Raw genomic sequence first — 62,526 nt, 5'->3', positions numbered from 1 at the left:
GGATAGGAAAAGGGGAACGGTGAACCATGACCTTGGTGGCCCCTAATAAGCAACGCCTGCCAGCGTTCACACCCTTGTGCAGTCCCTTTCCCTTGAATCTGGGCTGGCCTTGTGACCTGTTTTAACCAATAAAATGTGGCAGAAGTGACCCTGGGCCAGTTCCAAAGCAAAGCCTTTACGATGCCTGGCAAATTTGACATTTGCACTCTAGGAGAAGCCACCCACCATATACAAAGTCTGACTACCCTAACACTACCATGAGGGGAAAGTCCATCCTAGCCACATGGAGAAGCCCCGTGGAACACTGAGCACCAACAGCCCCAGGAGCACACCTAGATGACAGCCAGCACCAACTTGGCAGCTATGCCCGAGAAGCTACCTTGGGAGTAGATATTCCAGCCCCAGTCCCACCCCAGTCCGGCCATACAGTGTTAGAGACATTGAGCAGAGACAAGTCGTCTCCAAGGAGCACTGCCAAAATTGCAGAACTGTGAGCAAATAAATCAAATGGTTGTTCTTTTAGGCCCCTGAATTTTGGATTAGTTTGTTTCATAGCAATCAATAGCTGAAATGAAGAGGTTTTGAAAAAGTATTGCTGCAGTGTAGATTATTCATGCTCTTTAGAGTCATTAATAAAGGCAAGTAAAGAATTTAATTTATTTACAATTTTGGTTGCTGGAAAGTATTTGAGTTCGATATCATTCTGAGAGTGAACTACATGAGTGATGACATTATAAGCATTATACAGAATACGATGTGGAGGCTGAATTTGTGCTCTTACACAAAGCCATAATAATGGTTTTATGGGCAGTTGGAAATATTAGTTAAAATCCTTAACAGAGTATAGATATGAAATTGAGTTTTATATCCCAGACAGATATGAGTAGTGTTGGAACCATGTTCCACCACTTCCATTAAATCCCATTTTAAAAAAATCTATGTGAAAGGCTTATGTTAGAAATTACATTAATTGAGAAAGAAAAATTTTGATGTTGGCTATTAATCTTTTTGCAATGCAGCAAAAATTAAGCTCTGGGTTTCCATTCCAAAGGGGCAGAATGAAACTTTCAAATCATCTGAAATGAGTTCCTTTTAAGATTTAGAATCTTGTTTTAAAGGAGGTAATGGAGAACAAGGTTTCTTTATCCTCGAGCATGAACTGAGATGGAGGGTAATTTGTAATGTCAATGCATGAATAAATGGGGTCTAAACTGGGTGGAAAAAATAAGAAGTGGGGACTGATGTTTGCAGTCAATGCACTGCAGGGCATTGGATGCACCTGGACCCGGCATCGTGGGATTGAGAAAATCTTCTCAACCAAAAGGGGAAAGCAAAATGAAACAAAATAAAGTTTCAGTGGCTGAGAGACTTCAAATGGAGTTGAGAGGTCACTCTGGAGGGTATTCTTATGCACTATATAGGTATCCCTTTTAAGTCTTTAGTGTATTGGCATAGCTAGAAGAAAATACCTGAAACTGTCGAACTGCAATCCAGTAACCTTGATTCTTGAAGACAATTGTATAACTATGTAGCTTACACGGTATGACTTGGTGATTGCAAAAACCTTATGGTTCACACTTCGTTTTATCCAACATGTAGACAGATGAGTAAAAAAATGGGGACAAAAATTAAATGAAAAATGGAGTGTGATGGGGGGGATGGAATGTTTTGGGCATTCTTTTATACTTTTATTTTTATTCTTATTTTTATCTTTTTTGGAGCAATGAAAATGTTTAGAAATTGGTTGTGGTGATAAATGCACAACTATATGATGGTACTTTGAATAATTGATTGTACACTGTGGATGGTTCTATGGCATGTGAATGTATCTCAGTAAAACTGAATTAAAATATTTTTTAAAAAGTGAAGGGACAGGGGAGAAAGAGATTCAAAAGGCATTGAAGTTTGACATGTACATGGCACATGGAAGAACTGTTTAATTACCAAGGCATAGTAGAATTTCCGGTGTATACAAAGGCCTCAGGTATTTGTGACTGTATTTAGACCAGAATCAATATCCTAGTCATGTCCTGTGTCAAATGAAGCTATAGGTGAGCAGGTATTTGGAATCACTGGGGATTGGTGATTTGATCACCAGATGTGGTGAAAGGGTCAAAAGACATAATTTGATCTTAGAAAATGTATGTTAAAATGAATAAATGGGGTCTAAACTGGGTGGAAAAAATAAGAAGTGGGGACTGATGTTTGCAGTCAATGCACAAGAGGTTCCTGTGTGGTAGGAGAAACTGGATATATGGAATAAATTTTCAATATGCTGCAAGGAGAAGAGGTTGTGATAGTGGGATAGGGAGCTCTGATGATTAGTCTGAAAGGCAACATATCCAGACACAGCCTAGATGTGGTGTGTACTCTTCATGATGAGCATGTTAAGGAATTTGAGTTTGGAAGACCCACAGAGAGCTATGTTTAAATTCTAGCTATGACATTGTCTAGCTATGAAGATTTGTCATATTACTGAAGCTTTCTGAATCTCTTTTCACTGAACAAATTAAAAGGGTAAATGAAGCATAAACAGCAAAATGATGGTGATGAATAAAGAAGCAAATATATGTAAAAAAATAGACAAGTTGGCTTGGAAACATAAATATAATCACACTGGGTTAGATATTGTTATCTCCAGCTCAGCAAGTTATGGCTCTAAGTAATTGGAAAATACAGCCCTCCTTCCTGATATTCACCGTGAAGATTAGGTAATGATGGGTGAACTGAACTGTTCAAGTATGTTATTTAGCTCTCCAATTTCTTCTCTAAGGTTCACTAGGTGTTTGATGAGATAAGAAAAGAGATTGCTTTTGTGATTTTAGGTTCAGTGTTTTTTCCTCTATTGGAGCCTTTGAAATCATTTTAGTTTAAAGCCTCTTTCATTTACTAGGTGGTGAGCCCAACTAGGGTAAAGACCATGTAAACATCATCTAGGGATCCCTTAGGCCTTATCTCACTCTCTCCCTCTCCTCCCATTCACCTTTAGCCTAATCATGACTACTTTTGGCTGTGGCTGAAATGTGACAGATGTGGTTACACTTAGGTAAATATGTGATCTGTGAAAACAGTCCACCTAAATGGGATCCCAGTAAATTAGTGGTATATGGAAACTGTCAAGTCCTAAGGATCCGCATGAAGATCTTTATACATATATAGGATAGCCACCAGGCTCACCCTTTTCCTGTGATTTGTAGCATTCACCGCAATTTTGGAGAGCCTCAAAGACCAAGTGAGCAAATAAATGTTAATCAGATTTTATTTTTATTTCCTTTGTTTTCATTACAATTGTTTATATCTCTGTAAAAGCACCAGAGAGCACCAAGTTTATCTTCAAAAATGCTGGGCAGATTTTTTTCCCCTCATCAGACTAACAATAATTAGAAGAGAGAAAGAAAGAGAGAGCACACCTCTTAAGGTGGAGTTCAGCACCATACATAAGAACAAATGCTTTTGGCCTGTTGTGGGGGAGCACAACCGACCCTCTGGTTTGGTTCACAGCAGTTCTTTCAATAGCTCACTTCTGAGACATGAACATGAAATGAGTATCAGCTATTTTTGCAAGGACTCAAACTTCCAAAGTTTGCTTGACCTCCAAGGATTAGATTTTTTGAAATTAGAAGGAGACCCCTAGGAGTGAGACTTTAAAAATCAATAGTTCAGAAGCTATTAATGTGATTTACAGCCCCTAGTGGCCAGGAAAACACGAGCTTCTCAGAACACCAAAGATTGCATTTGTTATTCAACTCTGAAAGGTCCAAGTGAGTGAGGCTCTGAGTGAGGTTTTGCCCAATCACAGAAGGCTAAATCTGCCTTCTTTGTGCTGAGGGTTACTGATCTCTATTGGGGGTAATTTGGCAGATACGTTCTCTCCCCTCATAGTGTTTAATCTACTGATTAGATTAAATATCACCACCTCCGGCCATCTCCACCACCATGAAAAAGTTATGTTGCTAATACATAATTGTTCTCTCCTGCCCACTGTTCCTTTCCAAATAACCCTGAAACCACGTGACATTAAAGAAGTTTAATTGCAAGGTATACAAGGTGCTTCTTAACTAATATCTATGTGTAAATTCTCTCTGTGTAAAATTCAGGCCAAAATAAATAAATAAATAGATAGATAAAATTATATTAATAGTTTGAGATTAACTGCATTTAAATAATCACTGTGAGGCAGAGATCTTACTTGCCTACCAAAAAAGTCATTCTTCTCTTTTCTCTCAAATCAGCATAGCCCCAGTATTTAGCTGAGAATATAGCTTCCCAGCCCAAAGACTGCATTTTCCAGTCTCTTTTGCATGTGAGGGCATGGGACTAAGGTCTGGTTGAAGAGATAAAAGAAGTAGTATTGAATAGGACCCCTAGGAAGTCTCCTTAAACTGGATGGGGGTGCTCTTCTTTGCCCCTTCTTCTATTCTGCTGGCAGAAACATCGATGTGATGGCCTGAGATGTGGTCAGCATCTGGGATGTTGAGGATAAAGGCCATAAGCGCCATATCCTACTAAAAGGAGAGGAACAGAAGAAGCTAATGACTCCCCCAGGTCTCTGCACAGTCTTCCACCAGACTTCTTCTGTATAAGAGAGAAATAAACTTCTATCTTATGTAAACCACTGATATTTTAGGGCTTTAATCGTATGCAGCTAAATCTACATCTAACTGATATACACAAGTCATTACATTCTGCTGTACTGTGGCAACCCTGCTTCCAAAATGTTTCACTCCATCCCTATTATCTTATTGGTGTCCTTGGTCTCCTTTGAGCCTTCTTATTCTTCCTGTCACAATAGGCAGATATTCTCTTGGGTTCCAGGTACTAATAACTCCTCCATGCTCCTCCATGATACACAGCCAAGCTCCATGTCCTTTAGAGCAGGAAATGAAGAATAGTTTATCCACAGGATGGATTGCTTTGACACAAATTTCTATTCCCTGCTCTCCTGGAACTATAAAGATGATAGGACAAACCAATGTGGGCTAGGACTTTCCAGAAATGTGGGGGACAGGGGATGATTTAAAGAATGAATCCTCTGGAATTGGAATATGATATAAAGGTTACTAAAACTAGAGAAAGAAGTAAGTTGTTGGGAGTTCAGACAGTGGAGGTTTCTACTTCCTGGGTGGAGTCCTTGTTGGAGAGATTGCCCGAGATATTGTCAGACTCAAGCAGCTCCACAATGCTGTACGGAGAGCAGTCCTCCAGATCCAGCTTGCTGCAGAGCCAGCCACAGAAGCCTTTCTCCATGTCCCGAGCAGCTTGCCACCATGCTTCCCAGGACCATGACAGCTGGACCACAGCAGCATAGAGGCCTAGGGAAGAGGCCATGGCCACAATGAGCACTGGATAGAAGAGAATGAGGCAGGGGCAACATGAGATCTTGTGCCAGAAGGTCCTCTCTTCATTGTACACAAGGAAGATGTTGTACCAGGTGATGGTGCCATAGTAGAAAGAGACAATAAAAGAGAGGACAAAAACCACAGGCAGGCAGACCAGTGTCCAGAGGACCACATGGGGCCCTCGGTCTGCTCCCATCTGGCAGGCCTTTCTTCCTTCTGGTGTTGTTTCCCTTGACATCTCTTTACGCTTGGTCAATTCCTGCAGCTCCTTCTCTGTCAATGTGACATGGATGTCCACCATCTGACCCTTTTTCTTTCCTCGTGTGATGGTTCCAGTTAATGTGACATAGTGGCTATCCAAAGGCATGTTCCACATACCTGCAAGGCACAAAGGAGGTGAAAATCAGACAAAAGGATGGGGTTGAATAGGAAAATGTCCATTTTCACAGCCTTTGGAGTCTGTGATTCAATGATTGAGCAAATGGGTGTCCTTTGGAAGGGAAACACTGGTGTTTCTCTCACAGTGAACTCTCTCCCCATACATATGGGCCCTGATAAATCAAGACATGGTTAAACTTGTTTTTCATGTTCTCTATGTACCTTTCTGGGCCTCAATCTTGACACAATCTCTGTGAAAAGGAGGGGTGTGGGGGACTATTTGCAAATCATCTAAGCATTCACGCCCTCACTTTATTATGGACACCACAGTATAATGATCTTATTTCCAGTTTTCAAATACTGTGAAAGTATTTGTTATGAGTACCAACTACTGTATATACTGTGGAAAACTGTAATCTGTGTGCCTTATATACCGAGTGTGTATGTGTATCTGTGTGTCTGTGTATATACATCACAGGCCTAGGGCAAGAATTCAACTGGAGGTCCTTCATGGACAGCCCACCCCCTTGTCTTCCCATGCATATCTCTATGTGTCCCCAGGAGGGCCTCATACATGCCTGTGGACATCCCAGTCCTCACATCCAAGCTCTTTCCACAACACACATCCCACCACCGCCACCAAAAAGCCATCATTTGGCTGCCTTGGAAGTGAGATTGGGGATATTGGGGCAGCTGTGTAAAATGTGGTCTAAAAGTGTACGTGGGAGGTATAGGTTCTAGGTAGGTATGTCTTTTTTGAGCCTGTGGACTCCTTGCTCCATGGGTAGAACAGAGCCACCTAAGTACAAGGACCCAGTATATTGGCAGGGGCTCTGACTGCCCACATACAAGGGTTGTACTGTTTCCCCAAAACCTAATAGTTTCACAGTCTCCTTCATCTCAGTAAATGACACCACCATCTGTCTCTCCATTTCCCAAGTCAAAAACCCAGGAGTCTGGGAAACGGGAAGAATGCAAAACGTTGGACTTCCCCACCCGGGTTGTTACTGGTGTTCTCACAAATGTTGAGGACTGACGGTTTGGTAGGATGAGCCCTCAATCTTGGAACGTGCCCTTGTGAAACTTGTTGCTGCAAAGGAGAGGCTGAGCCTACTTATAATTGTGCCTAAGAGTCTCCCCCAGATAACCTCTTTGTTGCTCAGATGTGGCCCTCTCTATCTCTCCAAGCCAACTCAGCAGGTGAACTCACTGCCCTCTCCCCTATGTGGGACTTGGTTCCCAGGGCTATAAATGTCCCTGGCAACATGGGACATGACTCTTGGAGATGAGCCTGGACATGGCATCATGGGATTGAGAAAATCTTCTTGACCAAAAGGGAGAAATAAAATGAAAAAAAAAAAACAAAGTTTCACTGGCTGACAGATTTTAAATGGAGTTGAGAGGTCACTCTGGAGGACATTCTTATGTGCTATATAGATATCCCTTTTTAGTTTTTAGTGTATTGGGATAGCTAGAAGGAAATACCTGAAACTACTGAACTGTAACCCAGTAGCCCTGATTCCTGAAAATGATTGTGTAACTATGTAGCCTACATGGTGTGCCTGTGTGATTGTGAAAACCCTGTGGCTCATACTCCCTTTGTCCAGTATATGGACAGATGAGTAGAAAAATAGGGACAAAAACTAAATGAAAAATAGGTGGGATGGGGGAGATGGAATGTTTTAGGTGTTCTTTTTTACTTCTATTTTTGTATTTATTTATTTATTTATTTATTTAGAGTTAGAAAAATGTTCAAAAGTTGATTCTGGTGATGAATGCACAACTATATGATGGCACTGTGAATAGTTGATTGTACACTGTCGATGACTGCAGGGTATTGAATACATCTCAATAAAACTGTATTTTAAAAAAACAGGAGTCAATATTGATTCCTCTCTTTGCCACACCCCCTACCTTGAATGCACCAGCAAGTTCTAAGTTTCATTCAGAATCCATCCACTCTCCTCTACCTCCCCTGCTATCCCCCTAGTCCTGGCTTCTACATTACTATTATTGTGGCTGCAGTGCCGCTCATCAACTTCTACCCTTACTCCCTCTAATCCATTCTTCACTGAGAAGCCTGCATGAGCCTTTAAAAATATCAACGAGATGGTGCCTCTTCTGTCCCTAAGAGTCCTCCATTGACTCCCCTTTGCCATTATAACACAATCCCAACTCCTTACTATGACCTACAAGGCCCAATATGATCTGGCCCTGCCTCCGTTCCTGTTCTCCTCTCACCATCCTCCCCCTTGTTCCCTCCATTCTAGTTGCTCAGGCCAATGGTGCTCCCACCCCAGGATCTTTCGCTTGCTGTTACCCTCTGTGTTGGTTAGGTTCATGTGTCACCTTGTCCAGGTGATGGTACCCAGGTGTCTGGTCAAGCAAGCACTGGCCTAACCATTACTGCAAGGACATTTGTGGCTGCTTAATAAACCAGAAGATTGGTTTATTAAATCATCAGTCAACTGGCTACAGCTGTGACTGATTACATCAATGAAAGGCATGTCTTCCACAGTGAGAGAATGCAATTAGCTGGATTTAATCCAATCAGTTGAAGACTTTTAAGTGAGACAGATAGAGGATCTTCACTTCTTCTTCGTCTAACCAGTGAAGCATTTCTTAAGGAGTTTGTCGAAGTTGCCAGTTCATTGCCTGAGGAGTTCATCGAACATCTTCGTTGGAGTTGCCAGTTTGCTGCCTGCCCTAAGGAATTTGGACTCATGCATACCCACAGTTGAGTGAGACACTTTTATAAATCTTATATTTATAGATATCTCTTGTTGATTCTGTTTTGCTAGAGAAACCTAACTAATACACCATGCCTGGAAATGCTCTGCTCAGGTCTTTTCACAGGTGGCCCCTTCCTGTCACTTGGGTCAGGTCAAACGCCACTTCTTCAGAGAGGCCTTCCATGGCCTTCTCTCCCTACCACCTTCCACTAGTTACTCATCTTCCCATCACTGTGGTTTTATTGTCTTTGTAATGCTCACCACCACCTGAAATTATATATATATATTTTGTGTTGACTTGTTTACTGTCTGTCTTCCCCTGACCAGTAGGCAAGCTGTATGAAAGCAGGGACCTTGTCCGTCTTGTTCATGGCAGGCGTATGTCTTAGAGATCTACCCATCCACTCATCTACCTCACCTATCTACTGCCACACAGGAATCCTTAATATGGACGCTTCACAATTTCTTTAGCAACAAGCATTCTTACGGATGTCTCCTTATGGACACAGGCATAAATTTCCTGGGATAGATACTGAGAATTAGAATTTCTGGGACATAGAGTATGTATATTTTGAATTTTGAATTTTAGTAAGTATTAAAAATTTCCTTACAAAGTGGTTAAAGTAGCTTCTATGTCCACTTGAGGTGTAGAAGCGTATACCCATTTCCTCATATTATTATTGTCAAGTTTTAACCATTTTTGGCAACACTCTGTATGAAGGAATACTATATTTCATTGTCATCATAGTTCTCATTTTTCTGATTATTATGAATATTCAACTATTATTGTTACTTTATCCTACATGTATTGAGTAATTAGCATAGTCTGCTAATTGTGTACAAATCAGTCTCTTCCACCAGGTATAACCAGCCAGCACTTCCATTAGGAGTTCCAAAAGGGGAGAGATCACCCCCATATTATCTAGCATGGAATGTAATAGGTACTCAGTAAATATTGTGGGCTGAGGACTTTGCCACACTGTGAGAAGAAATGTATCAACAAGAATAACCAATCAGTGAGCAAATGCCTGACTGTCTTCTGTAGGATCATCACTGGGTTTTGTTCCCATGGCTATAAACACATGGCCCCAGAGGAACTCACCATCATCCTCAGGATAGTCCAGGAAATCATCTCCCTCCCCTTCTTTAGGTTGGTCTCCACCTTCCGATTCCCCTGGCTCCTCATCCAATTTCTCACTCACTGACCGGAAGATGATGATGGATTCTGGGCGGGACTCCTTCTTCTTCTTTCTCCTGCGACCTATTGTGGATTCCCCATCTAGGGCCAAGGCAGCAGCCACAACCTTCCTCAGAGAGCCCTGATGGGGGCTTGGGAGCGGGCTCTGGCTTTCTACTCCTGTCGGCTCTTCCATCCCTGTCATCAGGTCAAGCTATTTCTTGTGAAGGGTCCAACTTGCTTGTGGCAAACTCACAATCCTGGATGGGGTAACGGAAAGATATTCCAAGGAAGGGTTCCATCTAAAAGAGAGGAAACCAAAGCCATTAACAGGGAGCCCATAGGGTGAGATGGAGGGGTTTGGGAAATGATCCTCAACTTGGCAGAAGCCTTCCCCTCCCTTTACTTTTTGCAACACTTAATGTTGGGAGAGCTGTGGAAATACTTTTACAAGAATGCATTGTTGTGAATAAAATTTTACCTGTATAAAATTTTGTACAAATTTTACATACTGTCATCTACACAGAGTTATATTACATAAGAACAATCAGTCTAGTTGGAGCATGCAAAGTATAGGGAAGTTGGATGAGGAAACTCTAAAGATGAATAGGAGTCAAGAGCCTATCTTAGATCCACCATGGATGGAGCTTGGATAGCTGGGATCAATAATCCAGGCTTCTCGCTAGTGTGTCATACATTAGAGCCACACCCAAATGGATGAATTCACCTTTGAGAAAGACACACAAAGATGGTGCAGCTTCACCAACCACTTCTACCTTGGCAGTCTGTAAAGGCTGTCAGCCTCCTGGCTTCTTACTGGCCAAAGATCCCAAAAAGTTGAGGAGATCTGTCTCATACTGGGAGACCAGCAGAGAGGATGCATACTTTTCACCCTTAACCCTACCTCTCCCTTTTTTGTTCTCCAGATATAAAGAGGTGGGGAGAGAGGACAAACTATATAACATCTTTGAAAGAAGATACTGATTGGCCTGTGTTCTTGGTTCTCGGCTGTGCTAGCCATATAGACTCAGGCTAATACTTCCTTGCTAGAGGAAAGTTTAAGGAACTTTAACGGGAGTCTGAAATTTTTTTTTTTTTGCATTTATTTTATTTATTTTTTCACTGAGTTAACATTGTTTCATATTCCTTGTATAATAAGGTTTTCTTTAACAATTGGAAATTCATGTTTAAAAAAATGTCAGTTTCTTTAATTATTCTTGTAGTATTTCACTTAAGAATAGAGACATTCTCTTATGTATTCACAGGAACATTACCACAATCATTAAATTAACCTGATTGCAGTACAAATATCTCATCTAGGGGCCTGGTCCCCACCTCAACAATTACCCAATCATGTCCTATAGATCAAGCAAAATGTTAATAGTAATAATAATGATAGAAATGTGTAAAGACACAAAACAAAAATAGTGTCCAGTCTCATATCTAACATTGCATTTCTTTTTCAGGTATATTTATTCCCTTTCATATGAATATATCTGGATTATTTCCTCCATCTGGCTATATCAGAAAACTGCTGAACCATCCTTTTCAAGAATATTCCTCAAATTGTGTTTTTTTCCAGAGGTTCTTCCTGATGAAATTGAGTTTATGAATTTTAGGCCATATTGGCAGAAAATTATAGTGCCCCCATGGTGACTTTTTTAAAATGAGAAGTTTAATTTTTGTTTCTTTCATTGTATTAAATTCATTTTTTTAAAATTTTTATTGAGATTTTTCACATACCATACAATTATCCAAAGATCCAAAGTGTACAATCAGTTGCCCCTGGTACCCTCATACAGCTGTGCATCCATCACCAAGCTTAATTTTTGTTCAATTTTTAGAACCTTTTCATTACTCCAGACAAGAAATAAAGCCAAAGACGAAAAAAGAAAAAAAAAAAAGAACAGGAAACTCGAATCCTCCCTTATCCCTAACCAACCCTCCTCAATTGTTGACTCATAGTATTGGTATAGTATATTTGTTACTGTTATGAAAGAACATTCAAATACTACTAACTGTAATATATAGTTTGCAATAGTTATATATTTTTTCCCTATATGCCCCTCTATTATTAACTTCTAATTGTGTTGTCATACATTTGTTCTGGTTCATGGGAGAGATTTCTGAAATTTGTACAGTTAATCATGGACATTGCCCACCATAGCATTCAGTTTTATACATTCCCATCTTTTGACCTCCAACTTTCCTTCTGGTGACATACATGACTCTGAGCTTCCCCTTTCCACCTCATTCACACGCCATTCAGCACTGTTAGTTATTCTCACATCTTGCTACCAACACCTCTGTTCATTTCCAAACATTTAAGTTCATCCTAGTTGAACATTCTGCTCATATTATGCAACCGCTCCCCATTCTTTAGCCTCGTCCTATATCTTGGTACCTTATATTTCATGTCTATGAGTTTATATGTTATAATTAGTTCCTATCAGTGAGACCCTGCAATATTTGTCCTTATGTGCCTGGCTTATTTCACTCAGTATATTGCCCTTGAGGTTTTGTCATCAACTATTTTTTTTTAAGACGGTTTTGTTCACATGTCATACATTCCATCCTAAGTAAACAATCGATGGTTCTCTGTATGATCACATGTTTATGTGTTCACCACCTTCATCACTATCTATATAAGGGCATCTACATTTCTTTCACAAGGCAGGAGGGAGACTCAAAGAAGATAGAGAGGCAAAAGAAAAAGAAAAAAGATAGAGAAAAAAAATGACATCTAGGAAGCAGCAAAAGGAAAGATAATCTTAAATCAAAGTAGAGTAAAGAGTCATACAACACCACCAATGTCAAGTGTCTAACACACCTCCCCTATCCCCTCCTCTTATCTGCATTTACCTTGGTATATAGCCTTTGTTACATTAAAGGAAGCATAATACAATGATTCTGTTAGTTACAGTCTCTAGTTTACATTGATTGCATCCCTCCCCCAATGCCTCCCCATTTTTAACACTTTGCAAGGTTGACATTTGCTTGTTCTCCCTCGTAAAAGAACATATTTGTACATTTTATCACAATTGTTGAATACTCTAGATTTCACCAACTTACACAGTCCCAGTCTTTATCTTTCCTCCTTTCTTCTGGTGTCTCACATGCTCCCAACCTTCCTCTCTCAACCATATTTATAGTTATCTTTGTTCAGTGTACTTACATTGCTGTGCTACCATCTCCCAAAATTGTGTTCCAAACCATGCACTCCTGTCTTCTATCACTCTGTAGTGCTCCCTTTAGTATTTCCTGTAGGGTGGGTGTCTTGTTCACAAAGTCTCTCATTGTTGGTTTGTCATAAAATATTTTGAGCTCTCCCTCATTATTTGAAGGACAGTTTTGCTGGATATAGGATTCTTGGTTGGCAGTTTTTGTCTTTCAGTATCTTAAATACATCACACCACTGCCTTCTTGCCTCCATGGTTTCTGCTGAGAGATCCGCGCATAATCTTTTTAAGCTTCATTTGTATGTGATGGATTGCTTTTCTCTTGCTGCTTTCAGGATTCTCTCTTTGTCTTTGACATTTGATAATCTGATTATTAAGTGTCTTGGCGTAGACCTATTCAGATCTATTCTGTTTGGAGTATGCTGTGCTTCTTGGATCTGTAATTTTATGTCTTTCATAAGAAATGGGAAATTTTCATGGATTATTTCCTGTATTATTGCTTCTGCCCCTTTTTCCCTTCTCTTCCCTTTCTGAGACACCAATGATACATACATTCTTGTACTTTGTTTCATCCTTAAGTTCCCAGAGACATTGCTCATATTTTTTCATTCTTTTCTCCATCTGCTCCATTGTGTGTAGGCTTTCAGGTATTTTGTTCTCCAGTTCCTGAGTGTTTTCTTCTGCCTCTTGAGATCTGCTGTTGTATGTTTCCATTGTGTCTTTCATCTCTTGTATTGTGCCTTTCATTTCCATAGATTCTGCTAGTTGTTTTTTTGAACTTTCAATTTCTGCCTTATGTATGCCCAGTGTTTTCTTTATAGCCTTTATCTCTTTTGCTAAATCTTCTCTAAACTTTTTGAATTGATTTAGCATTAGTTGTTTAAATTCCTATATCTCAGTTGAAGTGTATGTTTGTTCCTTTGACTGGGCCATAACTTTGTTTTTCTTAGCATAGGTTGTAGTTTTCTGTTGTCTAGGCATCTGACCTCCTAGGCCACCCCAATCAGGTTTTTCCGGATGAGAACAGGCTCAGGTCACAGAAGGAGGAAATATATTTCCCTGATGGTTTATCTTAGAGGATTGATACACCCTGTGCTTTTCTGCCCTGCAGGTGCACCTGTCAGCCTGTCACCAGCTGGTGTAGGAGGGTGTAGCCGGTGGCTCTCCTCCCCCAGGCTTTGGGGTCTTGTTCCAGTAAGGCAGGCAGTAGAGCTGGGCCCCTCCCTTTCCTCTTGGGAAGCTATGCCCCCTCCAGAGAGGTCACTGCATATCAATAAGTTCTTTGTTTCTCTGACTCTGCAGGTCAAAGTGCTGTGATTTTAAAATGTGAAGTGCTGCAGGATGAAAACATCTGAGGCTTTCTCCACAGAGAGAGAAAGGGATAGAAAGCTCCCAGATTCACCCGTCAGCCAGAGATAGTACCCAATCCTCTGGGCTCCCTGTCCTGAGACAGATATGTCCCCTGACTCTCCAAAGATCAGTTGTCACCAAAAGCCTCTGTCTGCTTGCTGAGGATTCGCTATCTGTATTGAGCAGTTGACATTAAAACCCCAGTTGGAGCTGGGCTGAGACAGTGCTGCTCTCTAGCACCACATGGCTTCCGTGAGGGAGGGGCTCCCAGCTCTAGGCTCTCGGCTCTCAGTGCGGGTCCGCAGTTTTTACTTACAGAGTTTATGCTGTGATCTCAGGCATTCCTCCCAATTCAGGTTGGTGGATGATGAGTGGACAGTCACGTTTGTCTCCCCACAGTTATTCCGGGTTATTTACTAGTTTTTTGGTTGTTTATGATTTGTTATGGGGGGACTAACAGTCTTCCACTCCTCTCTATGTCACCATCTTAGATCCTCCCCCTGGAGTCTGAAATTTTAACCCAAGGCAAATAAAGGAAATTTAGAAAACTAAGGAGCTCTGATTCTTAAGTTCAGCTGATATCCCAGGAAGTTGTAGTCCATCACTGAGCTTTAGCCATTAAGAGGGGAGGAATGCTCCAAGTGCTGCTGCTAAGGAGGTGTAAACTAGCAAATATGCAGCTTGTCATATTTAAGTAGCTAGCTGCTCATAAGTTAAAAAAAAAACCTTGTTATTATGGAAAGCTTCAAACGTATAAAAATATAACCTTTTTATTCTGGAAAATTTCAGAAATATATAAAAGCAAAGAGAACAGTTTTAATGAACTTTCATATACTCACCACCCAGTTTCAATAATAATCAAAATATTTATGGCCAATCTTGTTTCATCATCTGGGATTACTTAAAAGTAAATCCAGACATCATTTAATTTCATCAGTAACTGTTTTATTATGAATCTCTTACATATAAGGAGAGTATTCAAAGAGTATTCAAAGAAATTGTTGGGGAAAACTTCCCCAACCTTATACACAATATAAATACACAAAGCATAAATGCCCAGTGAACTCCAACTAGAATAAATCCAAATAAACCCACTCCGAGACATATTCTGATCAGACTCTCAAATACTGAAGAGAAGGAGCAAGTTCTGAAAGCAGCAAGAGAAAAGCAATTCACCACATACAAAGGAAAAAACATAAGACTAAGTAGTGACTACTCAGCGGCCACCATGGAGGCAAGAAGGCAGTGGCATGACATATTTAAAATTCTGAGAGAGAAAAATTTCCAACCAAGAACACTTTATCCAGCAAAACTCTCCTTCAAATTTGAGGGAGAGCTTAAGTTTTTCACAGACAAACAAATGCTGAGAGAATTTGCCAGTAAAAGACCTGCCCTACTTCAGATTCTAAAGGGAGCCCTACCAACAGAGAAACAAAGAAAGGAGAAAAAGATATAGAGAATTTTAACAGACATATATAGTACCTTACATCCCAAATCACCAGGACACTCATTTTTCTCTAGTGATCACAGATCTTTCTCCAGAAGGTACCATAAGCTGGGACATAAAACAAGCCTCAAGAAATAAAAATTAAAAAAAAAAAAAATTGAATATACTCAAAGCACATTCTCCAACCACAAAGGAATACAAATAGAAGTCAATAATTTTTGAACTGTAACTCCACTATTTACTTCCTGCGTGATATAAAATACACAAACTCTAATGACAAATCAGTGGTTTTGAACTCAATGTAAAATATGTAATTGTAGACAACTATATAAAGGTGGGGGAATGAAGGAGTATAGGAACATAGTTTATGTGTCCTATTGAAGTGAAGGTGATATCAAAGAAAAACAAGATTGATATGGATTTAAGAGGTTAATTTTAAGCCCTACAGTAAACACAAAGAAATTATCAGAGAACATGACCATAGAGATGAAAAGTAGAGTTTGGGTTAAGAGAAATGGGGGAAGGGGCAATGGGGAGTTAAGAAATGAGTGTAGGGTTGCTGTTTGAGGTGAAGGGAAATTTCTAGTAATGGATGGTGGGAAAGAGCATTACAACATTCTAAATGTGAATAATTCCACTAATGGAAGGCTAGGGAGGGGGTGGAATGGGAAGATTTAGGCTGTATATATGTTTCCACAACTGAAAAAAAAAAAGACAGTCTAACTAGATGACATTTCAATGCTAAGGATGAACTTGGATAGGATTGGAGGATAGAGGACAGGTGGCTCAAAGGGACACTGTTGAGACATAAGAAAAAGGAAATATAGAATGTAAGCTTTGTATCATTGTTGAATCTCTTGTACTTCTTAGCTGCGCTTAATGGGATTGCATAAAAGAATGTTCTTGTTCATGGGAAGTGTATACGTGAATTATAGTGTGTGTTCAAGGATGTGTGCAACTAACTCTCATATGTTCAGATGACAGAGCAATAGATGATGGATGATAGATGGGGAGGGAGGGAGGGAAAGAAATAGCGATGTGACAGCACGTTAAATTTAGTGAATTGAGCTATCGGGGGAGGGGGTCAGGGTATGATGGAATTCTGTGTATGGGGCTAGTATTGTTTTTGCAACTGTTCATATAACTTTGAATTTATTTCAAAATAAAAAAAAATAAGGATTCCCTTTCCAAAACAAAAAGATAATTACAATACCATTATCACATTTAATTTTTAAATAATTTATGATTATCCTCAACTATGCAGTCAGTTAAAATCTCCCCATTTGTCTAATATTTTTCAGTTTATTACCATGGATCAGGATCAAAATAAGATCTATACAATGTAATTGAACCTTAAGTCTCTTTTCCTATAGCAGCACTGTCCAGTACAACTTTCTGCTGTTACACCTGTAATGTGCCTAGTGAGACTGAGGAACTGCATTTTTAGTTTTATTTAATTTGATTTAACCAACCTAAATAGCCACATGTGACTAGTGTGTGTCATAGTTCTATTGTGTCACTCTCCATTTTTTTCCCTGTGCAGTTTATTTGCTAATGACATCAGGTCATTTGTCTTGCCGTTTCCCACAGTCTGGATTTTGCTGATTGCATCCTCATAGAATGTTCTTCTGAACCATACATTTCCTACAAATTGGTTAAATAGAGAGGCTTGATCAGATTCAGGTTGGAATTTTTTTGGTTGTGCATTTTGGCTAGAACACTTTACAGATGGTGTTCTGTACTTCTATCAGAAGGCACATCTGTCTGATTAACACTTTTTGTGAAGTTATGGAGCCGCTGATGATCATTGGCTACATCCATTCATTCATTAGGAGTTACAAAATGGTGATATTCTATTTCCCTCATTCCTTATTCATTTATTAGCCAGAATAATCTCATACACTTTTAAAAAAATTTTTTATTGAGATTGTTCACATTCCATACAATTATTCAAACATCCAAAGTGTACAATCAATTGCCCACAGTACCATCACACAGCTGTGCATCCATCAACCACAAGTAATAATTTTTTTTAATTTTTACAACATTTTCATTACTCCAGAAAAGAAATAAAGACCAAACAAACAAACAAACAAACAAACAAAAAAAACAGGAAACTTAAATCCTCCCATACCCCTTACCAACCCCCTCCATTATTGACTCATAGTATTGGTATAGTACATTTGTTACTGTTGATGAAAGAATGTTAAAATACTACTAACTGTAGTATATAGTTTGCAATAGGTATACTTTTCTCCCTATATGACCCTCAATTATTAATGTCTAGTTATATTCTCATACATTTGTTCTAGTTCATGAAAAGCATTTCTAATATTTGTACAGTTAATCACAGACATAGTCCTCAAGATTCACTGTTTTATACATTCCCACCTTTTAACCTCCAACTTTCCTTCTGGTGACATACATGACTCTGAGCTTCCCCTTTCCACCACCTTCACACACCATTCAGCACTGTTAGTCATTCTCACAATGTGTTACCATCACCTCTGTCCATTTTCAAACACTGAAGTTCAACCTAGTTGAACATACGGCTTATAATAAGCAACTGCTCCCCATTCTTTAGCTTCATTCTAAATTCTGGTAACTTATATTTCATGTCTATGAGTTTACATATTCTAATTAGTTCGTATCAGTGAGACCCTGCAATATTTGTCCTTATATGTCTGTCTTATTTCACTCAATATAGTGCCCTCAGGGTTTCTTTATCAACCCTTTTCTTTTAAGACAGTTTTGTTCACACATCATACATTCCATCCTAAGTAAACAATCATTGGTTCCCTTTATAGTCACATACTTATGTATTCACCACCCTCACCACTATCTATATAAGGACATCTCCATTTCTTCCACAAAGAAGGAGGAAGAGTCAAAGAAGGCAGAGAGACAAAAGAAAAAGAAAAAAACAAAAGAAAACATAAGGCTGAAAGATGGCAATGTATAAAACAGTGAATCTTGTGGTGGGCAATGTCCATGATTAGAAATCTTTTTCATGCACTAGGACAAATGTATGACACTGTAACTAGAAGTTAATAACAGAGGGGCATATAGGGAGAAAAGAATACCTACTGCAAACTATACACTACAGTTAGTAGTATTTTAACATTCTTTCATCAAGCAAGAAAAGGAAAGATAACATTAAACTAAAGTAGAATAGAGTCAGACAACATCACCAACGCCATGAGTCCCATACCCCTCCCTTAGGTCCCCCTCTTACAGGCATTTAGCTTTGGTATATTGTCTTTGTTACATTAAAGGAAGCATAATATAATGTTCCTATTAACTATACTCTCTAGTTTGCATTGAGTATATATTTTTCCCCAATGCCACCCTATTTTTAAAACCTTGCAAGGTTGACATTCATTTGTTCTACCTCATGTAAAAACATATTTGTACATTTTACCACAATTGTTGAGCACTCTAGGTTTCACTGAGCTATACAGTCCCAGTCTTTACCTTTCCTCTTTCCTTCTGGTGTCCCACATGCTCCTAACCTTCCTCTTTCAACCATACTCACAGTCATCTTTGTTCAGTGTACTCACATTGCTGTGCTAACATCACCCAAGATTGTGTTCCAAACCTCTCACTTCTGTCTTTTCCTATCTGTCTACAGAGCTCCCTTTAGTATTTCCTGTAGTGCAGGTATCTTGTTCACAAACTCTCTCATTGTCTGTTTGTCATAGAATATTTTAAACTCCCCCTCATATTTGAAGGACTGTGGAGACACGGAAGGTTCCCTGGCTTGATAAGTTATACAGGGAAGCCGCCTCATAAAAGGTCATGAGTGGGCCAAGGTGTTGTGTGCCTTCAATTTAGATAAGGATAAGGATGCTGGGCTCCTTCCACGATCCTATCTCCCGCCCAGCCCCGAAGAGATTGTCCCCTATGTTTACCCTCTTGTCCTTGTACACGCATACCTTCACGTCCTCCTGACTTTAGAAAAAATGCAACCTCCCTGTAACACCTGGAAACAGTCATGTAGGAGACTACCTTGTATGCTATAAAAACCTGTAGGAATGAGTAGAATAGTTTCTTTTGCAGGAACACAGAGACTGAGTTGGCTCCCTTCTTTCACAAAGGACAGTTTTGCCAGATACAGGATTCTTGGTTGGCAGTTTTTCCCTTTCAGTATCTTAAATATATCAAACCACTTCCTTCTTGCCTCCATGGTTTCTACTGAGAAATCCACACATAGTCTTATCAAGCTCCCTTTGTATGTGATGGATTGCTTTTCTCTTGCTGCTTTCAGATTCTCTGTGAGGTTTGATAATCTGCTTATTGAATGTCTTGGCATAGGCCTATTCAGATCTATTCTGTTTGTTGTATGCTGCACTTCTTGAATTGGTAATTTTATGTCTTTCATAAGACATGGGAAATTTTCATTTTATTTTTTGGAGTAATGAAAATGTACAAAGATTGATTGTGGTGATGAATGCACAACTATATGATACTTGTGAACTTGTACACTTTGGATGATTGTATGGTATATGAATATATCTCAATAAAATTGCATTAAAAATGGAAAAAAAAAACATGATTCCCTCACCTCCCTACAATTTGAACAGTACACATCAAGAATAAAAAATGTCCTGACAAACTTAGTAAAAAAATAAATTGTTCTATAGCCAAGGTAATGGGTAGCCAGCAGAACAGTTTTAAACCTATTCAGTTGATTGACAGCAACCTGCGTCAGTGAAAATGCCTTTGGAAGTCAACCCTTCGGGGCCAGTTCCTCATATCTGGGTGAGTCTGTTCCTGGTTGGCTGACTCTCAGAAGTGAGGAACTAACACAATGGGCTGGCTTTCAAAAGATTGTTTATTTAGGTGGTTACTGAATGAACAGATTTAAAACCGGTCCTTGTGGCTACTTGTCAGCATGGTTAGAGAACAATTGCTCTGTTCCAAAATTTAGGGGAACTTTTTCATTCTCAGCTTATTATGAGGTGGAAATGAAATTAGGTGTGTAGATATCTCAGAATAGGGCATTTTAGTTATCCATTGCTGTGTAACAAACTACCTCAAACTTAGAGGCTTAAAACAAAAAAGCTTATGTATTATCCTCCACATTTCTATGAGCCAGGAATCTAGGAGGGCCTTAGCTGGGTGGTTCTGCCCCAAGGGCTCAGCCTGAGATGCAGTCATCCAAAGGCTTGAATGGGACTGGAAGATTTACTTCCAAGATGGTTCACTCACATGGTGCCGACTTTTGGCATTTGGCCTCAGTTCTTTCCTACGTGGGTCTCTTCGTGGGCTGTTTGAGTGTCCTCACGACAGTGTGGCCGGCTTCCCCCAAAGTGAGTGATCCAAGAACGGGCATTCTTCTTGACCATGCCAACTCTCCTCTTGATCCTGTCTCTTCCTCATCTTTGATTTCCTCCCTCTTCCGATAGCTCTAACTTCTCCCCTCCATTATCTCCTGCTCCTCTGCTTTCAAACAAACTCAGCTTTACCTGAGTAAAACACAGCTTTACCTTATCCTTTACTCTATCTGGTATCCCATTTCTCTCCTTTCACAAGCAAGCTTCTCTGTCAAATAGCCTGTAGCTACTCACTCACTCCGTCTCGTCATTCCAATTCATCTCCCCCCGATATCCTGTTACCTCTTTTATCATCATCTTTTCCTCACTTGCAAACCCCTGTCCAAATAACACACACATATACACATTGGTAAGTTGTTTGGAAAGATGGGGAATGGGCAAGGAAATTACCTTATGTGCAAGGCTCTAAGCTAAACACCATACATGTTACCTCATTTAAACCTCTCAACAAACTTGTCAGGCAAGTTAAATTAAAAAGTGGGAGGTCTTGGACTTATGCCTATACTTGCAAAACTTCAAATTCCAGGATTTTCCCACCAAGAATCAGAAGTCAAGTGTTCATGGCTGCAGTGGAAAGCCAATGTTTATATATATTTTGTTAAACCCCATTCCTCCTTCCTTTTATGACAGAATCTGTCTTTTTTGGGGGGCAATATGTTCTTGAAACTCACTGATGTAGCCATACTGACAATTTCACCATAATCATTTGCCTTGTCCATGCCAAGCCTTTGATTCTGCTTACTACCAAGTCTTTCTTGAACTTTCCGTTACCTCCTTTGACTCTCTACCCTCATTCTATTGCAACCTCCGAAGTCCTCCTTCTGCCTCTTTTGCTCCCTCATCTGCCTTCTAAAAATCACAATTACCAGTGTTTTTGAGACTTGATTCTTAATCTATTGCCCTCTATTCTAAACAGCACATTCTCTTCCTCCTGTTGGAATATACAGCCTTCCTGTCCATGGCTATGTGAACACCCATATGCCATGAAAGCCCAAATTTAGATATCAAGACTTGACAGAAAACCCAACTGTATCTCCAGCAACCTAGTGGACATTTTCCCCTTCAGTCTCTCATCATTTCTGGCTAAGCGTGTTCAAATCAAACTCATCCTCTTTACTTCCAGCAGACTTCCTTTTTTCAGCGTTACCAAGAGGAAAGCAGAGGCGGGGAGGAAAAGGGCAGAGGGATGGAGAAGAAAACTAACATTTATGAAGTACCTATTCTCATAAAAATTAAGATTTATTGATCGTATATTTTGTTAGATTCTGTGTCAGTTGCTTATACAGGCATTGTCTCATTAATTACATGGTTGATAAATTATTTTTATTATTATTATTTATTGAACAATACTATGTGCCAAACATTGCAATTTTTCTAGGCGTGACAACCTTATGAAGCAAGTACTATTTAGCAGCTGAGAACATCTGGATTTAATAATTTTAACAACTAAAATTTATTGAATATTTACCATGTACCAGGTACTGTTCTAACAACTTTGTAGTAATCATAGTGGTTAATCTTCATAACCATTATTAACAATGAAGTAAGTACTATTATTATCCCCATTTAGAAAGTAATATTCTCAAGATTACAGAGCTAGTAAGTGGTATGGCTGAGACACCCAGGTTTACTAATTTCAAAGCCCACATTCTTTGCATTGTGCCATGCTGCCTGCCAACAGTTATCTAAGGCTCCATACTGAAACTCTAGAGTCTTCTTTGATGAGCCCACTTTCTATACCCCTGATATTAGAATCAGTCTTTAAGTCCTGCCAGTCATTCCTATGAAATGTCTTTACTAATCTGCCCATTTGAGTTTCTGCTACCACCATAAACTAGAACCCAGCCTTCCCTGTACTTGTCTCCATGGGGGTTTCCTGCAGTCCACTCAGAATTCTTCCTATATCGTTTTAGATAGTGATTTGAAACAAATCAAAACGCCATTTTCATTTTGTTCTTTTTATTTCCAGTAACCATCCTAATTTGCCATTTCTGACTAAAACATACCTAAACATCTGCCTAGCATTTGAAAGCTCGCCACATTCAAGCCCTCTCCCAGGACTTGGCAATGTGCTCCTCTCTCCCCCAACCTGACCAGCCAACACAGCCACTTATGTTGATTCCCTCGCCTTCTTCACTCTCCTTTGTCCCTTTTAAACCTGGCTCCAGATTGACTCACTCACCCGTGTCCTTTCCAATGACTCTCTCACCCGTGTCCCTTTCCAAGACTACCCCAGCCCACACGTGACTCTCCCTCTGCCAGCTCTGTAGTTGCAGGAGTGTGCTGAGAATTAAATAGGTTTTCAAGTGTAAAATACGTAGTACATGATGGATACTTCATAAAGGTTAGTTTCCATCCCCTTTCTTTCGCTTCTTCTTACACTGTATTTCAGTAGCAGTTGTCACCTGTACCATCTCTTAGTACTTAATTAGGCAGCATTTCATATCATCGTGACCTGATCATGGATGGCTTCACCTGTGTTCATTCGTCTCTGCGGGTAAATTATGTACTTTCAGAAATCAGGAACTGTCTTATGTTTCTTCTTTACCTCCAGAGGGAAAAGTCCAGCCTTGACATGTAGGACATACTCAGAACATAGTTTTTGACTAGACTGGATAGAGAAGGGCAAATGACTATTTGGAAAAATGATATGAGCAACTGTTAAGGGACGAAGGTTTGAATCTCTTGCCTATTTCTGTACACTTTATTTTGCTGTTAGCATTTAAGCTGAGAAACAGGTTCTGGATATCTCTCCTTCTTTTTAGATCATGAAAGGAAGATTAAAAAATTTTACTCTGATTCCAAGGCTGTATCAATAGGAGTAAGAGAAGAGACTTTGGACGTTAAGCTTGCCCTCCTTCCATCTCCACCCCCAGTCCAAAGATCAGTAATGAACATGACAGTGTTGAATGATAATCTCAATTAATCATTAGTTCCGGCTGTGGGCAGCCAATTCAGCACCCGGCAGTCGGCCTAGTGGCACGGTCCCTGGGCCTTCTGTACATGTCGTGGTGACCATTCCGCAAGGCGAAGAGTTGAGTGGCACCTATGACTCCTGCCTAAAAGGAATTTGTTTGTTATATGTTTCTTATATTCATACTGCTTCTTTTTCTCATTTGGTGTCTTTTGGGCTCTGTGATGGTGACATGCTCCCACACCTAGCTACATTAATGAGCCAGCAGCTTACCCTGCATTAGCGTCAGCGTAGTGAAAATGCCTGCTCCTTTCTTAGAAAACAATAGGTCACCTTTTCTGCTCAAAATCCCCCTTCCCAAGCTTTGAAAGAGTTAGCTAGAAGAAATGAAAAGGTAATGATTAACAGACTCTAAAACACGAACACAAAAAATAGTTACAGGTTGCTTGGTACTAAATAATAGGAACTGTTATGCCTGTGCCCAAACACTGTGTCCTGCTACGCTTCAAGGAATCTGTCCCTGCAAACCCACTGATCACTGTGTAAGAATAAATAATGTCTGAAATTTAGCCAAACTATTCTAGTATTGTATGCCTAAATGCTAGTGCGTATGTTATAGAAAATTATAAAAATAAAGCTCTGATGCTCTGCTTGGTCGGAGATTTTTCATCTTCGTACCCGGACACAACAAGGTGTCTGTCTCATGTTTTCGCCGACTCCAGCCCGCCTATCAGGACCCTGCCCGTTGCTGAGGGTTAGGCCAGCCCTCGGCATCTGGCTTCTCAGCCATCCTAAAAAAAAAACAGGCTTTAAAGAATACGCCCAGAGTCTGGAGGCCATGCTTAGAATAACTAATTTCAAGCCACACATGAAGGAAATTCTCCAAATAATTCTTCAATCAATTCACCACCTTTTCCCATATCCACGGCTACTACTCTGCTTTAAGAATCTATGGTCCTAAAAACGGCTCTTGATCTTCCGGCTTCCACTCTTGATGCTTTCCAATCAGTTTTCTGCTCAGCAGTCAGAAACATCAATAATATCATGTCATTCTCTACTTAAAACCCGCCAGTGGCTTCCCACTGGTCTAAAATGAAATTCAAACTTTCCACAGATCTTAGGACCTGCATGATCTGGTCCCTCTCCAACCCCACTGCCTGTACCACCACGCTCAAGCCCACTGGGGTCTAGTTCTAGCCCAGGTGTCCCTCAAGACATCCAACACTTTCCCAATTGAGGTCCTCTAAAGGCTCAAGGCTGTCTGCCTTGGCTAATAAGCTGCACAACCCTGACCCCTTCACATGGCAATCTATTTTGTGTCCCCAAGGTCTGGGCTCAAAAATGTTGCCTCCACAGAGGACTTCCTTAACCCAACCAATAGAGAAGTTTCCCTGCCCTGCCTCTCAGTATTCATTATTCTACAGTAGTATGTTTCCTATACAAGACTTATCAACATTTGTAATTAAGTATTTATTTGTTCTTTTCTTAGTTTATTGTCTATCCCCTCTACTAGATTATAAGTACTATGAACTGGTACTATGCAAGTCAGCTAACAAGTATATGCTCAATAAGTATTTCTTAAATGAATGAATTAATGATTTGGGGGGATTAAATGGTAACTACTAAGGATTAACCTTGTGTTGAAACAACTGAAGAGATGTTTAATGGAGACATTGATAAGCTGTTTATATACATAGTGATTGTACAATTTTTACGTGCTCCTCTTATAACCATTTCCTCCTTTAATAATGGAGAATTTAGCTGGTCACATGGCTTCCCACCTAAAGAAACATTTCCCAGCATCCCTTGCAGCTAGTGTGATCATAAGACTAGTTTCTGGCCAATGGGATCTGAGTAGAAGTGATACATTCAATTTCCCTGCCTGGCAATTTCTCCTTCCTCTTTCCATCTTCTTTTTTTTTGTTGTTGTTAATAAATTTTCATTTATATTGGTTTTTTTTCTGCAAAAGAACATTTATATCCTTTTCATTCTTAGGGCTTCCGAGTATCTCACTGCATAGTTGTACCATGATTTATCTAACCAGATAACTAATGATCAACATTTCCATTGCTTCTAGTTTTTTGCTACTGTGAACAGTGCTGCAATAAAATATATTTTCTGACCCTTACACAACTTTATCTGTAAGATAATTTTTTGTTACTTTTTCTTATTTGTTTTTTAGGCAGTTTTATTGAGATATATTCACATACCTCTTTTCACCTTTTTGAGGGATCGAATATGGACTTGATGAGCTGTCTTCACCCCTACAGACAAAGGGCAACCCCACTGAGATGGCTGAGATATAAAATGGAAGGAGTAAGAGCTTCCATAATGGCTATGAATCTTTTTTTTCCACACTGTAATATGGGAGAAAAAAAAATATCTATCTTGCTTTAGTCCACTATTATTTAGGCCTTTTAAGGCAGCCACACAGAAATCCTAATAATACTCAGGGGTTGTCCAAGGTAATTTTATGTCTCATATCTTCTGCTCTGTTCCAATTCTTCAGCCCTGGTGATTTCTTTAGCAGATGGTGATTTGCCATGGGGAGTTAGAATATAAAATACCATCATCCCTGATAATGGGTGGGTCAGGCAGTTTTTTCCTCCCAGATTTCCACCAGTATTTGTCAAATATCGTAGTCTCCCATATAGTCCTAACTGGACTGACCTCAAGAGAGAAGCCAGATGTTGAAATAATTTTCCAATTTGGGAAAAGTCTAGACCACAGACCGAGAGTCAAGATTTTTTTGTGAATTTCCCCTCTCATTGGCTTCTGTTATAAATTCAATACACTTGAAAAACATTTTTAGGGAGGGTCATTTTATAAGTCAAGCAGGTTTCATTATGAAAAAAATACACAAAACATGTATAAATTACTCTGGTCAGTAAAAGGAGAGGATAGAATATGAATCTCACTATTATGCAATCCCTGCTGGATTAGTTGTTCCATCAGGAAACTGGTTACATTGGATAAATTTTGATGACATTAGGCTGATTTCTGATACTATTGTCCACATATTCACTGAGATTTGCTAAAATCTCTGAAACATGCTGGACCCTCCTATTTCTTAAGCACCAGGGCCCACCAATTGGACCAACCATTGCTGACAAATCCCCTGGTTCCACCCCTTCTTGAAAACACTTTTATGATTTCCCATCACTCTCTCTGTCAGAGCACTGTTCTATCTGCAAAAGGCCATGGAAACATTCTCTCCAAATGTCATGCTCTGTGTATGCCACAGCATCCTTTACTATGTATGGTTCCCAGTACCCAAGAAGCCCCAGGGGTTCCTCGAGAGAGCTGAAGGAAGGCAATTAAGGACATAGAAGGTTTGTTTGCTTGTGCCTGCTTGGGAATGCCTATAAGAGATCACATGAGTGTGTGTGTGTATGTGTATGTGTGTGTTTTTATGAAAAGGTGTGGGCACTAGGGGAGAGCACACACTCTGGCCTGCCATGAGTTTGCACATTTTGAACTGGGGGGAATGGGAGAGGCACCATGCTCTGGGACCAGGGTGGGATGATTCCTGTAAGCTAGCAGTAGGCCCATCTCAGGCATCTCAGGCTTGCTCCCACTGTCACTCCATCTCCCGGCTCCTTTTTCTGGAGAAAGGGCAATTGTGGGACAGGAACTTAGAGTCCCCACTCAATATGAAAGCAAACCATTCCCTCTATCTCACCTCTTTAGCTTCTCACCCTCACCCTCCATTCTTCTTCTGACTACATAGATACGGCCTCACATATCTGGCCTCTCAATTTCTCTCTCCAATGTGATCTGATTCAAGGAGAAGTCCCTCCTTCTCATGTGCATGAACCCAGGAAATATCCAACTGTTTCCTGTCATTGCCATCCTTCAGTCAATGGAGGGAAAAATCCCTGTATCAAGATATCAGGTATGGGTGTTAGGACACATTAGGAGGAACTATCATTTGGGGTTCAGTAAAAGTGTGTGTGTGACCTTGAGCCCAAGGTAAGGGTGGAGGTGAGATGAGCAGGTGGAGTTTCAGGTTTATGAGAAGTGGACACTGGGTTATTGTGTGGAAGATCTGACTGGGTCCCTCTCTGTCCTGCGGCTCCACCACCACCCAATCTAGACACCCAAAACCAAACATCAACAACTTGAGCAAGATTCAAGGCATAGTCTCAGCTTTTCCTTAGGAGCCCCTGTAAGGAAATCAGTGTCACATTTCATCAAATCATGAAAGGAGAAGGTGTTTTCTCTGGAAAGTCTGAGGCTGCATCCCTGGCCTCTGTGGGCAGGGACACTGCTGTAGCTGACCTGTGCTGGGTTTTGGCTTTCTCCAGGGCCTACCCTTAACTCCCAAGGGAACATGTATGATTAGGGCATGCACTGCCACACTCTAATCTCTCTACAGATGTACAGCCACCCTTTTTGCAGTGAGCTTGCCCGTGAGTGGTTCATGCAGTTTTGATTCTCTTGAGTAGGCCAGGAATTTGTTAACACAGTTGTCCAATACAAGGGATATGACATTAATACTGGATCAAGCCCCACCCCAAACCACTGGAGAGCTCAATACACGACACCATGTAATTCCTTGCTTGTAATGGCATGGTCAACAATGTACCGAAAGGAAGTTTTACTAAAAGCAAACCAATGGCTCCTAGGCATTCAGCAAAAATTCAAAGACTCACAGCACCACACAGGGAGCATACCTACACAGCTGTAGTGTCCCTTTAGAGTTGAGTGAACCGCAAGAAGTCTGGTCATCACTTCCTGTTAGCCAGTCACTAGCCTCCTTAATGGTGGTTCACTGCTGGTTCATGGACCACTCACCATTAGGAATGAGTTCCCTCTGGTCTGCTCATAGTTCTGTGCTGCTAGGGTGGCTATTAGTTCAGACCTGATCCAGTGTTCTCGACAAACCCATCCAGATACTCAGCAGAACTTGTGGACTTGGTAAGTGGAGGATCCAGGAAGAAGGCTTTGAAGCCTCAACCCATGTGTTCATTGAAGGGAAGCAGGTGACACAAATGGATGGTGTATGGCTGGAATAATAAACGGCAATGACACCAGGCCTTAGCATCTGGACACACTAAGGAATGGTGATGGCTATGGTAAATACAAGAGCTGAGGTCCCATCTGAAACAGACAGTTTCTGTTCCCAGCTCCTCCACCCACCAAGCCCACTATTTAGTCAATTGCTTCCATAGAGAAATGCAGGCCCATTTGGTATGGGTTGTCTGAAATTTCATGTGAAACTTCCTGATATTTGATTGTCACAATCAGTCCCAATTTAAATAAATTACATGGTGGGCAAACAAAACAAAACACGAACAGGCTGTCATTTTGTCACCTCTGACTTCAAAGCTTCTAAATCAGGGTATACCCCTCCATTTGAGTTATAAACGACTAGGAGTGACTTCTTGTACCTTTTTCCAAAGAACCGGAAGTAACGGGACTGGGAGGGTGGAGTATCATCACTTTCAAGTTTCTTAACTGTGCCTTGTCCCAGCCCTGCTGTTCTTTCAAATCCTCTCTGATTTGGGTATCTGTCCCCCAAAGGGCGGGACAGCACCTGTCTAGGGTGGCCAGATTCTCCCAATTACATCTCGGTTTACCATCATTAGATGCATAAGGCCAACTAAGAAATAAGATTCTAACCATTTTACCACTGATTATTACCACTAGCTCCTCACAGGGAAACAGTCTCATCATTATAAAGACAGAACAGAATCTGCCTCAGATGGGAGTCAAGTGATTGGAACACTAATGGAAGGGCATCCTAAAATGCCTTGAATTGGCCTTGAGCCAGGTCAGGCTATAGCTTGTTCCTTCTCAGTCTTGTGAGCAGCATTTCCGTCATCATTGCCTAATGACAAGAGGCAATGAATGACCTGGTCCTGAAAGGCTCCTCTACTGAGACAGGAGAGCACCTGGTCTTCGTCTCTTCTGTGAGCAGAATATGATGAAAACCAGGAACATGTGACAGTCTACAGAGGAACTACTTCCTGGCAGTGATGGAAGTTGGTTACAAGGAGCTTGAGCATCCCCTATTGTGAGAGCTGTTAAGTCACCATCTTTGCTCCTTGACATTTTGTTTATTGATTGTCTTACCTCTTGTGGCATCCATAGCTCTTCTCACCCCCCATGCCCACTTTCCACATCATACACACTAGAGTACACACTCTACAAAGGCAGGGAAACATGACTGTCTTGTTCAGTGTACTGTATCCCTTGTGCCCAGAACAGTATCTGGGTACATGGTGGGTAATCAATGAATATTGGCTGAATATTGTGAACTGGGTAAGAGTCTCAATCATGTGAGTCGGCTCAGATGTAGTCATACTTCAAGGCGTTCCTTCAGCATTGAGATTCCAGGAGTCTAACTGTTGAGAAACCCACAGGCCCCTGTCAGTCTGAGCAAGCAGATGCTTTGCCATGGATAGAAAATGAAGTCATCAGGCAGATGGGGTGGGGGATGGGTGGGAAGATGGGTGAGCCGGAAGAGCATCTCAGAAGATGGAGTCCTTGCTAATGTGGTGTGACTGAGTGGGAATGTGGCAGGATGCTGGCAGTGCCTTTTTCCCCCAGGACAAAGGGAGCAGTGATGCAGAGGGCACGGAAGAGCAACATTTGAGTCTGCCCAAGGAACAGTCAGTGCCGCATGGTGTGGTTGCCCTGAGAAGAGACAGCTCGACCAGGAGTCAGAGTTAAAATCTGGAAACAAAGAGCTGCAAGCAGCAGAGCTACTGTTGTGCCCCCCAGCCTTTGGGGGTCAGCAGGCTTTCGAACCTGGACTGAGGTCAGAGGCAGAGGCAAAGAGGACTTCTCTCCTTATTTTTAAAAAAGTGATCTAAGAGAAACCCCACCTCTCTCTAAATCACAGGCTTCACCCAGATGGTGAAAAAGAGCCTTCTGACTGGGCACTGTGACCCGTCCTCTTGCAGTTTCCTTGGAGTTGCAGAATGGCCGGAAGCCCCTTGTCACTGGAAAACATCAGAATCCTGCTCCCAGCCCACTGGGGATCACACAGCCAGGCCCATCCGGATCACACTGGCAGATCTCTGTAAACCCACAAGTCCTGACCATGTCACAAACAATGTTAAATTATATCTTTGATAAAGTTATCTTTAAAAAGAACTTGATGTGCTCCCTCCTCCCCAAAAGAATGAAAGCTTGGAATTTTCTGGAACAAGATACCCACCAAAATTGAGTCAATATTTCTTTTCCTGTTTAAAAAAGCAAAACAAAACAACTTTGTCGCTGGGATCAAAGCACAAGAAATGACATTTTTCTGCAAAAAGACTTTGAACTTTCCTATTCAAATTATTTTTTTTTTTTTTAAAAGGAGAAGATTTGATGGTGGTGTAATTTTTTTCATTTGATCATAACTACATAACTGACTCAGGTAGTTCAGGTAAGTGATTCCTCACTAAATCTTCCTAGCAAATGGGAAGTAGAAAACATTTCTTCCCTTCTTTGATGAGTATACATTGTAATCTGTCAGTAACAAGGACAGACGGGGAAATGTTTCTAAAAAGAGGTCAGTGAGGGGCAGGGGATGGACAGAGAGGAAGTGTAGCTGGTGTCGGCACTAAGCAGCCTTGCACCTGCAAAGATGGTGGGACCTCACTTAACCAGACCAATTTCCAATTTGCTTTGTGAATCCTAGGTGGTGGGCCCAACAAAAGAATTATGGCAATTTGCTTGTTTTTTTAAATTATTTTAATACCCGGCAGGGGAAAATACAGAACTCTGTTTAACAAAAGACTTCGAAATAGTATCCGGCATGGGTTGTTAAAATCAATGCACCTAACGCGTCCCCTAAATCCGCCAAGTTTTTAAGTGAAGTCTCAAGGGCCAGTCCAGCTGCACTCTCACTCTGATGGGTTGACAGCGTGAAGCAAAATGCACAATAAGAAGGAGAATCGAAAAAATAAATCAGCGTTACCGGGCATCAAAACACGGCTGAGAAAATTTCCCATCCTTAGCAGACTGGCTCTCCTGCACAAGGAATGAACCAGAGGACAGCATCTCAAACACACATCTACAGATAAATTCATGCAAGAAGCATGCACCCTTCAAGGAAAGATCCTCTTTTGGATTCATAAATTGTTATGCAGCCCGCTTGAAGTGGACCAGGTCTCAAATATGTTAACGGCTGCTTCTTCATTCCTGGGTGGGGAGAGGTAGACCGGCTGGAGGTGGGCTTGAGTTTGTTTTCAAAATCGTTATAGTATCTTGATTCTGTGGATAACTGCAACCGTAGCCCCCAACCCCACATCCGAGCTCACATTGGGAGGATGAAAGGATCTGGAAGCTGCATTTCTTCTCCCGCAGCTAAGCCTGCTCTTTCTTCCTTTTCCAGTCAGCTACGTGCGGCAGCCGGAGCCCCAGGACCCCCAGACATTCAACGCCGGCAGACGCAACAAGGATCCCGAGCTGCATCCTCTCTTGGATGCACTGGGGATTTAATTTTAATTAATAGTGAGAGCTATAGCAATAAGGATTGGATTTATAAAAGAAAACACAGTCCTGCATTTTTATGCACCCCCCCCCCCAAAGGCATCCGAAATAAAAACATAAATAAGAGATAGAGGAGTCTCACCCACGCCTTCCCAGGGCCGGAAGCTGGCGGAGGCTGAAGATGGACAGACAGCCACCGCTGGGGAGCGGTCCTTGCCTCAGAGAAGGCGGAGCTGCGGCCGCCCACGGGGGGCGGGGACTTGTCGACCACGTGGGTCCTTGGCCCCGCCTCTTCTTAAGAACCACCGAAATCCGGGTAACCCGGTCGCAAGCAGGTTTCCGCTTTGGCCACTGGCGCTCTGCGGCAATGGGCTCTTTTGCCAAGGGCAGGAGCTGTCTGGCGACCGGCTTGCTGCGCAACCAAGTGGCCATCGTCACCGGCGGAGGCTCGGGCATCGGAAAGGCCATAACGACCGAGTTGTTGCAGCTGGGTGCGTCAGCAGGCCCCGGGGCGAGCGTAGCGGGAGCGAGCGGGACCTGGGCTGGGGACGGTCCGGGACAGTGGGCTAGGGTGCCAGGGGACACGGCCGGGCTGCGAGAGTGTCCAGGTGCAAAGCAAAGCGGGTGGAGATGTGGGGGGAATTACCGCCGAGAAGCAGAGAGAAGAGAGGAGTTCTGCCGAAGAAATTCAGAGAGTTGGGTGATGAGCCATTAGTTAAAAACTAGATGGCAATCGGCAGTATATTGAGTAAACTTCTAATTAGGTAATCCATGTGAGTAATCCTGTGTATGTTTTCACCCTGTCTTTTATTTGAGGCCTTGTACAAAGTCAGGCGTTAATCACCTTAATATTCCTGAGTTGTTTTGTTTTGTTTTTTTTAATGAGGTTTCGTTTCTTAATCTGGATTTAGAAGGAATTGCAGATGTCAGTATAAGCTTTGCCCTGTTCAGCCTTTGCCCTACAATGGGAACGAGAGAGAGAGAGAGAGAGAGAGAGAGAGAGAGAGAGAGAGAGAGAGCGAGAGAGCAGAAAAACAGAAAAAGAGAGGTTGGAGAGAGCCAGGGACCCAAACAGGTACACTTCATTTTCCTTTCCTATCAGATTATCTGGGCCTCCTAATTTGGGAAGGTTTGACTGGAGTGTGATCAGACATAGGAGTGTGTATTGCATTCTGTTTCTTGTTCTGAGCAGAGGCCCCTCTTGGACACAGGAGAGAGGAATAGGGGTTCCTTTAACAGTATAGCTTACTTTATTGGAAATTACACATGTATTTTGATCAATTGAATGAAGTTAGGTATGTTCTTTAAGGAACTCACAGTGAATCTTTTAAGTCTTGGCTTTGTAAAGCTCTTAGATTACCCATCAGAATTTCTAAAACGTGGCCTCTGTTTGTAATATACTAAGTTGTAACCTCAACTTGAACAACAGTTTTTAAAAAATGACTTCTTTTCATGTTGCTGACAGGGTGGCGCAGGAGTGAGACACAGAGACACAAAGTTAAGAATTAAGGGAGCAGGGGGCCCACTGCATCTCGTGCTAAGTGGACAATAATGCACCTTTGCTCCAGTTATTTATTTCAGAAGATCGGGGAGTATATGCTAAATGTCCTCAGGCTCGGGAGAGCCCACCAGATACCTATGTTTACATCAGAAGGAACAATCTTGGTTTAGGACAATAGTTGTCATCATAGTCACAAGACACATATCTTTACAGGGCGGGCCCGCATGGCTCTAAGCCACCACCCTAGATATGCCTTAGGCAACATGGAAGACTCAGTTTCCCACATGTCCCTCTTTTTATTTTAGCAGCTGGCCAGATCTCTGTCTGCCACTTGGGCTTCGATCTGAGCCGGGCGTGGGAAACAAAGTAGCCACGGGGGCAGGAGACCTCCCTTAAAAGGGGTGAGGGTTCAGACCCTTGCAAAGCTGGGGGGGTGAGGTTCTGTGCCCCACCTCTGTTGGCCCCCAAGTTTTCTCCTGATGGCCCCTCTGCGACTGTGCCTGTCTTAGGTTGTTCCTTCCCTGAGGAATCTTACCTGTCTCTGGCTAACCAGCCATCCTCTGGGGCCATACAGGGTGATGTAAGGGAGGGGCAGTGCCCCCCAAGAGGGTTAGTTTTGTCTCCTTGACAGCCTATGCCCCGTGGCCTCCATGCCCAACAATGGTTTGGACCTAGGCAGCCAAAATAAGAAGGAGGGAAAACTGAACGAACTGTTTTCTTTTGCATTGCCAATGTTTATATCTTGTTGCAGCAATGGGGGGTTAGGAATATAAGCCCAATAGGTATAACTTCCAGAATGAGCACATGCCAGAGATATACTCACAGCGATAGCAATAAGAGCCAACATTGCTGCAGTCAGGTTAGGACCTGTTACTGGCAGCATGGCTTGCTGGACTTTTTTTTTTTTTTTTTGCATCCTGACACAGCTTTTTTATCTGACCCCAAGTTGGATGTTGGGCTTCCCTAGTTCAGGGTGTTGGCCCGATCACTGTTGTCTTCAGCGTCAGACCCTGGAACTGCATCACTGGTGGCTCCACGTCCCATAGGAATTTTCTTTTCTTTGCTGGGTTCATGGTACAGCTTCAGTCGTTGGGCCGGTATCCAAAGTGGTACTCGTCCGTCACCTGGGGAAACACAAGCATAATCTCTTCCCCATGTTAATAAAGTACCCATTGTCCATTCATTAGTTAGCATGTGCTTCCACCATATAGGAGGTGCTTTCTGGAAATAATGTTTCAGTGTTGTCTTTTCAGCTGGAAAATGTCGTTCTGCAGCAGTGCCACCCAGTTTTTCATAAAAATTTAGAAAATTTAAATAAAGCTTTTGATAACCGTTCATGGGGAGTTCCATCATCTCCCCCCTTTTTTTTTGTTAACATATTTTTTAAATAATGTGCACACTCAACAATAGCTTGTCCTCGGGGATTATAAGGAATACCAGTGGTATGATGAATGCCCCAAGTTGTAGTAAAAGTAGCAAATTTTGCAGATGCACAGGCTGGGCCATTATCAGTTTTTAAAGCATGGGGCAAGCCCATAGAGGCAAAACAGGCAAAAAGGTGAGTACGAACATGTCGAAATGTTTCACCGGCTTGTGCTGTGGCCCAAAGAAAGCCAGAGTACATGTCAGTGCTGACATCAACAGTGGTTAAGCAGCCAAAGGAAGGGATATGAGTAACATCCATTTGCCATAAATCATTGGGGGCTAGCCCACGAGGGTTAACACCAGGATCCTGCAAAGGTGGAGCAGTAAGGAGTTGACAATTAGGACAAGAAGAAACAATCAGTATCCATTGTGTACATCGAATGAACTGGAAAGATCATTTTTTGGATAATGAGTATCCAGCTGGCCAACATAGTCAGCTAGAGCAATTTGCCAAGCTAGATGTTGTTGCAAAATAACTGAGAGTGCTTTAGCAGTTATAGGGAACACAATTAAACGAAGGTCAAAACCATTGAGTTGTTTTGCCTTTTTTCTGGCTTGAGCAACTAAAGTAGCTAAGAGATCTAGATAAGGGGAAATGGATTTTATGGAAGAATTGGGCAAGAAGATCCATTCTACAAGCTTATTTTGCAAGAGCAAGCCTGTGGGGGATTTGGGAGTGGAAAAGATAAGTAGAGATAAAGGTTGTGTAGGATCAACACGGGATATCTGAGCTTGTTGCACTTTAGCTTCCACTAATTGTAATTCCTTCTCTGCAGCTGAAGTTAAAGATCTAGAGCTGTTTAATTTTGAATCCCACAAAGGAGAGAAAATAGATTGGAGAGCTCATAGTTAGCTATACCTACTTTGGGGCGAAGCCAATTAATATTCCCTAGTAGTTTTTGTAAATCATTTAAGGTGGTAACAGCATCTCTGCAGAGTTGTACTTTTTGGGGTTGAATTGTAAGTCTATTGATCCTAGAACCCAAATACTGTACAGGCAAAGTACGTTGCACTTTGTCAGTAGCAATATGCAATCCTACATCCTGTAAAGCTTTTTGAACAACATAGAACAAAGCTTCTACTTCAGTCTCCTGAGGTGCAGAGCACAAAATATCATCCATATAATGGATTATATAAGCTCTAGGAAAATTTAAATAGACAGGCTGTAAGGCACGGTCGACATAATATTGACATATTGTAGGACTGTTTAGCATACCTTGTGGTAAAACCTTCCACTGATATCATTTAGAAGGGGTTTTATTGTTAAGGGACAAAATAGTAAAAGCAAATTTTTCCTTATCTTGATCAGCTAAAGGGATGGAAAAGAAAGTCTTTAATATCAATGACCACTAAAGCCCAGTTTTCAGGAATCATGCTAGGATTGGGGAGCCCAGGTTGTAAAGGTCCCATGGGCTGAATGACAGCATTAACACCTCTTAGGTCAGTTAACATTCTCCATTTTCCTGAGTTTTTCTTTATTGGGAACACAGGAGAATTCCAAGGACTAAAAGACTACTCTTCGATATGCTGCAAGGACAGTTGTTCTTGAACCAATTCATGTAAAGCCTCTTATTTTTCTTTTGTAAGTGGCCACTGCTCTACCCATACTGGTTTTGTTGTAGTTCATACTAATGGGACAGGTTGGGGAGGCGAATGAACAGCGGCCGCCACTAAAAAGGTTTATATCTTAAACCAAATTGATCACATTTTGGTGAGACTTGTGTGGGTGAAGGGGTACCTTGCAAATGTACGCCAAGCCCACAGCTAGGGGCATACCCCATATTTGCCATCATTTTGTGGCTTTGAATACTGTACACTCCACTAGGAGGAGGGATATGTACAGTAGCACCCCATTGTTCAAGTAGGTCTCTGCCCCAAAGATTAAGAGGCAGAGCAGCCACATAAGGTGGTAAAGTGGCCTTCTGTCCCTCAGGGCCAAGGCAAGGCAAAATATGAACACTTTACATAAGTCCCTGAGGGGAGCCTAGGCCCACAACAGTAATTCGTGCCTCTTGCAAAGGCCAATGTCGGGGTCAATGTTGTTGACTAATAATAGAGACATCTGCGCCCATATCTATAAATCCAGTAAAGCTATGCCCATGAATTGTAAGAGTACACATAGGGCGTGGCTCCTGCAGAGCCTCTGTGAGAAAAAATTCCTGCCTTTCCTGTGCTACCAAAACTTCCATTTTCCCAATTTTTAGAGGAGGAACCAACAGGTACATAAGGTAATAATAAGAGTTGAGCAGTTCTTTCGCCTTTATGGGCAGTCCATGGAATAGAAGAAGACATGACCACCTGAATTTCCTCAGTATAGTTAGAGTCAGTGACTCCAGTGTGTACAAGAACACCCTTAAGATTGAGAGAACTGCGTCCAAGCAAAAGACCCACCGTCCCTTTAGGTAAGGGGCCATAATAGCCGGTGGGGACCTTAACAGGATTATTGGGGAAAAGACATACCTCAGCATTGGCAGCGAGGTCTACTGCTGCACTCCCTGCTGTAGTTGGGGAAAGCTCCAAGATGGAGGGCTTGGAGTTGGTGGAGGGACAGCACATGGCAGGGGAGGTTGTTTTCTAAGTAAACAGGTGATTACAGTACAATCCAGGCTTAAGTGTCACACCAGGGTGATAACACAGGAGTGTGATAACAGATAGAGTAGCATGCGGAAGAAGCAGCCAGCCTAGGCTTGTTGGCAGACAGGGTGGAAGTTTAACCTGGGGTTCTGGAAGGCTGAGGTTCCCTCTCTGCTTTGAGGCAACTATTTCTGCCTTCTATATTTCTACATGAAAATAAGGAAGCATTCTCGTTAGGACCAGGTAAGACGTAAGGCAATTCTGAGCAATAAGGTTCAGGAAAACTTAGTAAGATAGGATATTCAGTATTTTGTAGCTTAGCATTCCTAAAGGAAGAGTGTAATATTATATGCTTCTAGTGGGCCAGTAACAGGTGATTTGGGGAAACATTTGATATTATTGTTTTCCATCTGTTTTGTTTTCATCTTTATTGACGTGATGGATATATAATTACTGCACAAATTTAAATGAGCAATTTTTGATTTTCATATATGTATGCATCTGTGAAACCATCACCACAATCAAGATTATTTACACACCTTTCGCTCCAAATGTTTGCTTGTGCTCCTTTGTACCATTTGTAATCGCTCTCCCTCATCCCTGGTCCCCTGGCCCCCTCCATCATTCCCATTCAACTACAGAGCTGCTTTTTGTCACAATGAATCAGTTTGGATTTTCTAGATTTTTATGTAAATGGAGTATGTACTCTGTTACATGGGCTTGCTTTCTGGCTTTTTTTACTTAGCATGTTAATTTTGAGATTCATCTATGTTGATGTTTGTGTCAGTAGTTCATTCTTTTTTTTTTTTTTAATCCAATTTTATTGAGATATATTCACATACCATACAGTCATCCACAGTGTACAGTTGTTCACAGCACCATTATATAATTGTGCATTCATCAGCACAATCAATTTTTTGAACGTTTTCATTACAGCATGCAAAAAAGGATAAGAATAAAAGTTAACGTGAAAAAGAACACCCAAAACGTGCAATACACTCCATCCCTCCCTATTGTTCATTTACTTTTTGTCCTCATTTTTGTATTCATCTGTCCATACACTGGAGGAAGGGAGTGGGAGCCATGAAGTTTTCACAATCACACAGTCACAGTGTAAGCTATATAGTTACACAATTGTCTTCAAGAATCAAGGCTACTGGGTTGCAGTTCAACAGTTTCAGGTATTTCCTTCTAACTATTCCAATACACTAACAACTAAAATGGGATATCTATATAATGCATAACAGTAACCTCCAGAATGACCTCTTGACTCTTTTTGAGATCACTCAGCCACTGATACTTTGTTTCATTTTGCTTCACCCTTTTGGTCAAAAGGCTTTCTCAATCCTGCAATGCCAGGGCCAAACTCATCCCTGGGATCATATCTGAATTTGCCAGGGAGATCCTCACCCCTGGGAGTCACGTCGCATGTAGAGGGTGGGCAGGGTTGCAAAGTTGGCTTTGAGAGAGAGGCTACATCTTAGCAACAAAAGAGGTTCTCTGGGGGTGACTTTTAGGGACAATTTTAAGGAGGCTTAGCCTCCGTAGGTCATTCTTTTTTATTGCAGAATGGTATTCCATGGTGTGGTTATACCACAGCTTGTTTATGCATTCAGCTGTTCAAGGACATGGGTTGGTTCTCCTTTTTGATTACTACAAAAAAAAAAAAAAAAAAAAAAAAAGCTGCTATGAACATTGAATAACAAGTCTTTCTGTAGACATATGCTTTTTTTAGTCTTAGGTAAATACTAGGAGTGGAATGTTTGAAATAATCCTCTTTATTGCTGGTAATAGTTTTTGCTCTGAAATCTTTGTTTGATTTTAATATAACCACTCCAGCTTTCTTTTGATTAGTGTTACTGTGGTATGTCTTTTTCTGTCTTTCACTTTCAATGCTATTTGTGTCATTATATTTATAGTTCATTTCTTGTAGGCAGTATAGAGTTGGGTCTTGTTTTTTTTCACCCAATCTGAAAATTTCTGCCATTAACTGAGGTGTTAAGACAATTTACATTTAATGTGATTATCAGTATAGTTTGTTTAAATCTGCCATTTGGCCATGTCTATTCTATTTGTCCTATCTGTTCTTGGTTCCCTTTTTCCTTGTTTTCTACATTCTTTTAGATTATTTGAGTATTTTCTATGATTCCAATTTTTCTTATTGGAAATCTTTTAGGAATTCTTATAGGAATTTTCAGATTCCTATAACTCTGTTTTGTTTTATTTTAGTGGTAGCTTTAGGGTTTATATAATACATATATAACCTATCACAGTCTACTAGTACAGTTGTCCTTTCCTCATCATCTGGCTTGGTGCGGTACCCCCACAATCTGGAAAAATCCATGTAAGTTTTTTTTCAGGGTCTCAGGAAATGCTCTAGCTGCCTCTTGATTGCCAGACACTGCCTGTCCCATTACTTTTACATTGAATAGGCTAAATCCTTTTTTAAAATTTTGAAGCCAGCCTTTGCTGGTCTGGAACTCCATAAGGGAGGTCCCTTCAGCTTCATTTTCCTTTTGGGACTCATATAAGGGCTTAGCCTTTTCTCATGTGATGCCAGATCTATGGGAATGCCTTTTTTTAATTAAATCCTGAACCCAAAAAGAAGGTTGCATTTTCTGTACCAGAGAGATGTGGATCTCGTGGTTTATGCAGATGCTTTACAATTTTTGGTGCAGCTGCAGCAAGGGCTTTGTGGGTTTCCTTCTCTTTTTTCTTGATTCATTTATGTCATAGTGGTGGCCATCTGCTAGCAGCCCTTTGAGTGACAGACTTTTTCCTTCAAATTTATTACTTTCCTGTGTTTCTTGGGAGCACTTTCTGAACCACTAGGAACACTCTCCTTAGGACCCATGATTTTAATAGAGTTTATGGCATCTAAGGGCCAAAAGATACGAGAAACTGAAGATGCAGAGATCACTGCGAGATCACCAAGAGATGTCACGGAAAGATTGCTGTAAACACTCTTGGCGTGCCCAAACCAGTGCATAGAACCACAGTTCTTTTACTACAAATTTAATTTTAAGAAAAAAAAAATTGTGTAGCTGTTCATTTATATTATTAAACAATCAAATACATACTGGAGACAGCGAAGATGGTGGCATAGAGAGGAGTGGAAGACTGCTATTCCCCCTGGAACAATTCATAAATGACCAAAAAACTAGCAAATAACCTGAAACAATTGCAGGGAGACAAACGTGACTGTCCACTCATCACACACCAACCTGAATTGGGAGGAATGCCTGAGATCGCAGCATAAAATCTAAGTAAAAACTGCGGACCCACGCCAAGAGCCGAGAGCCTCGCGGCGCTAAAGAGCAGCACTGTCTCAGCCCAGCTCCAACTGGGATTTTAATGTTAACTGCTTAATACAGACAGCAAATCCCCAGCAAGCAGACCGAGGCTTTTGATAATGACTGACCTTGGGAGAGTCAGGGGACATATCTGTCTCAGGACGGGGAGCCCAGAGGATTGGGTTCTATCTCTGGCCGACGGGTAAATCTGGGAAGTTTCATGTCCCTTTCTCTACAAGTCAACCTGGGCAACTCAGTGGAGAAGCCTCGGCCGTTTTCAGCCCGCAGTGCTTTGCAGTAAGGAAAGCCTCAGCCGTTTTAAAATCCCAGCACTCTAACCAGCAGGATCAGAGAAACAAAGAATCTATTTATATGCAAATAACCTCTCTGGAGGGGGCATAGCTTCCCAAGAGGAAAGGGAGGGGCTCAGCTCTTCAACCTGCCTTACATTCCTGAAACAGACTGCAGAGCCTGGAGAAGGAGAGCCGCAGGCCACACCCCCTTTCACCAGCCCATGACAGGCTGACAGGTGCACCTGCCAGGCAGAAAAGCACAGGGTGTGTCAGTCCTCTAAGAGAAACCATCAGGGAAACTGGATACTGAATATTTTCTCCTTCTGTGACCTGAGCCTGTTCTTGTCTGGGAAAACCTGATTGGGGTGGCCTGGGAGGTCAGATGCCTAGACAACAGAAAACTACACCCTACACTAAGAAAAATGAATTTATGGCCCAAAGGAACAAACTTACACTCCAACTGAGATACAGGAATTTAAACAACTAATGCTAAATCAATTCAAAAAGTTTAGAGAAGATATGGTAAAAGAGATAAAGGCAGTGTTTGTGAAAACACTGGGCATACATAAGGCAGAAATCGAAAGTTCAAAAAAACAACTAGCAGAATCTATGGACATGAAAGGCACAACACAAGAGATGAAAGACACAATGGAAACATACAACAGCAGATCTCAAGAGGCAGAAGAAAACACTGAGGAACTGGTGTTTCACTGGTGCGTGAAAGCCTACACGCAAAGGAGCAGATGGAGAAAAGAAAGAAAAATATGAGCAACGTCTCCGGGAACTTACGGACGAATGTAAATACAAGAATATACATATCGCTGGTGTCACAGAAGGAGAGAGGAAGGGAAAAGGGGCAGAAGCAATAATACAGGAAATAATCCATGAAAATTTCCCATGTCTTATGAAAGACATAAAATTACAGATCCAAGAAGCACAGCATACTCCAAACAGAATAGATCTGAATAGGCCTATGCCAAGACACTTAACAGATTATCAAACATCAAAGACAAAGAGAGAATCCTGAAAGCAGCAAGAGAAAAGTGATCCATCGCATACAAAGGAAACTTAATAAGACTATGCGTGGATCTCTCAGCAGAAATGATGGAGGCAAGAAGGAAGTGGTGTGATATATTTAAGATACGGAAAGAGAAAAACCGCCAACTAAGAATCCTATATCCAGTAAAAATGTCCTTCAGATATGAGGGAGAGCTCAAAATATTTCCCGACAGTGAAAGATTTTGTGAACAAGGCACCTGCCCTACAGAAAATACTAAAGGGAGAAGACAGGAGTGAGTCTGGAACACAGTTTTGGGAGATGGTAGCACAGCAATGTAAGTACACTGAGCAAAGATAACTATGAATATGGTTGAGAGAGGAAGGTTGGGAGCATGTGAGACACCAGAAGAAAGGAGAAAAGATAAAGACTGGGACTGTGTAACTTGGTGAAATCTAGAGTTTTCAACAATTGTGATAAAATGTACAAATATGTTCTGTCACAAGGGAGAATAAGCAAATGTCAACCTTGCAAGGTGTTAAAAATGGGGAGGCATTGGGGGAAGGATGCAACCAACATAAACTAGAGAGTGTAACTAACAGAATCATTGTATTAAGCTCCCTTTAATGTAACAAAGGCGATATACCAAGGTAAATGCAGATAAAAGGGGGGGATAGGGGAGGCGTGTGAGACACTTGACATTGGTGGTGTTGTCTAACTCTTTATTCTACTTTGATTTAAGGTTATCTTTCCTTTTGCTGCTTTCTAGCTGTCATTTTTTTTTCTCTTTCTTTTTTCTTTTTCTTTCATCTCTCTACCTTTTTGACTCTCCCTCTTGCCTTGTGGAAGAAATGTAGATGCCCTTATATAGATAGTGGTGAAGGTGGTGAACGCAGATATGTGACTATACAGGGAACCATCAGTTGTTTACTTAGGATGGAATGTATGGCATGCAAACAAAGCCATCTTAAAAAAAAAAAAAATGGGTTGATGATGAAACCTTGAGGGCAATATACTGAGTAAAATAAGCCAGACACATAAGGACAAATATTGCAGGGTCTCACAGATAGGAATTAATTATAGTATGTAAACTCACAGACATGAAATAAAAGGTACCAAGATATAGGACAAGGCTAAAGAATGGGGAGCAGTTGCTTAGTATGAGCAGAATGTTCAACTAAGGTGAACTTAAATGTTTGGAAATGAACAGAGGTGTTGGTAGCAAGATGTGAGAATAAACAGTGCTGAATGGTGCGTGAATGAGGTGGAAAGAGGAAGCTCAGAGTTATATATGTAACCAGAAGGAAAGTTGGAGGTCAAAAGATGGGAATGTATAAAACTGAATGCTATGGTGGGCAATGTCCGTGATTAACTGTACAAATATTAGAAATCTCTTCCATGAACCAGAACAAATGTATGACAATACAACTAGAAGTTAATAATAGAGAGGTATATAGGGAAAAAATATATACCTATTGCAAACTATATACTACAGTTAGTAGTATTTCAATGTTCTTTCATAAACAGTAACAAATACCAATACTATGAGAGTCAACAATGGAGGGGGGTTGGTTAGGGATATGGGAGGATTCAAGTTTCCTTTTTTTTTCTCTCTTCATCTTTCACTTTATTTCTTGTCTGAGTAATGAAAAGACTCTAAAAATTGAACAAAAATTAAGTGTGGTGATGGATGCACAGCTGTATGAGGGTACTGGGGGCAACTGATTGTACACGTTGGATCTTTGGGTAATTGTATGGTATGTGAACAATCTCAATAAAAAATTTAAAAAAAAATAGGAGCAAGCAAAAAAAATACATACTGGACAGGTAATATTATACATAACAGTAGATATATTTTATGCATATATAAGTTACTAAACTTTTTAAGATTATCTCTACATTTCTAGCCTTTGTGAGTTGTCTGCTGGCCTTTACGTGTCATTTGCGGCTTCTGTAAAATTTCCCCAAATTCTCATTTAATTTGTTATGCCAACCCGTGATATAATGAAACCATGATGGAGAAAGTCATGGTGTGGAAGGTAAAACTGTATTATACCACTTTACATAGTATATAAAAACCATATAATAGTTTGCAGGTAGTCCTTGCTTTTCACAGTATTGTGGGACTATAAAAATGGCCATGCACAGCTGATACCATGTAAAGTGTATGTAATCCATGGAAAAAAATGGTGATTGTTTCACGGTATTGAAAAAATTTGTCCAAGCATTAAGAATTCTCTTACTGTCAGTGTCGCAGCCCAAGAGGGCCATGCCAGTCCAAAGGCCAAAGAAGACAACAAGCATTTTCTGACACGTGAACCTTTATTCAAGTCTCACTTACAGGGTGAGAAGTTGTGGAGAGATCATGACGGCTCCCTCAGGCCAGGTAGGCATCGCATTCACAGGAAAGACGACTGAGCAATGCATAAAGGGCAGGCAGCCTTTTATGAGGATTTAAGACAAAGGCCCTCCTAAGGGTGGGGGGAGCATAGATGCAGGAACAGGTTACTTTGACCTGGGGGTTGGTGCAGGAAGGACTAGAATAGCACTTAAAGAATTATGTTTTGCTCTTTTTGTGAGACTAAGAGCCTCTCACTTCCTGCCTCCTTGCATAAAGTTACATTTTAAGGTCAATTTACCCTTTTTTTTCTTTACTGGCTTAGAAAGACAATAGGTTAAACATTCAGCTGCCTAGGTCATGCAGACTGCTGTGCACCAAAGATCTGCAGACCTGTTTTGCTCAGGCCACGGGTTGCTACAGTCAGTTATAAGTGTATAGGGAAAAGGAAAAAAAAATAGTACATCTGATATTTATTTAGTATACTGTAATTTAAAATGTTAGAAACACTGAAAAACTAAAGTGTCTTATTTCCACATGAAAATCTTATCAAGAGTTTGAACAGTCCTTGCTCTCATCATATGCCTTACAATACGGAGCTAGCATCTTGTTTTATGCCTTGTTGAATTGTCATCCTCCATTTTTAAATTTGGATCAGCTTTCAACATTTTATCCTTATGCTTTTAATGTCATGAAATATCTCTGAAGTTCCTTTAAAGTGAAGATTTTGTGGGTGTCACTTCCTCTGGGACATCTTCATCCTCTTTGTCACAACTACTTTCCTCAATTTTGTTGGTAAGTTTGCCTTCACTAAGTTCCTCTCGCCCCATATGGACAGTCTCTAGGATAGCTGCAGTGTTAACACTCCCATGGTAGGTATTCCTTCCGTAACTGTTTACCTTCAGTTCTAGTTTCACTCCCGGCGTTATTAATTTTCATTTCTTTGGTGTCCTTTCATCATCATTGATCAGCCCCTCTTTTGATGATCCATTTTTGTAAAATGTCACTTGAATTTATTGTTGGAAGACAAGGAGGCAACATGACATGTTTTGCTGTTTGTACATGGACTGAATAAGATGAACAGTGACCAATCACTAACACTTGCAAAAGTGACACAATTAGTTATAATGTGCATCTGTTATTTATTTAATAATTTGGGGACAGTGAAGAGCTAGTAGTGAACTCACAGTTAATCACAGTTGTAAGTTAATGTTAAGTGAAATTTTAACGGTTGTTGGGAGACTGGTATTATTTAACTAAGCTAAGGTAACTGAAATTCATACATACTGGAATTGAACAAAACGAGGGTGGCCTGGACTTCCATTTTTTCCTTTATGGCCATTGTCCTGTTGTTTACATATATTTTATATTCATATAAATTATAAATCCCACAATACATTATTATCATTTTTTTGCTTTAAACAGTGTTCTTGTTTGCTAATGCTGCTGGAATGCAAAACACCAGAATGGATTGGCTTTTATAAAAGGGGGTTTATTTGGTTACACAGTTACAGTGTTAAGGCCATAAAGTGTCCAAGGTAATGCATCAACCATCAGGTACCTTCACTGGAGGATGGCCAATGGTGTCCAGAAAACCTCTGTTAGCTGGGAAGGCATGTGGCTGGTATCTGCTCCAAAGTTCTGGTTTCAAAATGGCTTTCTCCCAGGATGTTCCTCTCTAGGCTTCAGCTCCTCAAAATGTCACTCTTAGTTGCTTTTGGGGCATTTGTACTCTCTTACCTTCTCCGAAGCAAAAGTCTGCTTTCAAAGGCTGTCTCCAAAATGTCTCTTTAAGCTGAAGCCTCTCTCAGTTCCAGTGCATTCTTCAAAGTGTCCCTTTTGGCTGTAGTTCCTCTTCAAAATGTCACTCTCAGCTGTACTGAGTTCCTTTTGTTTGTCAACTCATTTATATGTCTCCAGTGATTTAATTTAGACCCACCCTGAATGGATAGGGTAACACCTCCATGGAAATTATCCAATCAGAGTCATCACCCATAGTTGGGTGGGGAGCATTTCCATGGAAACACTCAAAGACTTGCAATCTAATCAACACTGAAACATCTGCCCACACAAGATTGCATCAAAGAAAATGGTGTTTTGGGGGACATAATACATTCAAACCCGCACAGTCAATTGCCTTTAATGATATTTGAATAAAGAAGAAGAAAAGTCTTTATGTTTACTCACATAATTATCATTTCTGGTTCTCTCTTTTGTGCAGATTTAGATTTCCATCCAGTGTCCTTTTCCTTTTGCTTGGACTACCTTTAACATTTTTTTTTTTTTTTTTTTTTTTTTTTTTTTTTTTTTTTGTGGTACAGGTCTGTTGGTGATTAACTATTCCAGTTTTCATATGAAAAAGTTTTTATTTCACCATAATTTTTGAAATAATTTCCACTGGGTTAAGGTTTCTAGATTCACAGTTTTTCAGTACTTTACAGATGTGTTCCTCTGTCTTCTGGCTTTTTCTGAAAAGAAGCCTGCTGCTATCCTTAATCTTTTTCTTTTTTTCCCCCTGTACTTACTGCATTTTTCTCTGGATGCTTTTAAGATTTATTTCTTTTTATTGTATCATCACTGTCATCTCTGGGTCAGTTTCTATTAATTGACCTTTCTCCTCATTATGGGCTGTATTTTTCTGCTCCTTGGCATGCCTGATAATTTTTTACTGGATGCCAGACATTTGAATTTTACCTTGTTGGATGCTGGGTATTTTTATATTCTTCAAAGTATTTTTGAGCTATGTTTTGCGATGCAATTAAGTTGCTTGGAAACAATTTGATCCTTTAAAAGAGGGTTGCTTTTACGGTGTGTGGTGTTGACTTGAGCAACCTTTAGTCTAGGGCCAATTTTGTGTTTCTACTGGGGACACCCCCTTGTTAGCTCTCTACCCAGTACCTGGGGTGAAGGTCTTTCCTGGTGGAAATACTAACTAGTCCCAGTGCTGGGTGAGTGCCAGGGTTTGTTCCCTCTGCTCATTTTGGGTGTTTCTTTCCCTGGCCTTGGACAGTTTCCTTACTCTAATGTACTGATCAGTGCTCAGCCGAAGGTTCCGGGGAGACCCTCTGTGTACTCTTCTCTCTCGATGTAGTCCCTGTATCATCTAGCTGCAGTGACCTGTCTTCCACCTAGGGAGGCTGCTGGTCTGTGCCAGGGTTCCTTCTCTTTGTGCTGAATCTTGGAAAGTTCCTCCAGGCGGGAATCTGGGGGTGTTGCAGCCCAAGAGGGCCATGCCAGTTCAAAGGCCAAAGAAGACAACAAGCATTTTCTGACACATGAACTTTTGTTTAGGGCTTACTTACAGGGTGAGAAGTTGTGGAGAGATCATGACGGCTCTCTCAGGCCAGGCAGGCATCACATTCGCAGGGAAGATGACCGAGCGATGCAAGAAGGGCAGAAAGGTCTTCCTAAGGGTGGGGGGAGCATAGATGCAGGAAATAGGTCATTCTGACCTGGGGGGTGGTGCAGCAAGGACTAGACTAACACTTGAACAATTGTATTTTGCTCTTTTTGTGAGACTAAGAGCCTCTCACTTCCTGCCTGCTTGCATAAAGTTACATTTTAAGGTCAATTTACCCTTTTTCTCTTTACTGGCTTAGAAAGACAATAGATTAAACATTCAGCTGCCTAGGTCATGCAGACTGCTGTGAACCAAAGATCTGTAGGCCTGTTTTGCTCAGGCCACAGGTTGCCACAGGGGGTAATCTAGGGCTCAGGTTGCTTGTTCCATTCACACAGAGATCACTGTCCTGTGCTACCTGATGTCCAATGCCAGAAAACCATTGTTTCATATATTTATCCGATTTGTAGTTGTTTGAAGCTGGAGGGTAAGCCCAGTTCCTGCATCTCCATCTTGTCCAGAAGCAGAATTCCTAATCTTTTCTTTCTTTTTTCTTTTCTTTTTTTTTTTTTTTTTTTTTTCCTTTCTGGGCCACCTTTTTGCTCACAGATGGGGATTGCTTGCAAAATCCTCAAGTAGGGGTGCACCACTCCAGTTCTGCACAAATCGATCTGGTGCTGCAGTTTAACCCTGGGCGCCATGCGCAGGCGCGGCAGGGGCTCAGAGGCAGCTCAGCTTGATTGTCTTCATAGGAACACGTGAAATATTTTCTAAATATTGTTGGAATGTGAACAACTAATAAAAGCATATTTATTTGTCTTCTGTTTTCCCCTCAGGGTGTAATGTAGTCATCGCATCCCGTAAATTTAATAGATTAAAATCTGCTGCAGACGAGTTGAGGGCCAGTCTGCCTTCCGGCAGTGAGGTTCAAGTTACTCCGATACAGTGCAACATCCGTAAAGAAGAGGAGGTAACGCTAATATATCTACATCATGTATTCATTCCATTTAATTTACAGTAATGGTTCCTAAAAGGACTGTGCCTCAGGTTCTCCTTTGCAGCTGTCTTAGACGAGGGTCACTAGAAGAAGAAAATTCCTACACAAAGGATTTATTGAGTGAATGGCTTCAAGAGAAGGGAAGGAAGAGAAGCAGGACAGGGAAGAGAAGCAAGGATGTGGTTTCAGCTAAAGACCACCTTTTGTGCCTTTTAAAACCTTCTTTAAGGTATTGCTTAGCTACAGCATCATTATATTTTATGTTGAGCTGGGAGTTTAAAAATTAATACAACTGAGGCCTGCCCCACTTAGGGGTAGATCCAGGCCCTTGGATCTATCTTGTTAAAATTACAGATTTAGCTTTATGAATGTGGGTATTAGAAACCGGTAAAGTATTCATTGGTATAGGATTTTTCAGGTTTATTCACTGCTGACTTCCTGCTCATTGGTTGTGGTACACAGTTTCTGCTTCATTGTATGAAATTGCTATCTGCCCTAGAACAAGTAAGCTGTCCAAGTAGCAAGTTAAGTTGTTAACTAGTTTTCTTTTTTTTTTTTAATTTAATTTTATTGAGATTGTTGACATACCATACACTCATCCAAAGATCCAAAGTGCACAATCAATTGCCCATGGTACCATCATACAACTGTGCATCCAGCACCACAATTTTTTTTTAATTTTTAGGACATTTTCATTACTTTAGAAAAGAAATAAAGACAAAAAAAGAAAACTCAAATCCTCCGTTAACCCTAACCACTCCCCACCTCCATTATTGACTCATAGTATGCGTATAGTACATTTGTTACTGTAGATGAAAGAATGTTAAAATGCTACTAACTGTGGTACATAGTTTGCAATAGGTATATTTTTCCCTCTATACCCCTCTATTACTAACTTCTAGTTATAGTGTCATACATTTGTTCTAGTTCATGAAAGAGATTTCCAGTATTTGTACAGTTAATCACGGACATTATCCACCACAGGATTCACTGCTTTATACATTCAGATATTTTAACCTCCAACTTTCCTTCTGGTGACATACATGACTCTAAGCTTCCCGTGTCCACCGCATTCACACACCATTCAGCACTGTTAGTTACTCTCACAGTAACATTCTACCATCACCTCTATCCACTTCCAAACACTTAAGTTCACCCTCGTTGAACATTCTGCTCATAATAAACAACTGCTCCCCATTCTTTACCCTCATTCTATATCCTGGTAACTTATATTTCATGTCTATGAGTTTACATATTCTAATCAGTTCATATCAGTGAGGCCATACAATATTTGTCCTTATGTGTCTTATTTCACTCAATATAGTGCCCTCAAGTTTTCTTTATCAACCCGTTTTTTTTTTTTTAATACGGTTTTGTTCACACACCATACTTTCCGTCCTAGGTAAACAACCAATGGTTCCCTGTATAGTCATGTATTTATGTATTCACCACTGTCACCACTATCTATATAAGGACATCTCCATTTCTTCCACAAAGAAGGAGTATTGCTGACAGGGCGGTGCAGGAATGAGACACGGACACAAAGTTAAGAGTTAAGGGAGCAGGGGGCCCACTGCATCTCGTGCTAAGTGGACAACAATGCAGCCTTGCTCCAGCTATTTATTTCAGAAGATCAGGTGTATATGCTAAAGGTGCTCAGGTGGGGGAGAGCCCACCAGATATCTATGTTTACATCAGTTGTATTTACATCAGGTGCATACAATCTAGGTTTAAGACAATGGTAGTCACAAGACACATCTTTACAGGGCAGGCCTGCATGGCATCTATGCAGGCCTGTGGCTCAGCATTCTGAGCCACCACCCCAGATATGCCTCAGGCAACATGGAAGACTCAGTTCCCCACAAAGGAGGAAGAGTCAAAGAAGGTAGAGTGATAAAAGAGAAAAGAAAAGAAAAGAAAAGAAACGATTGCTAAAAAGCAACAAAAGGAAATACAGAATTAAACTAAAGTTGTCCGGCGCTGCCCCGCTCGGTCCCCGGTTCCCGGCCGGCGAGGGGAAACAGGGAAGGAGAGAGAGAGATGCAGACTGCGCGAACTAACCTGGTCATGAATCACGACTCGAACCACACGGCAGTTGTGAAAGCAAGCCCTTTACTACAGCTAGATGAACATTCTGTGTTACTGGTTCCCACACGGGGCACGGCGCCTCGTGGGAGAGCAGCCTCGATGTGGCCGTCAGGCACGGCTCCTTGTGGGCTGTCTCACCCTACCCCGTCCGGGTAAGACCTTTTATACACAATTAACAACCAATAAGCTTCTAGGCTAGTATCGCGTATACAGGATTTCGATTGGTAGGAGCGGGTGGCGGATACATGCGTCACTATGCGGAAACAGGATGCAGGCGCCATCTTGGCTCACTCGATGGGCGGGGGTAACTCTAGAGCAGGCTGCAGCGCATACGCTAGGCCCGATTCGGGAGGCGGCTTTCCACATCTCCCCCTTTCTTATTTATTTTTGACCCAGTGTCTCCAGTGATGAGCGTGCTCCCGTGAACCCAAATGGTTCACAACCTCTTTGGTGCTTTGGGGAGTCTGGACTAGGCCTCAGCCATCCAGCGGCGGAGCCTCTAGCACCAACCAGAATGCTCACGTCATATGGAGACCGGAGAGTCCGTAAGCTGGAAGCAACGTGACTCTCCCTGCAGTGCTTTGCCTGGCAACTGGGGAACAACGACGGGGGCAGGAACAGCAGTAACCAGAGTCGGGGGTGTCACTAGGTGTCTCTGTGCAATGGCTAGGGTCCAGTCTGGCCACAACTAGGACTCTGCCCTAGAGACCCACCTGAGACAAAATTATGACTACTGGTGTCGCCTTTTACACCCGAGAAACAGCCATGCGATTCGCTACAAATTTTGCTCCAAAGCGCCCCACCTGAGGCGACCAGGAAGGGGTATGGTTAATAAATCGGTCACTATCGGGGGTAACAGAGGTGGGAGTCATAGCCATCATAGTGGTAACACGCAATTGCTGCTGCGCTTGAAACAGGCGTTCTAGCAAACATTTAACAACGACTAATCCCACCAATAATCCCACTGCAATGAGGATCCAATTAGTTAAATTGGGCCAAGAGAACCAGGAAGAAACACTGTGCAATAGTTTCTGTAGAACCTCGCCTAACCCGGAGAGATCGACTTTAACGGGTTTTAACTTGATCCCCCCAATTGTGTCTAAACTAGATTCCACCTGTTGGGAGAGATTAACAAATTCAGGAAAATATGACCTTTTCAGCCAATCAGAGACTCTGGAAATGCTTCCGGTCACGTTGGCCCTGACAGGAGTGACACAGAGTTTAACCGTAAGCCACCGGGTGTCACATGTTTGCTGAAGCACTCTCCAGAGTCCATCTATTTCCAGTCCAAGTTCATCTATCTCCGCTTGGAGTTTCTGAATGGCCTGGAAATTTAAGTTCAGCATCTGATTGTGGCGGCGTAGCACGTCTCGGGTAAGGTTGACCAAGCCATTTACCGTTTCCATCGTTATGGCGAGCTGCCGATCTGTCCATGCTTGTAGCACAGCCTGCCCGATCGTTGGGACAAACAAAGAGGAAGCTACACTGGCAGCATTCGATAGCCATTCTTTTATGCCTCTTGGACGCCTAGACTTAGAGAAGGGGATATTGTTAAGTGAAAACAACTTGAGAAACAGGGCCAACCCAGTCGGTTGCCTTGACGGGGAGCCAGACATAACTTGGGCGATACACTAGGATAGCGGGGCGGCGAGGCATCCGGGTCTTTGGAACGGTTACAGACTGTAGGAGCAAGCCCTGGAAGGAAAAGGCACCTTTGAGTCTCCTTTTTACTCAAGATCCCTTCACAAGACTGGCGGCTCTTCCCTGTAACGTTAAGAAATTCAAGCAAGACTCCCTTACTTAACTCGCCATTACCAGTTTCACAAGTAGCATTCGCCGCAACTATGGTGTTGACAACCTTGACAGAGAGGTTAGCAAAAGAGAGGATCAGTGTGTCATTGGTGAGGGGGAAGGACTCGTTGAAGCTTGTGGAGGGTCAGAAGGCAGGTGGTGGAGACCTAGAGACAGGGTACGAGTGAAAAACACAGGAGAGGCGGGAGACCCAGCAGAGAATGGGGCCAGGGTCGGGGGATGATGCCACAGGCCCCAAAGACCACTCTCCTGCGCTACCACAGTTCCACTAAAAAGAAAAAGGCAGATTAGAAGGATTGCTATAGGAGAGCAAAGAACAGAGTTACCGATCCTCTTTTTGGGCAACCGCGGGGTGGTCAGTCCTACTATTATCGTCTTGTCGGTCGTCGCCATCATCAGCAGGGTCGGAGGCTTGGTCTAATGGTTCAGGTTGTATATTCGTTGGCGTTTCTGACAGCTGTTCCTTGGCTTCTTCAGGTGATGTCACGGTTCTCACCAGTCTTTCCGGAACCCACACTGGTTGACGTCCTGGTTCCTGGGGAAAAACACAAACAGAGCCTCTGGCCCAGCTGAGCACCGGGTCAGGGCCTTTCCACTGCCCCGACAGGACATCCTTCCAACGGACTAGACCTCTATGCGGAGGACTCGGGGTGGTGTGTTGCAGGGCAGGTGTCATTCCTTGTGAATTTTCGTTTAAAAAATTATATGTGAGCAAGGCTACAGACAGTCGAGCTTTTGGGGACAGGCCGTGGCCTATACCCTCTTTCTGTTTTTTAAGCAAGTCTTTGAGAGATCTGTGCGCTCTTTCAATGATTCCTTGCCCCTGAGGGTTATAGGGGATGCCATGTTTTAATTGGACATCCATGTTGTCACAAAATTTTTGGAAGGATTTACTAGTGTAGGCAGGCCCGTTATCCGTCTTTAACGTCTTTGGCTTACCCCAAGCTGCCCATGCAGCAAGGCAGTGTGCAATGACGTGGGAGACTCTTTCTCCTGGTTCAGCAGAGGCAAATAAAACTTGGGAGCATGTGTCCACCGACACATGTAAGTACTTGATCTTACCATACTCTGAATGATGAGTGACATCCATCTGCCAAGTATCCCCTGGGGTGAGACCCCTAGGGTTGACCCCAACCGAGGGGACTGCTCTCTGCTCTGCACAATTGTTGCAGGCTCGGACAATATCTCGAGCAGCTGCACGTGGTATGCTGAACCGCTTAGCTAGGGTACCTGCATTGATGTGAAACTTGGCATGGAATTCTCGGGCTTGTTGATACGGTACCAGCGTCGGAAAGATGTGCAGCTGTCGAGTGGCTACATCTGCGCTATGGTTCCCCTGGGCCATAGGGCCAGGCAAACCTGTGTGGGCTCTAATATGGGTTATGTAAAAAGGGTGTTGCCTGGTCCATATAACCTCCTGTAGTTTGGCAAAGAACGTCCTTACTGTAGAGGAATGTTTAACAGTGCCCACCGTTTCTAAAATTTGTACAGAGTTCACAACATAAGCAGAATCCGAGACGACATTTAAGGGCTCGGAAAGGCTTTCCAGGACTGCAATGATAACCTGCAGTTCTACCCATTGAGGCTTTTGTGGTTGGAAGAGCACTGTTTTAGGAGTGTCCCCCTCCACACAATACGCCCCTGTTCCAGAGCTGGAGCCGTCCGTGTATACGGTGGGGGCGCCTGCTAGTGGCCTAGGAGAGGTTACTTTGGGAAAAATCACTGGGTGCCGGGTGACAAACTGCAAGAGAGGAGCCTTAGGGAACTGATTGTTAATGGGACCAAAAAATGTACACCGGAGAATGGCCCATTGATCTATGCATCCGGTAAGTATCTCAAGCTGCTGGGAAGAATAAGGCACCCTGAGATTTTTGGGCTGCTGACCGAAATGCTGCACAGCCCTTTTAATGCATTCTAGGGCCAAGTCTGCAACCGCTGTAGGATAGTGCTCTAGGACTTTTTTGGGGGAAACTCCAGGGTGGACCCAGAGCAGCGGCCCCCGCTGCCACAGTACCGCAGTGGGCTGTAATTCTGTCGGCAGCACGCAGGCTTCAAAAGGCTCATCAGGGTCTATTCTCTTCAATGCAGCGCCACTGAGCGCCTGTTCCACCTGGCATAGTGCTCGCCTTGCCTCTGGAGTGAAGCTTCGAGGTGAGTTTATATTAGAATCCCCCTTCAACAGGTCGAACAAAGGTGTTAGTTTGACATTGGGTATTTTTAGGTATGGACGGATCCAATTGATATCCCCCATGAGTTTTTGTAGATCATTGAGAGTGTGTATATTGTCTAGCCTGAGAGACACCTTTTGGGGGGAAACATGAGTGGGTGCGACTTTCGCCCCCAGGAAAGTGGTAATGTCAGTCATTTGGATTTTTTCAGGGGCAATCTCTAGGTTAGCTTCTCTAAGACTAAGGACTAAATGTGACAAAACTGTTTTAAGAAGATCTGTGTCTCTATGGGCTAAGAGAATGTCATCCATATAATGGATGATTTTCACTTGAGGGAACTGCTGCCGAGTGCTAGCTAGCTTCGCAGCGACATACAGCTGGCACATGGTAGGACTATTAGCCATGCCTTGGGGCAGGACTGTCCATTCAAAGCGTTGACAGGGCTCCTCTTGATTACTAGAGGGCACAGTAAAGGCAAACTTAGGGGTGTCTTCAGGGTGGAGCGGAATAGAAAAGAAGCAATCTTTCAGATCTATGATGAAAATCGACCAGTGCTCCGGTAATGCCGAGAGGAGGGGCAGTCCCATCTGAACGGGCCCTAAAGGCTCCATGCAATCGTTAATAGCTCTTAGATCATGTAGCAGTCTCCATTTACCAGATTTCTTTTTTATTACGAATATAGGGGTGTTCCACGGTGACGTGGAAGGGGCGATATGGCCCTTTTCTAGTTGTTCTGATACTAGGGCGTGCAACGCTGCAAGTTTTTCCTGTGGCAAGGGCCACTGAGGCACCCACACCGGAGCCTCGGTTTTCCATTTTAGTTTTATAGGTGTGGGTGGGAATCTCTCCTCAGTGGCCCCTATGAAAAACCCAAGCCTCGTCTGTCAGACTTGGGGGCAGCTTGTATAGGCTCCGCACGTCCGTGCAGTGAAGCTCCTAAACCCTTGCCGGGGGTATACCCCATTTCTTTTAGCAGTCGCTTAGAGGTTGGGGAGTAGCCGCTAATTAAAGTAACGTCCATTTGGGTCAGAATGTCTCTTCCCCACAAAGACACAGGCAGGGCTAATACATAAGGCTGGAAACTGCCTTGGTGTCCTTCTTCATCGGCCCAATGAAGGGCAGCTGCACTGAGCATGGGCGCTGAAATTTGGCCTATTCCTCTAATGGGCTCTTCCGCCCTGCTCGTTGGCCAGGTGGGGGGCCATTCTTGTTGTCTTATGATAGACCGATCGGCCCCTGTATCGAGCAGGCCCAAGAAAGATCTGCCTTGCACCTTAATGGTTAGCATAGGTCGAGACTCCAGGGACATATGGAGTCCCTCAAAAATCGCTCCACTGGATCCGAACCCTTTTTCCCCTCTCTGTCTGATTCTGCTTGGAAAGACTGCATGTAAGCTGGGTAAGAGCAGGAGCTGCGCCAGCTTATCACCTTCTGCAATGACTAAGGTGCCCCGCTGAGATTGAACCATAACTTGGGCACGGCCTGTGAAATCTGAATCTACAAGTCCTGGTATAACTGTTAATCCTTTCAGGGCCGTGGATGCTCTTCCCAATATGAGCCCTACAGTACCAGCCGGTAAGGGCCCCTTGAAGGAGGTCCCTACTAACTGGACACCCATGGAGGGGGTTAGTACGAGTCTGGAGGTGGCACAGAGGTCCAGTCCTGCTGAGCCGGGGGACGCACGAATTTGATCGGATCCTGTGTTGTCGAATGGCATGCAAGGGGGTCCTGAGGGCCTGTATACTCGGGCGGGGGGTACGGCAAAGGTTGCCCCTCCCCTGACCGACCCATCGGGGTTTCCGGGTCTGGCAGCAAAGGATAATTACATTTACTGGGCATGGCCACTAGAGGGAGCTCTCGGCAAGGTCCTTTGGTGGGACCGCCCAAGGCGTCAGTTGGGAGCTGGGGTGTCCCTGGGGGTGCAGCGGTAGACATTGGCGGGGCGGAAGGCCGCACGGGTGTGGCGGGAGGCTCCTCCCACTCAATTAGCGGGGATGCTTCCGCCTTCTCGTCAGTATCGCTATCTGACTCTGAGTCAGAGTCACTGGACTCCGGCGGTTTGCCCTTACAGGAGCCGTCCGCTGACGAAACTGACTGGGTTTCTTGGAGCGCGCACCGTGCTTCTTGCAAGACAGAGGACGGGCTTAGGCCGGTAGCCGATTCTAGTTCAAGGACCGCACGGACGGTCTCCCATATGGGTACTAGAATCGGGTCCATACACACGCCCGTCTGGCGCGCTCGGTCTATGTCGCGACCGAGCTTCATCCAAGAGGGTAGGCTAAGGCTGCCGGTGCAGGCAAACCAAGGGGCAAAAGTATCAACATCATCAAGAAAACGCTGAAGGGAGCTTTTCCTGACCGAGATACCCCGTTGTTTCAAAAGGTTCTTTAAGGGAGCTAAGAGAGGTGAACTTCCGGACTGCCCCATGATTGCAGTCGGCACTATACTTCAGTCACTCGGAGAGCTCTTCCGAGTCCCCCGGGGTCACCTGAAAACCCACGGGCCCTAACTATCATGTAATAAGACGCACTCACCTTCTCGCGTTGATCAGGCGCGGGAAGTCCGCCGTAAGCTCGACGCGCAGCGCTGCTCTCCTCACAGAGGGACCGTCGAGAGCGAGGCAGGAGGAGGAGCTTCCCCGTACGGGCCACCACTTGTCCGGCGCTGCCCCGCTCGGTCCCCGGTTCCCGGCCGGCGAGGGGAAACAGGGAAGGAGAGAGAGAGATGCAGACTGCGCGAACTAACCTGGTCATGAATCACGACTCGAACCACACGGCAGTTGTGAAAGCAAGCCCTTTACTACAGCTAGATGAACATTCTGTGTTACTGGTTCCCACACGGGGCACGGCGCCTCGTGGGAGAGCAGCCTCGATGTGGCCGTCAGGCACGGCTCCTTGTGGGCTGTCTCACCCTACCCCGTCCGGGTAAGACCTTTTATACACAATTAACAACCAATAAGCTTCTAGGCTAGTATCGCGTATACAGGATTTCGATTGGTAGGAGCGGGTGGCGGATACATGCGTCACTATGCGGAAACAGGATGCAGGCGCCATCTTGGCTCACTCGATGGGCGGGGGTAACTCTAGAGCAGGCTGCAGCGCATACGCTAGGCCCGATTCGGGAGGCGGCTTTCCACATCTCCCCCTTTCTTATTTATTTTTGACCCAGTGTCTCCAGTGATGAGCGTGCTCCCGTGAACCCAAATGGTTCACAACCTCTTTGGTGCTTTGGGGAGTCTGGACTAGGCCTCAGCCATCCAGCGGCGGAGCCTCTAGCACCAACCAGAATGCTCACGTCATATGGAGACCGGAGAGTCCGTAAGCTGGAAGCAACGTGACTCTCCCTGCAGTGCTTTGCCTGGCAACTGGGGAACAACGACGGGGGCAGGAACAGCAGTAACCAGAGTCGGGGGTGTCACTAGGTGTCTCTGTGCAATGGCTAGGGTCCAGTCTGGCCACAACTAGGACTCTGCCCTAGAGACCCACCTGAGACAAAATTATGACTACTGGTGTCGCCTTTTACACCCGAGAAACAGCCATGCGATTCGCTACAAATTTTGCTCCAAAGCGCCCCACCTGAGGCGACCAGGAAGGGGTATGGTTAATAAATCGGTCACTATCGGGGGTAACAGAGGTGGGAGTCATAGCCATCATAGTGGTAACACGCAATTGCTGCTGCGCTTGAAACAGGCGTTCTAGCAAACATTTAACAACGACTAATCCCACCAATAATCCCACTGCAATGAGGATCCAATTAGTTAAATTGGGCCAAGAGAACCAGGAAGAAACACTGTGCAATAGTTTCTGTAGAACCTCGCCTAACCCGGAGAGATCGACTTTAACGGGTTTTAACTTGATCCCCCCAATTGTGTCTAAACTAGATTCCACCTGTTGGGAGAGATTAACAAATTCAGGAAAATATGACCTTTTCAGCCAATCAGAGACTCTGGAAATGCTTCCGGTCACGTTGGCCCTGACAGGAGTGACACAGAGTTTAACCGTAAGCCACCGGGTGTCACATGTTTGCTGAAGCACTCTCCAGAGTCCATCTATTTCCAGTCCAAGTTCATCTATCTCCGCTTGGAGTTTCTGAATGGCCTGGAAATTTAAGTTCAGCATCTGATTGTGGCGGCGTAGCACGTCTCGGGTAAGGTTGACCAAGCCATTTACCGTTTCCATCGTTATGGCGAGCTGCCGATCTGTCCATGCTTGTAGCACAGCCTGCCCGATCGTTGGGACAAACAAAGAGGAAGCTACACTGGCAGCATTCGATAGCCATTCTTTTATGCCTCTTGGACGCCTAGACTTAGAGAAGGGGATATTGTTAAGTGAAAACAACTTGAGAAACAGGGCCAACCCAGTCGGTTGCCTTGACGGGGAGCCAGACATAACTTGGGCGATACACTAGGATAGCGGGGCGGCGAGGCATCTGGGTCTTTGGAACGGTTACAGACTGTAGGAGCAAGCCCTGGAAGGAAAAGGCACCTTTGAGTCTCCTTTTTACTCAAGATCCCTTCACAAGACTGGCGGCTCTTCCCTGTAACGTTAAGAAATTCAAGCAAGACTCCCTTACTTAACTCGCCATTACCAGTTTCACAAGTAGCATTCGCCGCAACTATGGTGTTGACAACCTTGACAGAGAGGTTAGCAAAAGAGAGGATCAGTGTGTCATTGGTGAGGGGGAAGGACTCGTTGAAGCTTGTGGAGGGTCAGAAGGCAGGTGGTGGAGACCTAGAGACAGGGTACGAGTGAAAAACACAGGAGAGGCGGGAGACCCAGCAGAGAATGGGGCCAGGGTCGGGGGATGATGCCACAGGCCCCAAAGACCACTCTCCTGCGCTACCACAGTTCCACTAAAAAGAAAAAGGCAGATTAGAAGGATTGCTATAGGAGAGCAAAGAACAGAGTTACCGATCCTCTTTTTGGGCAACCGCGGGGTGGTCAGTCCTACTATTATCGTCTTGTCGGTCGTCGCCATCATCAGCAGGGTCGGAGGCTTGGTCTAATGGTTCAGGTTGTATATTCGTTGGCGTTTCTGACAGCTGTTCCTTGGCTTCTTCAGGTGATGTCACGGTTCTCACCAGTCTTTCCGGAACCCACACTGGTTGACGTCCTGGTTCCTGGGGAAAAACACAAACAGAGCCTCTGGCCCAGCTGAGCACCGGGTCAGGGCCTTTCCACTGCCCCGACAGGACATCCTTCCAACGGACTAGACCTCTATGCGGAGGACTCGGGGTGGTGTGTTGCAGGGCAGGTGTCATTCCTTGTGAATTTTCGTTTAAAAAATTATATGTGAGCAAGGCTACAGACAGTCGAGCTTTTGGGGACAGGCCGTGGCCTATACCCTCTTTCTGTTTTTTAAGCAAGTCTTTGAGAGATCTGTGCGCTCTTTCAATGATTCCTTGCCCCTGAGGGTTATAGGGGATGCCATGTTTTAATTGGACATCCATGTTGTCACAAAATTTTTGGAAGGATTTACTAGTGTAGGCAGGCCCGTTATCCGTCTTTAACGTCTTTGGCTTACCCCAAGCTGCCCATGCAGCAAGGCAGTGTGCAATGACGTGGGAGACTCTTTCTCCTGGTTCAGCAGAGGCAAATAAAACTTGGGAGCATGTGTCCACCGACACATGTAAGTACTTGATCTTACCATACTCTGAATGATGAGTGACATCCATCTGCCAAGTATCCCCTGGGGTGAGACCCCTAGGGTTGACCCCAACCGAGGGGACTGCTCTCTGCTCTGCACAATTGTTGCAGGCTCGGACAATATCTCGAGCAGCTGCACGTGGTATGCTGAACCGCTTAGCTAGGGTACCTGCATTGATGTGAAACTTGGCATGGAATTCTCGGGCTTGTTGATACGGTACCAGCGTCGGAAAGATGTGCAGCTGTCGAGTGGCTACATCTGCGCTATGGTTCCCCTGGGCCATAGGGCCAGGCAAACCTGTGTGGGCTCTAATATGGGTTATGTAAAAAGGGTGTTGCCTGGTCCATATAACCTCCTGTAGTTTGGCAAAGAACGTCCTTACTGTAGAGGAATGTTTAACAGTGCCCACCGTTTCTAAAATTTGTACAGAGTTCACAACATAAGCAGAATCCGAGACGACATTTAAGGGCTCGGAAAGGCTTTCCAGGACTGCAATGATAACCTGCAGTTCTACCCATTGAGGCTTTTGTGGTTGGAAGAGCACTGTTTTAGGAGTGTCCCCCTCCACACAATACGCCCCTGTTCCAGAGCTGGAGCCGTCCGTGTATACGGTGGGGGCGCCTGCTAGTGGCCTAGGAGAGGTTACTTTGGGAAAAATCACTGGGTGCCGGGTGACAAACTGCAAGAGAGGAGCCTTAGGGAACTGATTGTTAATGGGACCAAGAAATGTACACCGGAGAATGGCCCATTGATCTATGCATCCGGTGAGTATCTCAAGCTGCTGGGAAGAATAAGGCACCCTGAGATTTTTGGGCTGCTGACCGAAATGCTGCACAGCCCTTTTAATGCATTCTAGGGCCAAGTCTGCAACCGCTGTAGGATAGTGCTCTAGGACTTTTTTGGGGGAAACTCCAGGGTGGACCCAGAGCAGCGGCCCCCGCTGCCACAGTACCGCAGTGGGCTGTAATTCTGTCGGCAGCACGCAGGCTTCAAAAGGCTCATCAGGGTCTATTCTCTTCAATGCAGCGCCACTGAGCGCCTGTTCCACCTGGCATAGTGCTCGCCTTGCCTCTGGAGTGAAGCTTCGAGGTGAGTTTATATTAGAATCCCCCTTCAACAGGTCGAACAAAGGTGTTAGTTTGACATTGGGTATTTTTAGGTATGGACGGATCCAATTGATATCCCCCATGAGTTTTTGTAGATCATTGAGAGTGTGTATATTGTCTAGCCTGAGAGACACCTTTTGGGGGGAAACATGAGTGGGTGCGACTTTCGCCCCCAGGAAAGTGGTAATGTCAGTCATTTGGATTTTTTCAGGGGCAATCTCTAGGTTAGCTTCTCTAAGACTAAGGACTAAATGTGACAAAACTGTTTTAAGAAGATCTGTGTCTCTATGGGCTAAGAGAATGTCATCCATATAATGGATGATTTTCACTTGAGGGAACTGCTGCCGAGTGCTAGCTAGCTTCGCAGCGACATACAGCTGGCACATGGTAGGACTATTAGCCATGCCTTGGGGCAGGACTGTCCATTCAAAGCGTTGACAGGGCTCCTCTTGATTACTAGAGGGCACAGTAAAGGCAAACTTAGGGGTGTCTTCAGGGTGGAGCGGAATAGAAAAGAAGCAATCTTTCAGATCTATGATGAAAATCGACCAGTGCTCCGGTAATGCCGAGAGGAGGGGCAGTCCCATCTGAACGGGCCCTAAAGGCTCCATGCAATCGTTAATAGCTCTTAGATCATGTAGCAGTCTCCATTTACCAGATTTCTT

At 42.9% G+C, this 62,526-nt stretch overlaps 1 protein-coding gene and 1 non-coding gene across 3 annotated transcripts; both read right to left on the bottom strand.

The window, feature by feature from the left end:
• Positions 1–3,275: 3,275 nt before the first annotated feature.
• On the bottom strand, positions 3,276–32,531 carry TMEM169 (transmembrane protein 169). Of its 2 annotated transcripts, none has more exons than XM_037849702.1 (3): positions 32,426–32,477; positions 9,552–9,928; positions 3,276–5,717 (listed from the first exon to the last, which is right to left on the bottom strand). In XM_037849702.1, the coding sequence occupies exons 2-3, from the start codon at positions 9,829–9,831 to the stop codon at positions 5,095–5,097; spliced, it is 903 nt and encodes a 300-aa protein (XP_037705630.1). In that variant the 5' UTR covers positions 9,832–9,928; positions 32,426–32,477; the 3' UTR covers positions 3,276–5,094. The 2 variants fall into 2 exon arrangements, 1 of the variants encoding a protein (XP_037705630.1); XR_005218814.1 differs by lacking the exons at positions 3,276–5,717; positions 9,552–9,928 and adding exons at positions 31,381–31,821; positions 32,112–32,280 and having other exon boundaries at positions 32,426–32,531.
• Positions 32,532–48,638: 16,107 nt separating this feature from the next.
• Positions 48,639–48,777, bottom strand: LOC119545041. The gene has a single exon (XR_005219021.1). It is a non-coding gene; the product is annotated as a small nucleolar RNA SNORA76 (small nucleolar RNA).
• Between the last annotated feature and the right edge of the window lie 13,749 nt (positions 48,778–62,526).

Source organism: Choloepus didactylus, chromosome 9 (assembly GCF_015220235.1).
Source record: "Choloepus didactylus isolate mChoDid1 chromosome 9, mChoDid1.pri, whole genome shotgun sequence".
Lineage (NCBI taxonomy): Eukaryota > Metazoa > Chordata > Mammalia > Pilosa > Megalonychidae > Choloepus > Choloepus didactylus.
Note: the sequence above shows the minus strand (reverse complement) of the source record. Positions and strands in the feature narration are given on the sequence as shown.

What these genes read in the sequence shown, in the direction of transcription:
- TMEM169 (XM_037849702.1), bottom strand. Translation starts at nt 9,831, where the DNA reads ATGACAGGGATGGAAGAGCCGACAGGAGTAGAAAGCCAGAGCCCGCTC. An exon ending in GGACTATCCTGAGGATGATG is followed by an intron (nt 5,718 to 9,551) that starts GTGAGTTCCTCT and finishes TGTGCCTTGCAG; the next exon opens with GTATGTGGAACATGCCTTTG.